Raw genomic sequence first — 71,017 nt, forward strand, 5'->3', positions numbered from 1 at the left:
CGACACAAAACAGTCAAATACTAACTACATATCACCACAGCATACGGATATGAGAAACATTTGTACGACGTGTATTTATTTTTTAAAGTTTGACTGCTCCCCCATTCAAATGAATGGGAGAGACAGATTTTTTGACCAACACTGCAGCCAGCCACCAGGGGGCAGACACACAGCTGAAAGCTTCACCACCAGCCGAGCCGGATGCACCCCTGGTGAGGGGTCATTTAGTTTGTTTGGATGGAGAGAAACCAAACGGAGCAACGTTTGGTACTGTTCTCCTTTTGGTACCAGATCACTTCCGGTGTTGGGTACATTCCCTTTCCAGTAAAAATGAATGTAAATATGTTTCAGGAATGGTTAAAGTGTTCCGTCATTTGTAAAATTGTGTCACCGCTTGTAAAAGTGTTTTTTATTGTTTTTATTTTGTAAATTTGTTTTCTTAAATGTAATTTTGTTTTGACCTTGGTAAAAGTGTTTTGCTAATGTAATTTTGTTTTATAAAATGTAAAAATGTTTTCCAATATGTAAATTTGTCTCCAACTTTGTCAAAGTGTTTCATCTTTTGTAAATCTGTTTTGTCCTTCAGGGCCACCGTATATACATATGTCTATAACTAGCATCTCCTACATCCCGTGAAGGCAGCATCTCCTACATCCCGTGAAGGCAGCATACGTGCTGTCTGGATTCGTGAGCATGCGCAGTGTCGTCATCCCTGGCTGCTGTTCATGCTCCCACCTGTAGAGCGTTCAGGAGTCAAAACAAACAAATCTTCTGGAAAGACCTCCTGATATTCAACAGCAAGCTAACTAGCTAAAGCACTTAGCTATCCGTTACCTTCACAAAGTTGTTTCCATGTGTTTTTGGAAACCAAGCCGCTTGTTATAAAGTCTTTACTGTTAAACCTTTCATTATGGATAACTTCAGAAAGTTTGGCTCTTCTTATAACTTATTTTGGTCCGTTTTCGTGGCATAGTTGGCTAGCTAACACTGTTAGCATAGCATTGGTGCCTTTGACTGAAAGCCTGGCCGTCTTTAGGGGCTTGTTGGACGGCTGAAGTTTGTAACATTCACCGCTGGTAATGGGCCTCACTTTCTTTACAGTTGCATGTCGTAAAGTAGAAGAAAAAGTGATTTTATCCCATAAAAAAGCTCCTTATTGTGTTTTAATGTCAGACAGAGACGGGTAACTCCCACATGAGAACAATAACAGTCACAACGGAGCCATCTGTTCAGGTTTTAAGTGTCTGGAAGTTGTTTTATTGTTTGAAAACTGAGATTTTTTATTCTTTTCAGGTTTCCTTGAAAGCAACGCGCTCAAAATGTCAATCTTAGGACTGAAGAAGAAACAGCCAAAGACTTTCAAAGTCAAAGTTGTCACCATGGATGCAGAGATGGAGTTCAGCTGTGAGGTATTACATTTCTAATGTTTACTCCTGTCTCATTTCTATTTTTCTAAAATTGTTTTTGCACTATTTTGTATGTACGACCACTTATTTGCACACAGATCCAAATTCATTAATTGGCTCACTGAAGAATGACTTGATCTTAGCAGGTCCTTTTTTTTTTTTTTTATAATTCACTTTTTTTTTTATTGTTTTCAAGAAAGTGCAAAATTCAGGAAGAAATAAAACAATACAGAAAAAAAATACATTTCACATAAAAAGTAGTAATAAGGCCAATGACAAAAGAAAGTCATAACGATACCAAACAAACAGTAATAAATAAAATAAAATAAACAAACAACAAGCTAATTTCTCACTGGGAAAACACAGAGCTCAGTGCATCGCAACCACTCACACATTCTCATCACACTCATACACAAAGGTAGTTATTCCGTATTGTCTTATATCCATAAAGGAACTCCATATGTCCAAAAACATCTCCTGTCTGTTATTTACCTGAAAAATGAGTTGTTTATAGGTAGCTATTTTAGTCATTTCTCCCAGCCATTCATTAAAAGAGATGTTACTTTTAGTTTTCCAGTGTCTGAGCAAGATCCTACATCCTGTGGTAAGAGCCAATCTACACCACAGAGTCTGGCGATGTGACAGTCTAACCCCCTCTGTTATTATACGATCTTAGCAGGTTCTGTTACATTAACTCAACTCAACTTTATTTATAGATCACCTTTCAAACATAGACATGCAGCCCAAAGTGCTTCACAGAATAACAGAGACAGAAAACAACAGCAATGGTAAAATTATAAAAGGCATGATTATGAATAAAATACTTAAAAATAATAATAATTAATAATACAAATAAAATCAATACAGTAAAATTAATCAAATAAGTAATAGTGGAAAGAAAAGTTAAAAATAAGGTAGCGTTAACAAGATCAGATGAATACAAGAAATAAATAATTAAATAAGATAAATAAATGTTAAAGCAATGATTAAAATAATACAAATAATAATGCAGTCCAGGGCTAAAAATAAATTACTCCAAATTAAAAGCTAGATTAAAAAGGTAAGTCTTAAGTTTACTTTTAAAAACACCCATGTGACAGTCTTTGGATCCATGAAACTGCAGGAACGATCCTGCAGAGTGGGACATGGAGCACCAGGGAGCCTCATCTGGAGAGAATTTGACTGGAGAATCTTTGATACTCCTCTGGTGACCTCCAAAGTTGGTAGATCCTCAGATAAGTGCTGGAGGGGCTGTGGTCTGATTAAAGACCACCATACACATATATATTTGGACTGTCCAAAACTATAAAAGTATTGGAAAGTTATACAACTTGTAATTAGAAACTGTCTTGGGTTAGAACTGCCCTTTGAACCCTCCTGCTCCCTATTGGGAATATAACCAGGAGATGAGGAGTGCAGGGGCCATTAAGCACTGCTGAGGGTCGTCACAGTCTCCTGGTTAAGGCCACAGCCCACACACAGTCACACAGGGGAAGAACATAATGAAGGACATTTTCTATATGGAGAGTATCACTGCGAGATAACAGTTAAAAACAGATCTTTTCAAGATAAGGAGGGCGCCTGTTGCTTTGTTTCTCTTTGGTAAACTTTCTGATGGGCTGATTTGTGATTTACATTATTATTATTTGATTTTATTTACTTATTTTTTCTTTAAAGTTTACCGTATGTATTTTTTATTACCCTAATTACTATTTGTAAAATTATTTGTATTATTAATTTTAATATTATTATTTTGTATGTGTATTTACTTATGTTTATTTTGTATTACCTTCTATTTATATATTTATTTTTACTTTCGGACCATGGACTAGGTGTTTTCAAAAGTCCTTTTTTCTCTCTAACTCTAATGGCTGCATTATTGTTTTGTGAAATGTTTGCTGAGTTTAATAAAAAACCTTAAAAAATAAAGAAATGCAGGAATGGAGCTTTATCCAGGGAAATGTTTTAGTGCACATCTGAAGCTGCCTCTCCTTGCACAACATCATGTTAGAATTTAAGATTGTAGATGGCAGCCTTATTAACAATCCTACTTGTGAAGTATTTGACAAAAAAGACTCTAGGTTTTTGATAATTTATCTGACTCAATTAGTGTTTATTTGTAGTAAAGTTAGTAAAAATGGTTGCCCACCAAACCAAAGATACAGTGTCAGTGAATTAGAGCAGAGTCAGTGACATCTTTTCAGTCTCTTCTTAAGAATCAATTTATATGACCTCACCTTTTTAAATTTCTTCTCATTTTAATTATTGATTTTAATTTTGATTATTTTTTATTATTTCTGTTTTCATTTATAATTTTAATTTTCTATTTTCTCTGATGTCAGCCTTTTTATTGTCCTTTATTGGTTTACTGTTTCATCACTATTCTGTTTTGTGTTTATTCTTGTTTAACATTTTGCTTAGTAAACAACACTTCTGTCTGTTAAAGCTTTATTCTGTCATCTCCCTGAATCCTGCCATGCTTTGTTTGTCAGAGCTCTTAGTAAACATTTGTTTAAAAAGGTGCTTTATATAAACAAAAGCTATTATTATATTATTCTAATTATTATTATATAAATGATCATGTATTATTTGATTTCTTTTAATAGCTGTCTAAGATCTGTTTTTGGCATCGTAACTAACTGATCTCTTCACTGCTTTCTGATGTTCTCAGGTGAAGTGGAAAGGCAAAGACCTGTTCGACCTGGTGTGTCGCACAGTTGGACTGAGGGAGACCTGGTTCTTTGGACTCAGGTACACAGTAAAGGACACCTACGCTTGGCTGAAACCAGAGAAACGGGTGAGCCAAGGGCAGAATCTGTGACTGTCAAACTGCCTAATAAGTATCAAAAACTTCACATCATGTAAATCTAATTCCAGACACTGAATATAAAGGTTTATGCAATGCAGATTAGTCGTATTTATTTACTTTGGGTTGCAGAGTTTTATCAGCATAGTTTTGGCATCGGCAGATAAAGCCCTCGAAAGCTATTTTTTGGAACCTGCAGATATAAACGTTTCAGCCGATATGTACAGCTGTTGAGGCGACACATTAATTATGCGTGTGCTCACAACAAGCTTCAACATGTCAGCCTAATGGAAGTGTTGTAAACAGACAACAAAGTAGATATTTGGAATACTTGTGATGCACGCAAGGTGGAGAACACAACTCTCCTTTAACACTGCCTGTTGACTCGTGCATCTGAAGAACCGACATCCTGAACAGCACCAAGAGTTTCTGAAAAGTAAGAACAACAAAGAGACAGATGATCAGTAAAGCTGAGAAATATAGCAGCGCCCATACCTCTGAATGTCTATATTTGTCCCTTTTTTAAACGTTCCTCATGTGTCCCTCAAAGTGCCGGCCAGAGAGCTTTTTAATTTTATGCCCTAAACTCTGAACTCTTTGCATCTGGACATTCAAGCGAGCTCTCTGTGTGTTTTTAAAAGTAAACTAAAGACTTTTTAATCTGGCTTTTAATTTTGAGTAATTTCTTTTTAACCCTGGACTGCATTATAACCATTATAAGCATTGTTTTAGCATCATCTTAATTTTAATTTGACTCTTATTTTATGTTATTTTATTTTTCTAGTATGTATATGATTTTATTTTGTTGATATTCGGGTAATTATTTATTCTATTTAATTTTTTTGAATTTATCTGTTTTTATTTTCTTGATTTTTTTGTAATTATTTTATTTTATTTTATTTTTTCTATTATTTGTCTGATTTTATTCTATTGATTTTCTGGTAATTATTTGATTTTTATATTATTTTCTAGAATTTATCTGATTTTATTTTCTTGATTTTTTTGAAACTAAGAGTCCTTCCCTTCCTCTTTCTGTTCTCCTTTCAGGTCCTGGACCAAGAGGTTCCTAAAGACTCGCCAATAACATTTCATTTCTTGGCTAAATTCTTCCCAGAGAAAGTAGAAGAGGAGCTGGTCCAAGAAATAACTCAACACCTCTTCTTCTTGCAGGTAATTTAGACGATTATTTCTCCTTCAAAGCAACTTTTGCCAAATTGAACATGTTGGGAAACATACGAAAAAACTGGGAAGAGGTTCCACTTGATTCACACGTGTTTACAAACTCACACAGGTGAAAAAGCAGATCTTAGATGAAGAGATATTCTGTTCCCCTGAAGCATCTGTTCTGTTGGCATCGTATGCAGTCCAAGCCAAGGTGAGTGAGTCCTTTCATTAATATGCTGCACCTGCAGTATGCTGATCCTGGCTGCATGCATAACACTGTGTTTATCTTATTTTCAGTTCCACTTCCACTCCTTGAGATGTAAATAATTAACACCCATACTTCTTTTTGTCTTTTTCATCCTGTTTCTTTTCCGTCTCTCTCTCTCTCCCCTCCGATCTCTCTCTCTCAGTACGGGGACTATGACCCAAATTTCCACAAACCGGGTTTCCTGGCACAAGATGAGCTCTTGCCAAAAAGAGTGAGTTCACATTACAATTTTTACTGCTCATTTGACTTTATAATGAAGCTGAATAAATGAGTTGTTTTTATTTCCACTTGTCTGTTATGTTTACTTAGTCACAGCAGCAGTCAATGTTTGTATGTGTACTTAAAGTATGTCATCCTTTCCCTGCGATCCTATATCTGTGTCCCAGGTTTTAATGCAATACCAAATGACAGCTGATATGTGGGAGGAGAAGATTACAGCTTGGTACGCAGAGCACAGAGGCATCGCCAGGTAGGACTAACCCAGTGGGGCTTCTGAAACCCAGCATGTAAAGAAAACATCACACCTTAACAGAAGGTGTAATCCTAGATTCTTTAGTCTAGGATCCTGCTTTGATGCATCTTCTCATCCTTATTTCCCATCACTCACTCAGGGATGAAGCTGAGATGGAATACCTGAAAATTGCTCAGGACCTTGAGATGTACGGGGTCAGCTACTTTGCCATCACTGTAAGTGTGAATAACCTGTAGCGTCACCTGATGCGTCTTATTTACTTTAATTTAATGCCGTCGATAAACAAACACACCGTAAGAGCTGCACAGGACAAGACAACAAAAACAATCAATCTTTATTTATACAGCGCCAAATCGCAACAAACGTTATCTGAAGATTCTTTCCAAACAGAGCAGGTCTAGACCATACTCTATGTTCTATTATTAACAAAGACCCAACATCAAGACAGGATCAGATCCAGACCTCTCTTACAGACAGGACTCAGTCTGATCTCATCTTAATCCACCATGAGCAGAGCACTTTGCAGCATTTAGCAAGTTACAGTGGCAAGGACAAACTTCCTTTAACAGGCAGAAACCTCCAGCAGGACCAGACTCATGTTAGACACACATCTGCTGAGACCGTGTTGGAGAGAGGGATAGAGAGAGATGAAGAGAGAGAGAGATGATAGTGATGAGACGGATAGTAGTAGTTGTAGCAGCTGGAGTCTGGAGCATCCACAGCAGCAGGCCGTCTATGGCAGCGACTCAGAGGAACCTACGAGACAAGGGAGCTCAGGGACTCCAGAAAGGTCTATGGTTAGTAACTTTAATGGGACAGGGAGAGTTACAGTAAGTGATGGAGGGGCTGAGACAGGATCCCAGTACAAAATATAAACATTAAAATGACCAAAGACACTGCAATAATTACAACATAAACTCAAGACAAGTGAAACGTATTTAAGTATGGAAACCATTGAGCTAAATAACTGTTAAAACTATGCAAACATTTAACTGCTAAAATCTACAGTGAACTAAATAAACCCAACATTATAGAAATAAACATCTCCAAAATACAATCAAACAGGGATGCTAAAAACACATTTTAAGGCAATAAACACCAGACAAAGCAAATACAGGACTCAGCTAACAAACGGCTGGGAGATGTCAGCTGTGAGTGATTACACACTTCACAACATTCAAAGGGAACAAAGCATCAGCACATTAAACACCACCACCAAACCAAGACACTAAAAATGATACCCATCTTCTAGCAGGATGCTATACCTGGCCTCAGATTAGTGCCTTCTCTACCTCGTTCCTTCATTCGTTGAATCCAGCATTCGTTAATATCCTGTTACAACCAAGCGGCAACCTCCAGTCTTAAAATATGAAGTCAATCAGAAGTGTTAAAAACTGCAGTTCATCGGGCGTCCACTTGAGGCTGGCTGCAGAAACACCGGAAACCACATACACACCCATTCAAAGAAGACGATCTTTACAGCAGAAATAAACATGTTTACAGCCTGGTTCAAAAAACTGTTTAGGTCTGAGGAGCTCATTTCTCTATCGGCACACACTGGTTGTCTTGACTGACAGGCGGGCATCATGTAGCTGTAAGCGAAAAGGATAAAGGCCCGCCCCTTTACCTCACACTAGCTCAGATGAAGTTAGGTTGTGTTCAGCATTTCCAATATGGCACCCACCGATGATCGGCTTCAAAACAGGGCTTCAGGAACAGATGGGTGTCGTCACGGATACTACGTCCATTTATTATACAGTCTATGGTTACCACCTGTTCCCCAGCAAGTCAGTGGCAAACCCAGCCTTCAAAATAAAAGCTCCAAATTGGTTCCAACAATAAACACAAAGAAAATAGAAACTTAAACCATTAACATATTTTTTAAGTAAGGTTAATTTACAATCCCATCTCCTTGTTCTGTGAGACAAGATCAGCTTTACATGCAACCATGAACTTCACTGTCATGCTTCTTTACATGATTTTGTTTCATGTCATATGAACAGCAAAATAAGAGGGACACAGACCTGTTGCTTGGAGTGGATGCTCAGGGTCTCCACATCTACAGCCCCAACAGCAAACTCAACCCCAACAAGTCCTTTCCCTGGAGCGGCATCCGCAATATCTCCTACAGCGAAAAAGAGGTAAACAAGAAACAAGCAGCAATTTGTCTTCTGTCAGTTCTCTGTGTTTCCTTTCAATTTTACTGGAAGTATAAAGCATGCAACAGCTTGAGCCTGAGATGTTCGTGAAACCCTCAATAAAGCATGCCTGTTTGGAGTGGATAAGAAATAACTCTTCTCTTTCCTGTCGTTCAGTTCACAATCAAACCCCTCGACAAGAAGAAAGATGTGTTCAAGTTCTACTCGTCTCAGCTGCGCGTGAACAAACTGGTTGGTTTATCTTTTTTGTCCGAGCAAACGTTCACCTGCCACTTCAATAGGAGAGTCACATGAAATAATAAACTTCTGGTGTGTGTTCCCTTTATCTCTAGATCCTCCAGCTGTGCATTGGTAACCACGATCTGTTCATGAGGAGGAGGAAGGTTGACTCCATTGAAGTGCAGCAGATGAAGGCTCAAGCTAAAGAGGAGAAGGCCCGTAAGAAGGTCAGCACTGTCTCCATTTTCAGAAACAAGAGAAGGTGGACACTATGCATACGTAAAGGAGTTTAACTTTGTGGTTGATTGTCGCTGTCTAGATGGAGCGGCAAATCCTGGCACGGGAAAAACAGATGAGGGAGGAAGCGGAAAGAGCGAAAGAAGAGATGGAGCGAAGACTCTTCCAGCTGCAAGACGAGGCCCGACTCGCCAACGAGGCACTGGTGAGCACATCCATTTTTGAAATTGTTAAACATGTTTGTTAACTCCTTCCAGGGCGACAACTTTACAGATCCACTTGTGAGTTAAGTGACATAAGTTGTGACATAATTTTGCAGCATGCAAACATATTCGTCAATGTTATTTGGCCTTATTTGCATGCCCAGCTTTGACTCTCTGATGATGCACGTGTTATATTTTGGCAACTTTTTTTAATATGTCCCAAATACATTTGTTCCAGCTGCGATCGGAGGAGACGGCGGACCTTCTGGCTGAGAAGGCTCAGATCGCTGAGGAGGAGGCCAAGCTCTTGGCCCACAAAGCTGCAGAAGCCGAGCAGGAGAGGCAGAGGTTAGAGGTCACTGCTATGAAGACCAAGGAGGAGAAAAGGCTGATGGAGCAGAAGATGAGGGAGGCAGAGCAGCTGGCTGTCAAACTGGTGGAGCAGTCTGAGAGGAGGTGTGTCAATCCTGGCTGATGGTGCATTTGCTTTGATTTTTGCTCTTAGCAGTCTGCAAAAGGCCATCCTCTGTGTTTATTAAGTCATGTCTGGGGCGCTTTGCCATTCTACTTACTCCTCAGAATGCATTGCTTGTTAACTCAGCACTACCATTAATTATGTCCACCAGCCTTGAACTTCTCAAACCTGTGATTCCAGGCTGAAGGAGGCAGATCACCTGAAACAGGACCTGACGGAGGCGAAGGATGCTGAGCGGAGAGCGAAACAGAAGCTGCTGGAGATCACCAAAACAACATACCCTGTACGGTGATGATCATACCCGTCTCTGCTGCCTTCATCCTGTGTTTTGTGAATGACTGCAGCTTCTGTTTAGATGGTCAGCAATTCTGTTTGTCTGTCGTCCAGCTTATAGCAGCCTACTCTGCACCCCCTGCTCCTCCTGCCCCACCCGAAGCTATCGACTGTACCTACGAATCCGCATCAACGCGCCTCGACTTCAAGGACTCGGACATGAAAAGGTTGTCGATGGAGATTGAAAGAGAGAGGTGAGTTTGAATATCAAGCATGATACTCTGGGATGACATGTTAGCTCTGCTTGTTAATGTCTTTCCATCTGTTCACGCAGGTTGGAGTACATGGAGAAGAGCAAACACCTGCAGGACCAGCTGAAGGAGCTGAAGACGGAGATCGAGTCTTTGAAGCTGGAGGAGCAGCAGCAGCAGGCCGGCCTCTACAACCACCGCAGTGAGGCGAGGGGATACGTCCAAGAGCCTCCTGTCTACATACCTCACAGCAACGTACGTATGATCTAGGGATGTTAACCATGAATCGAGTATCGATTCATTGATTGGCCCGGTTGCGCTCCCGACTGACACCTGACCATGTACACATGCTTATTTTTCTCAATAAGAACGAGTAGACAGTAAAGTGGACACTGTGAGTCTAAAGTATCTTTCAGTTGAGTTCCCTTGTTGAAGTAAATCCACATGTTGAAGTCTGAGCCTTCATCTTATATGACTGTATGTCCGCTGAGATCATTTTTAAGAGCCTGCTTCACATCTTGATATTCAACATGTTTCTTAAAGGTGACATTTTATGCTCTTTTTCATCAAAATATATTGGTCTAAGAGGTCCCCAAAACATGTCTTTAAAGTTTATGCTCATAAAAACACTTTGAAATCAGATTTTGGTCTGCCTGTAAACCCCTCTTTTTCAGCCCTGCTCAGAACAGGCTTTTTTCTGTGTCTGTGCCTTTAAATGAGAATGAGCTCTCTGACCACGCCCCCTCAGGAAGTGGATGTGGCCTCGGCTCTCCAGCACGTTGATCTAATGTTTACATGTTGGCTGAATATACACGGCTGCTCACAGACCCGCGTTTCTTCAACCCTCTGAATTTGATCCAGAATCTGATCCTGATGGAGAGGCGCCTGCAGCAGGACCTTTCTGAACCATTGGTCACAGATTTTGTGTTTCTTGTTGTTTTATTTGTCAGCATGTCGACGTGTGTCTCGGTACACAGCTACGAACATGTAGCTATGTGGCTATGCTAACTAGCGCTAGCACTTCTCCATGAAAAATAAAAATCATCCACTAGATCTTCAAATCTGCAGACGTGGGGAGTAAAACCGACCTTTGTGTTTATTAAGACAGCCTATAACTAGCATGCCTCCCTCCTAAGCTCCTTGTTAGCACACATTTGTGCAGGGAATGAAAAACGGAGGAGGGGTTGAGTTGTATTTTATACAGTCTATGGGCTGAACAAGCTCCGAGCTCTGACTCCGTGACAGACCGGATGTTGTTGTCACGTATAAAAAAGACTGAAAACTGTAACGGCTCGTTTCAGCACACATTTAGAGAAAGGTGGAGAAATCAGAACAGGGGCAGAATGGATTCTTTACATTTTCGGAGGGTTTGTAGACAGGGACACATATTTCAGGTAAAGAAGCATTAAAAAGTCCATTTTGCATGATATGTCACCTTTTAATTTCTTAATGATTTCACCCTTGTCTTGCTTTGCAGCGAAACTCTGCGTACATGTCTCAGATGGCCTTCTTCGAGGAAGTTTGACTCTTCTCCTGCATCATGAGAAAGAAGGACACGAGCTGTTGCGACTCTACGATCTCCAAATGTTTGGTTAAGTGTCCCGGCTGTGAGCAACCGACAGACACGTAGATACACCACCACAGTGTGCTTTTGGAAAGACTTTGAATTCATCCTAAACAACAAACAGGCTGTGTCCTGCTCAGCTGTACCACCTGCATCACTCCAGCACCTTCCACATCATCACCTGAGTTAACACTTTAACACAGTCGCACCGTGGGGGATGGTTGCATGAACAAGCTCTGATCAGCTGATGTTGTATTTTGTGGTTTTAAGGGATACTTAGCCGTAAAGTGGTCAGATATAGAATCAAGCATTTATTACAAGCAGTACATTAATACCTGAACAGCATTTTATTTTGAAGGAATTCAGTAAAATGCATTCAGTCAGGCTGTAGGTGGGTGTTAAACATGGGATGTGATTCAGTGATTTAATTGTCCTTCTAAAAACAAAGTTTTGGTCGTTTTCTTTCAAACCAGCAAAGGGATTCTTCAACGTGTCTTTTTAAAAGCAATACCTCAAAGAAAACCAAACACTACAATTTACAATCACACATCATTATTCTTCAAGTTGATCCAAACAGGAACTCTGCTCTGTATGTATTTTGAGAATTGACACTCACTAAAGTTACTTCTTCGACTTAAAGAAGTCTAAATTTGACGAGCGAACGCAGGGACAGTGTCTGAAAGTGATGATCTTTGTTTTTGACTTTCGTTTCTGTTTGCTTGTTTCTGTTACTGAAATCACACCGGTGCCTTCTTTTGTTCTTTTGTCTCTCGTGCCTCATCATGATCGTTTTTTTTAGAAATGTAAACGAACTCATTTCAACTGCTCAGTGCCTTAAACTTTATTTTTTATTGTTATCATTTGAGCTTCTTGTGTTTTTTTTTTATTCTCCCTAGCTGTAGAGTAACACTCATTCTGGAGTTCCTGTCAGATCTGTGTTTTGTTTTTTTAAATTATAGATTGATGGCTTGTCTTTTTTTTCTTTTTCTTTTTTTGCTTTTCATCCTTAGCTCATGAACTTCTCAGGGTTAGAGTCGGAGACAATCACTGCAGCTAGAGTTTCATTCTGTATCGGTTTGATATCCACTAATGTTTACTTTTTAAGAAGCTTTTTTTTCCTTTTTCAGTTTGCATGAAGTCAAACACTAATTCATGTAGTAAAGACGGCGTGTCAGTAAACTCTGACTGTACTTCATCCACAAAAAGGGAGAGGCTAAATGATCAGCCAGAGATTCTTCACTTTTCTCTATTCAAACCTGCTCATCAGACTGACTAAATGATGGACTGAACAGAATCAAGGGATGATTGGTCCATAAACGAGTGAGAGGTTTATCTTGTATTTTATTTTGATGTGTTAAACTGCAGAGTGTTCTTTCTTTGTTACGCACACAGCCTCCATGTTTCCCTCTGCGTCTTTAACCTTATTTATTTGTGCTATAAATCCCTGAATAACATCACCACACAGATCTGCTCCACGTCTATCATTGTGCGGGGACTTGTTTTGCTTTTTAACATTTCTTTTATTTCTCTGATGCCAAATTCAGTTCCCAGTACTTGGATCTACTTTGAAATCTGAAACAGTGTTATACTTTAAGGGATTTGGTTTACTTTGACGTGATACACATTTTCATGCTCATCTTGCTTCTTTTCAAATGTTTTGTAACCACAAGTTATTTTGTGTATGTCATTTCATTACAACAGTGATCATACATGTTGTTTGGTCTGATGTTTGGCACACAGGAGGAGCTTTTATTGATCCAATCAAATCCACTTTATTTATAGAACGATGAAGTTTAGCAAAGTGCTGCACAGTGCGGTAAAGAAGTTAAAACACATAGAACTAGGGATGTAATCAATTAATCAAGTATAGATTAATTGATTGTTAAGAACGTACTCAAGACAAGTGTCTTTGTTTTTAATTTTCTATCATGTGGAACAAAGAAAGACAACTATTAATTTTCACAAAGTCTGCTGTTTCAGTTTTTAGAATGGCAATTTGCATATACTCCAGAATGTTATGAGGAGTGATCAGCTCAACTGCAATTAATTGCAAAGTCCCTCTTTGCCTTGAAAATGAACTTTATCACCAAAAACACATTTCCACTGCATTTCAGCCCTGCCACAAAAGGACCAGCTAACATCATTTCAATGACACACAGGTGTCACACACATTAACACAGGTGTGGGTGTTGATGAGGACAAGGCTGGCGATCAATCTGTAATGATTGAGTGACTGGACACTTTAAAGGAAGATGGTGCATGACACCATTGTTCCTCATCTGTTAGCCATGGTTACCTGCAAGGAAACACGTGCAGCCATCATTGCATTGCACAAAAAGGGCCTAACAGGGGAGTTTATAGCAGCGAGTAAGATTGCACCTCAGTCAACCGTCTATGGAATTATCAAGAACTTCAAGGAGAGAGGTTCAATTGTTGCCAAACAGGCTCCAGGGCGCCCAAGAAAGTCCAGCAAGCGCCAGGACCGTCTCCTGAAGGTGTTACAGCTGCGGGATCGGGCCACCACCAGTGCAGAGCTTGCTCAGGAATGGCAGCAGGCAGGTGTGAGTGCATCTGCACGCACAGTGAGGCGAAGACTTTTGGAGGAAGGCCTGGTGTCAAGGAGGGCAGCAAAGAAGCCACTTCTCTCCAGTAAAAACATCAGGGACAGACTGATATTCTGCAGAAGGTACAGGGACTGGACTGCTGAGGACTGGGGTAAAGTCATTTTCTCTGATGAATCCCCTTTCCGATTGTTTGGGGCATCTGGAGGAAGGCTTGTTCGGAGAAGACGAGGTGAGCGCTACCATCAGTCCTGTCTCTTGCCAACAGTGAAGCATCCTGAGACCATTCATGTGTGGGGTTGCTTTTCGGTCAAGGGAGTGGGCTCTCTCACAATCTTGCCTAAAAACACAGCCATGAATAAAGAATGGTACCAGAACGTCCTCCGAGAGCAACTTCTCCCAACCATCCAAGGGCAGTTTGGTGATGAAGAATGCCTTTTCCAGCATGATGGAGCACCTTGCCATAAAGCAAAAGTCATAACAAAATGGCTCGGGGAACAAAGCATTAAGATTTTGGGCCCTTGGCCAGGAAACTCCCCAGATCTTAATCCCATTGAGAACTTGTGGTCAATCCTCAAGAGGCGGGTGGACAATCAAAAACCCACAAATTCTGACAAACTCCAAGCATTGATTATGCAAGAATGGACTGCCATCAGTCAGGATTTGGTCCAGAAGTTGATTGACAGCATGCCAGGGAGAATTGCAGAGGTCTTGAAAAAGAAGGTTCAACACTGCAAATATTGACTTATTGCATGAATTCTGTGTAATTCTCAATAAAAGCTTTTGATACTTATGAAATGCTTCTAATTGTATTTCATTATACCATAGAAACATCTGACAAGCACACCTAAAAACCCTGAAGCAGCAGACTTTGTGAAAATGTAATATTTGTGTCATTCTCAAAACTTTTGGCCATGACTGTAGACAGTGCAAAAATATATATATAAAGCAAACAAGAGCCTATAAAGAACAATTATTAAAAAGTTATTAGCAATTAAAATTAAAGAGGTAAAAATAAGAATATCTTACACACACAAATATATTATTGGTTCTAGAGTCTGACCACTGCAGGAAGAAAAGACCTGCGGTATCTCTCCGTGAGACACCGCGGGTGAAGAAGTCTGTCACTGAAGGAGCTCCCCAGTGTTGTTATGGTCTCCTGGAGGGGGTGGGGTGACGTGTTGTCCATCCTCCTGTCAGCCACCACCTCCACAGGGTCCAGCAGGCAGCCCAGGACAGAGCTGGCCTTCTTCACCAGTCTGTTCAGCTTCTTCCTGTCAGCAGCAGAGATGCTGCTACCCCAGCACACCACTCCAGAGAAGATGGCTGATGCCACCACAGAGTCAAAGAAGGACTTCAGAAGAGCCCCCTCCACACCAAAAGACCTGAGTCTCCTGAGCAGAAAGAGTCTGCTTTGTCCCTTCTTATACAGCACATTTGAGTTGTCTGACCAGTCCAGTTTATTGTGCAGGTGAACACCTAGGTACTTGTAAGATTTCACAATCTCAATGTCTGTTCCCTGGATGTTCACTGAATGGTGAAAGGTGAGCAGGCAGGCTAGTTCGGGAGGCGATCCTCTTTGGTATTTTCCTCCATGGGGGAAAAGACATTCAGCTAAAGTGAAGAAGAAGCTAGAGTTCATGCACGACAACAAAGCACCGTCACATGCCTCATGTTATTCTCAGGACAGGACGGCATCTCAGGGCTTTAAAGAGGATCGCCTCATGAACTGGCCTGCCTGCTTACCTGATCTCAACCCGACTGAGAACTTGTCCATAATAAAGAATAAGATAATTCATAGTGATGGCAAGAAATACAGCTCAAAAGAGCATCTTTGGAAAACCATACAAGGTGCTGCTCAGTGTCAGCAGAGAAGTCCTCAGAAATCTAACTATATTATATTTTAAAAACTATGTCAACAGTCGTTTTCAAATTTGTCAAGAAGTCAGATAGTGAATATATTTCTTCAACTGTGTGCAGGGTTCCCATGCGTCCTGGAAAACCTGGAAAACAGTTAACCAGTTTTCCAGTATTGGAAAACACCTGGAAAATGGGAGGAAAAGTAAAATGTCCTGGAAAATCACAGATAGTCCTGGAAAATTATTCCAACATGGCTGCGTGCGACCTGACCCTATTAACAAAACACTTCCCCATTCATTGAAAGTTGAGTTCACGCTGTGCTGGAAAAGACAGCGACACTGCGCAACTTTTTTCACATCTTTTCTCCTTCACTTCATAATCATGCATTCACAGAAAACGGGGGTATATTGTTTATGTTTTATGGTACATTTGGCTCAATTACCGTACTCTAGCTCAGTTGTTCTCAAAGTGGGGTCTGGGGGGTCTGCGAACCCGGGGGGGGGGTCCGTGAAATAATTTGAATACATTTCTAGTACATCATAAAATAGCTGTGTCATTACAAAACAGCATACACCATTGTTATGATACCATTTGGTGGCTCGAAGGGATATGTGAGTTTTGCTGCTGTTAATTTTCTGAAAGCGTTTAAGATCAATTACTTGAAAAGTATAAATGCTGTCATGTTGAGTCCACAAGGGATGAAATGACCCTCTGTTTTAAAGCATACAAGTGGTATTTACTTGATTCAAATTGAAGTGTTATCTGTTTATCACTATGGTACAGGTCTGAAGTATTTACATTGATATGTTTTACAATACAAATAGTTCCAAGGGCAACTAAGAGTGCAAATGGTAGTAAGCATGTGCTTTAGTGATGGGAAGTTGGGCTCTTTTGACTCAGCTCCCAAAGAAGAGCCGGCTCTTTTGACTGCCGAACGGCTCTTAATTTAGGATCTTTTGTCACCGTATATTTTACCTTAATTTTGCAAAAACTAATGGTTTGTGTTGAAAACACTTTTACGTACGGTGTTTTTATGAGAAGCCTTATAATTGCCCAATTTTGTGCATTTATTCTGTTACAAAATCACTATCACCCTGATCCTAGGGTTATGATTAGGGTTAGGGTTAGGGTTAGGGTTGTGATTAGGGTTAGGGTTAGGGTTGTGATTAGGGTTAGGGTTAGGGTTGTGATTAGGGTTGTGATTAGGGTTAGGGTTGTGCTTAGGGTTGTGATTAGGGTTGGGGTTAGGGTTAGGGTTGTGATTAGGGTTAGGGTTATGATTAGGGTTGGGGTTGTGATTAGGGTTGGGGTTAGGGTTAGGGTTGTGATTAGGGTTAGAGTTGTGATTAGGGTTGGGGTTAGGGTTAGGGTTAGGGTTGTGATTAGGGTTAGAGTTGTGATTAGGGTTAGAGTTGTGATTAGGTTTAGGGTTGGGATTAGGGTTAGGGTTGTGATTAGGGTTAGAGTTGTGATTAGGGTTAGAGTTGTGATTAGGTTTAGGGTTGGGATTAGGGTTGGGGTTAGGGTTGTGATTAGGGTTAGGGTTGTGATTAGGGTTAGGGTTGTGATTAGGGTTGGGGTTAGGGTTGTGATTAGGGTTAGAGTTGTGATTAGGGTTAGGGTTGTGATGAGGGTTAGGGTTGTGATTAGGGTTAGAGTTGTGATTAGGGTTAGAGTTGTGATTAGGTTTAGGGTTGGAATTAGGGTTGGGGTTAGGGTTGTGATTAGGGTTAGTGTTATGGTCGTGATTAGGGTTGGGCTTGGGGTTAGGGTTATGGTTGTGATTAAGGTTAGGGTTGTGATTAGGGTTATGGTTGTGATTAGGGTTATGGTTGTGATTAGGGTTAGGGTTGTGATTAGGGTTAGGGTTGTGATAAGGGTTAGGGTTGTGATTAGGGTTAGGGTTGTGATTAGGGTAAAGGTTGTGATTAGGGTTAGGGTTGTGATTAGGGTTAGGGTTAGGGTTGTGATTACGGTAAAGGTTGTGATTAGGGTTAGGGTTGTGATTAGGGTTAGGGTTGTGATTAGGGTTAGGGTTAGGGTTGTGATTAGGGTAAAGGTTGTGATTAGGGTTAGGGTTAGGGTTGTGATTAGGGTTGGGGTTGTGATTAGGGTTAGGGTTGTGATTAGGGTTAGGGTTAGGGTTAGGGTTGTGATTAGGGTTAGCGTTAGGTTTAGGGTTGGGGTTAGGGTTAGGGTTGGGGTTAGGATTGGGGTTAGGGTTAGGGTTGTGATTAGGGTTAGGGTTCTGATTAGGGATAGGGTTGGGGTTGTGATTAGGGTTAGGGTTCTGATTAGGGTTAAGGATAGGGTTGGGGTTGTGATTAGGGTTAGGGTTAGGGTTGTGATTAGGGTTAGGGTTGTGATTAGGGTTAGGGATAGGGTTAGGGTTAGGGTTGTGATTAGGGTTAGGGTTCTGATTAGGGTTAGGGATAGGGTTAGGGTTGGGGTTAGGGTTAGGTTTAGGGTTGGGTTTAGGGTTAGGGTTGGGGTTAGGGTTGGGGTTAGGTTTAGGGTTAGGGCTAGGTTTAGGGTTAGGGGTAGGGTTAGGGTTGGGGTTAGGGTTAGGGTTGTGATTAGGGTTAGGATTAGGGTTGTGATTAGGGTCAGGATTAGGGTTGTGATTAGGGTTAGGGTTGTGATTAGGGTTAGGGTTCTGATTAGGGTTAGGGTTAGGGTTGTGATTAGGGTTAGGGTTGGGGTCAGGGTTAGGGTTGTGATTAGGGTTGTGATTAGGGTTAGGGTTAGGGTTAGGATTAGGGTTAGGTTTAGAACCAGAACTAATCTTAAGCATACAGAACCAGAACCAAACTCATTCAAACAGAACCAGAATCAAACTGAACCAGAACCGTACCAGAAACGTACCAGAAACGTACCAGAACCGAACCAGAACCGAACCAGAACCCTACCAGAACTGAACCAGAACTAAACAAGAACCATACCAGAACAAAACCAAACCAGAACTGAACCAGAGCCGAACCAGACCCGAACTAGACCCGAACCAGAACCGTACCCGAACTGAACCAGAACCGAACCGGAACCGAACCAGAACCGAACCAGAACCGAACCGAACCAGAACCGTACCAGAACCGAACCATAACTGAACGAGACTTGAACCAGAACCAAACCAGAACCGAACCAGTGATTAGGGTTAGAGTTGTGATTAGGGTTAGAGTTGTGATTAGGTTTAGGGTTGGGATTAGGGTTAGGGTTGTGATTAGGGTTAGAGTTGTGATTAGGGTTAGAGTTGTGATTAGGTTTAGGGTTGGGATTAGGGTTGGGGTTAGGGTTGTGATTAGGGTTAGGGTTGTGATTAGGGTTGGGGTTAGGGTTGTGATTAGGGTTAGAGTTGTGATTAGGGTTAGGGTTGTGATGAGGGTTAGGGTTGTGATTAGGGTTAGAGTTGTGATTAGGGTTAGAGTTGTGATTAGGTTTAGGGTTGGAATTAGGGTTGGGGTTAGGGTTGTGATTAGGGTTAGGGTTGTGATGAGGGTTAGGGTTGTGATTAGGGTTAGAGTTGTGATTAGGGTTAGAGTTGTGATTAGGTTTAGGGTTGGAATTAGGGTTGGGGTTAGGGTTGTGATTAGGGTTAGTGTTATGGTCGTGATTAGGGTTGGGCTTGGGGTTAGGGTTATGGTTGTGATTAAGGTTAGGGTTGTGATTAGGGTTATGGTTGTGATTAGGGTTAGGGTTGTGATTAGGGTTAGGGTTGTGATAAGGGTTAGGGTTGTGATTAGGGTTAGGGTTGTGATTAGGGTTAGGGTTAGGGTTGTGATTACGGTAAAGGTTGTGATTAGGGTTGGGGTTGTGATTAGGGTTAGGGTTGTGATTAGGGTTAGGGTTAGGGTTGTGATTAGGGTAAAGGTTGTGATTAGGGTTAGGGTTAGGGTTGTGATTAGGGTTGGGGTTGTGATTAGGGTTAGGGTTGTGATTAGGGTTAGGGTTAGGGTTAGGGTTGTGATTAGGGTTAGCGTTAGGTTTAGGGTTGGGGTTAGGGTTAGGGTTGGGGTTAGGGTTGGGGTTAGGGTTAGGGTTGTGATTAGGGTTAGGGTTCTGATAAGGGTAAAGGTTGTGATTAGGGTTAGGGTTGTGATTAGGGTAAAGGTTGTGATTAGGGTTAGGGTTAGGGTTGTGATTAGGGTTAGGGTTCTGATAAGGGTAAAGGTTGTGATTAGGGTTAGGGTTGTGATTACGGTAAAGGTTGTGATTAGGGTTAGGGTTGTGATTAGGGTTAGGGTTGTGATTAGGGTTAGGGTTAGGGTTGTGATTAGGGTAAAGGTTGTGATTAGGGTTAGGGTTAGGGTTGTGATTAGGGTTGGGGTTGTGATTAGGGTTAGGGTTGTGATTAGGGTTAGGGTTAGGGTTAGGGTTGTGATTAGGGTTAGCGTTAGGTTTAGGGTTGGGGTTAGGGTTAGGGTTAGGGTTGGGGTTAGGGTTAGGGTTGTGATTAGGGTTAGGGTTCTGATTAGGGATAGGGTTGGGGTTGTGATTAGGGTTAGGGTTCTGATTAGGGTTAGGGATAGGGTTGGGGTTGTGATTAGGGTTAGGGTTAGGGTTGTGATTAGGGTTAGGGTTCTGATTAGGGTTAGGGTTCTGATTAGGGTTAGGGATAGGGTTGGGGTTGTGATTAGGGTTAGGGTTAGGGTTGTGATTAGGGTTAGGGTTGTGATTAGGGTTAGGGATAGGGTTAGGGTTAGGGTTGTGATTAGGGTTAGGGTTCTGATTAGGGTTAGGGATAGGGTTAGGGTTGGGGTTAGGGTTAGGTTTAGGGTTGGGTTTAGGGTTAGGGTTGGGGTTAGGGTTGGGGTTAGGTTTAGGGTTAGGGCTAGGTTTAGGGTTAGGGGTAGGGTTAGGGTTGGGGTTAGGGTTAGGGTTGTGATTAGGGTTAGGATTAGGGTTGTGATTAGGGTTAGGATTAGGGTTGTGATTAGGGTTAGGGTTGTGATTAGGGTTAGGGTTCTGATTAGGGTTAGGGTTAGGGTTGTGATTAGGGTTAGGGTTGGGGTCAGGGTTAGGGTTGTGATTAGGGTTGTGATTAGGGTTAGGGTTAGGATTAGGGTTAGGTTTAGAACCAGAACTAATCTTAAGCATACAGAACCAGAACCAAACTCATTCAAACAGAACCAGAATCAAACTGAACCAGAACCGTACCAGAAACGTACCAGAAACGTACCAGAAACGTACCAGAACCGAACCAGAACCCTACCAGAACTGAACCAGAACTAAACAAGAACCATACCAGAACAAAACCAAACCAGAACTGAACCAGAGCCGAACCAGACCCGAACTAGACCCGAACCAGAACCGTACCCGAACTGAACCAGAACCGAACCGGAACCGAACCAGAACCGAACCAGAACCGAACCGAACCAGAACCGTACCAGAACCGAACCATAACTGAACGAGACTTGAACCAGAACCAAACCAGAACCGAACCAGAACCGAACCAGACCCGAACCAGAACCATACCAGAACTTAACCAGAACCGAACCAGAACCATACCAGAACTTAACCAGAACCAAACCAGAACCATACCAGAACCGAACCAGAACCGAACCAGAACCCAACCAGAACCGAACCAAAACATACCAGAACCGAACCAGACTTGAACCAGAATCGAACCAGAACAGAACCAAACCAGAACCATACCAGAACAGAACCAGAACCGAACTCAAGCAAACTGAACCAAAACCAGAACTAAACTCAAGCAAACATAACCAGAACCAACTCAGGTAAACAGAAACAGAACCAACTCAAGCAAACTGAACCAGAACCAAACTCGAGCAAACAGGACAAGAACCAGAACCAAACTCGAGCAAACAGAACCAGAACCAGAACCAGAACCAAACTCAAGCAAACAGAACCAGAACCAAACTCTAGCAAACATTATTAATGTCCTCAGGTTGGCATTGAGAAAAATCAGATGCCTCAGTTTGGATGGGCTGATCCAATTTCTACTCTCAGTGAGTATTTGCCCGGTCTTTAAGAAGACTCTCTCTGAAGGAACAGATGAAGCCAGGATACACAGTCACCCCTCCATCACCTGTATCCTATACAGCCGGCTCGTATCAAGAGAGAGCCGGCTCTTCTGATTCACTTTAAAGCATCGGCTCTCGGAGCCGAAAATACAACCAACCTACTTTGAAAAGCATCATTTTAACCACACAGTTGAAGAAATATATTCACTATCTGACTTCGCAACAAATTTGAAAACGACTCGTAACATATTTTTTTTAGATATTCACAAAAATGCAGCTTGCATAATAATTTGAAACGCAGTGTAAGTGTTTCTCTGAATGTTTGTAGCAGCTTGTCTTTTCTCACCAGAATGAATTATATCATTCAAGGCCTTAACTATCAAACTGGAACACACTTGATTTTCCCATCCTGCCAACCAAAGTTTGCAGACTATATAAGACAAGGCCGACTGTACCGCTCTCTCCTTGTGAGGACCTGTAGCTGGATCATGAGGGTCGTCTTTTTGTCGCTGCTGCTGCTCGGCCTGTGTGGGTCAGGGGCTCGGGGGATGGATGGAGGTCTCACAGAGGAACTAGAGACAGAGCAGACGACAGAGCAAACCACCACTGACATCTGGGTGTCGGTGAAGGCCCTGAGGAACATGGTGGTGAGGCTCACGGTGAAGCTGAGTGCCATGGAGGACAAAGTGCATGCCATGGAGGACAAAGTGCAGGAGAGTGAGAGTCAGGTGGGTGATTTGTGGGCTGAGCAGATCGTCACCAAGATTCAGATGAAGATGCTGCAAACAGAGAATTCAGGTACAGACTTTACTTTTCCCCCTGAATGCTGATGTTAATATTTAATAATGTCTGCACAGATTTTCATGTGTCAGATGCATTTGATAGTTAAGCTGCATGAAGTCTGTTATTTAAACTGTTTCAGGAATTACTTTAACTAAAGTTTACTTTTCAAGTGTGTCAGATGCATGAGATATTTTAACTGCATGTATGTTTTATAAATATCTCTAACAGTACAACAGAAATCAAACTCCGTCCTCTGCTGCACAGAGCATAAACATTTTTAAAAGCAACCTCAAGACATAACTTTTTAGTTTCACTTTGAGTTTTAATTTTATTCTTATAACAGCTTTATTTCACCTTACTTTAAAAAATGTATTTATTATCTAGGTCACTTTTATTCTATTTTATTTATATATTTATTGATTTATTAAGTATAGCATCTTATTTTCTTTAAATGGTTTAATATTTTAGTCTTTTATTATCTTAGAAATGTATTTTTTTTTTGGTGAGTTTAATTTTCTGTGTTGAGTTTTAACATCTTATTTCACTTCCTGTGTTTCCTCATAAAGATTTTATGAAAGCGTTTCCTCAGTTCGTTCAACAACTTCTTATTTATTATTCATTTATTTTATTTCCATTATTGTTGTTGCATATATTGTGTTCTTAACTTTAGGATTGTGGGGTGGATTTGGGTTAGAGGCTGGGGTTGGGATTAGGAAGGGGGCTCTTTTTATTTATATGTATATATATATATATATATATAATTTTTTAATTATTCTATTTGAAGTTGTTTTTAATTAGGTAAAGCACTTTGTGTTACAATGTCATTGTATGAAAAGCGCTTTATCAATAAAGTCTGATTGATTGATACTGTATGCGTATGTAAGGTTCAGTCCATATTTAAAGTTTCATAATTTGAAAGCTGATTGTTTTTCTTATCATTGGATTCACTTCAGACTTGCAGACCAGATTAAGGAGCACTGAGAGAGAACTTCTTGTTAGCAAGTCCAGGATTGACCAGCTGGAGGAAGAAACTGCAGGTGATCATATATCAAAAACAAATAGATATCAAATACCTTCATCTTATCTATAGATAGTAACACATGAATACATGTTTTTCAAAATGAGTAAAAATAAAGAAATATCTGAAGCATTGAATGTTTTACTGAGGAAAGACCTCACTAAGCTCAGGTGTATTCACCTGTCACCAGGCTGATACTCTGATCTATTCTTATTATGAAACACTTAAAGCCACAAAGTGTATTTGAAATGTCTGCTACGATATAAATGATACAAGAGTGAAGGGAGTTTGATTTCTTATTGATGTCACGGTAAATCAAACTGTTTTCCAGCCAAAGACGCAGAACTGAAATCTTTGAAAACGAGACTGAACGCCACAGAGAGCAGAACAAGTCAGCTAGAGGAAGAAAACACAGGTATGTGAACGACACACATGATGTATGAAGACGTTTTATGTTTTCATTTCTGTCATTAGACACAAAATGTGATATGAAGCATGACTCATGCCGTCTTTAGATGCATCTGATATTAAACTGCAGTATTTAACAGAGGTAGTTTGTCACATTTAAACTTCTTTAGAAAGTCCTCTAACAGTCAAACAGAACTAAAAAAAACTTCTGTTTTTCAGCTCAGGACACAAAACTAGAATCTCTTGAAACCAGACTGACTCTGACCCAGAACACAACAAGTGAACTAGAGGAAGAAGCTGCAGGTATTTAAATGACATACATGGTGATTAAATCAGCAATACTATTTGTTTTTGTAAGTATTTTTGCTTGTGTTGAAAATTGCTTGTGGACATGGTTAAATGTAACTTTTGTTCCAATTCATTCAAAAATGATGTGGCATAAAAAAAACTTCTGTTTTTCAGCTCAGGACACAAAACTAGAATCTCTGGAAACCAGACTGACTCTGACCCAGAACACAACAAGTACACTAGAAGAGGAAACTGCAGGTATATCACTGACACATGATGTTGATGTGAAATCTCTGTTTGTGGCTGAAGGTCCTCTGGTCTCTTTTTCCACAAATTTCTCCTCAGAATAATCTGATTAAGTTCATGAACAGAGAAGATTTGTGTGTGTTTAATTTAATTATTATATATGGATTAAAAGCTTTTTACTAAATGCTAGTTTTAGTTTAAGAAAAAAAGGAAAAGAAAAAAACTGCAATAAAAAACTGTTGACCAAAAGAGTTGACTTAAACGGTGTTTTAAATAATTTGGGGAAATTTCTCAGTCAATCAAAATTCAAACTTTTGTTTTTCAGCTCAGGCCATGAATCTAGAATCTCTGGAAACCAGACTGTCTGCCACTGAGAGCACAACAAGTGAGCTAGAGGAAGAAACTGCAGGTATTTAAATTACAAACATGGTGATTAAATCAGCAATACTGTTTGTTTTTCTAAAAATTTTTGCTTGTGTTGAAAATTGCTTGTGAACATGGTTAAATGTAACTTCTGTTCCATTTCAATTCAAATAAAAAAAAAAAGTTGTCAAAATCAACTAAAGGAAGGATGGCCATTAATATTAATTAAATCAAAAGCTTTATTGTAAATTTTTTTTTCCTTAAAAAAGGAAAAAACAGCATCAAAAAATTGATGTCAAGATAAATGACAATAATACATTTATTTTGTTTTTCAGCTCACGCAACTGAACTGATAACTTTGCAAACCAGGCTGACCTCCACTGAGAACAGAACAAGTACGCTAGAAGAAGAAACTGAAGGTATTTCAATGACAAACATGGAGATTAAATCAGCAATACTATTTGTTAAGATGTTTTTGCTTGTTTTAAAAATTGCTTGTGTACGTGGTTAAATTAAACTTTTGTTCCAGTTAATTAAAAAAATGTGTATGGGATAAAATAAGTGAAAATCAACTAATACAAAGATGCACATTAATATTAATTGAAAGAAAAGCTTTATTTTTAATTCTGTTTTTTATTGAAAAAGGAAAGAACTGCAACAAAATAGTGTTTGCAAAAAAAATGGTGACTTGAACAAAGTGTTTTAAATAATTCCTCAATCATGCAAAATTCAAACTTTTGTTTTTCAGCTCAGGCCATGAATCTAGAATCTCTGGAAACCAGACTGTCTGCCACTGAGAGCACAACAAGTGAGCTAGAGGAAGAAACTGCAGGTATTTAAATGATGAACATGGTGATTAAATCACCAATACTATTTGTTTTACAAGATTTTTTGATTGTGTTGAAATTGCTTGTGAACATGGTTAAATGTAACTTTTGTTCTAATTCATTCAGAAATAATGAGGCATAAAAAAGTTGTTAAAATCAACTAAATGAAGTATAACCATGAATATTAATTGATTTAAAGGTTTATTTTAAATGTTTTTTTCTTAAAAAAAGGAAAAAATTGCATCAAAAAATTGATGTCAAGATAAATGACAATAATACATTTATTTTGTTTTTCAGCTCACGCAACTGAGCTGATAACTTTGCAAACCAGGCTGAACTGCACTGAGAACAGAACAAGTACACTAGAAGAAGAAGCTGAAGGTATTTCAATGACAAACATGGAGATTCAATCAGCAATACTGTTTGTTAAGATGTTTTTGCTTGTATTGAAAATTGCTTGTGTACATGGTTAAATGCAACTTTTGTTCCAATTAATTAAAAAAATGTGTATGGGATAAAATAAGTGAAAATCAACTAATTTCTAGAAGAAGAAACTGAAGGTATTTCAATGACATGTGGAGATTCAATCAGCAATACTAATTGTTTTACAAGATTTTTTGCTTGTGTTGAAAATTGCTTGTGAACATGGTTAAATGTAACTTCTGTTCCAGTTCATTCAAAAATGATGTGGCATAAAAAAAGTTGTTAAAATCAACTAAATGAAGCATAACCATCAATATTAATTGATTTAAAGGTTAATTTAAAAAAAAAAAAAATCATAAAAAAAGGAAAAAATTGCATCAAAAAATTGATGTTGAGATAAATGACAATAATAAACTTCTTTTGTTTTTCAGCTCACGCAACTGATCTGATAACTTTGCAAACTAGGCTGACCTCCACTGAGAACAGAACAAGTACACTAGAAGAAGAAACTGAAGGTATTTCAGTATCAGCAAAATTATTTGTTAAGATGTTTTTGCTTGTGTTGAAAATTGCTTGTGTACATTGTTAAATGTAACTTTTGTTCCAATTCATTCAAAAATTATGTGGGATAAAGAAAGTTGTCAAAATCAACCAAAAGAAGGACGAAAATTAATATTTATTAAATCAAAACATCATTGTTTTTCTTTTTTTTCTTTAAAAACGGAAAAAACTGCAACAAAAAAAATGTTGACAACATTAACGACTTAAACAAAGGTTTGTGTGTTTTTAAACATTTTTTGGACATTCCTCAATCAAACAAAAATCTAATTTCTTTTGTTTTTCAGCTCAGACCACAGAACTCAAATCTCTGGAAACCAGACTGACTTCCTCCGAGAGGAGGACAAGTGAACTAGAAGAAGAAACTGCAGGTATTTAGACCTCATTGCACAGATTGACTTAAGCGTGGTTTGATCTAGTCTCTAAAAAAGTCAGTCTATAAAACATGTTGTGCATTTTAAAACTTTGGTATTTCCTGGTTCATCTCTTTCACTCTCTCATTATTTGAAACTCAGACTTGCAGAGTGAACTTCTCCTCAGCACGTCCAGGATCGACCAGCTGGAGACAGAAAACGCAGGTGATGATGTCACACAGACACGTCACACATGGCGTTGTTAGTCCATGATTGATCAATGAAGTTATTTTCCTCTTCTGTGTTAACAGAGAAGCCTCAGGTGGCGTTCCACACCGGTCTGATTGATACAGGAGTTGTTGGACCGTACAGCACAGACACAAACCTAAAATTCATCAAGGTCATCACCAACATCGGCAATGCTTACAATCCCTCTACAGGTAGTAAACTGCAGGTTACATGAGCTGGACATATGAAATGATACACATGTCTTAAATAAAGTCTCCATAGATCAGTTCTTCCTGTGTTTCATTCATATTTCTCTTCATTCTCTTCAGGTTTCTTCACAGCACCAGTCAAAGGGGTCTACCATCTCCAGTACACTGTGGCTGGAAACAGAGCAGATGCATATAGTGCTGTATACATGTACATGAATGACAAAAAGATTATGTCCAGTTATGAGAATGCAGCAGATTCAGCACTTGCATACATAACTAACTCTGCAGTCTTGGAGCTGAATGCAGGAGATGAAATCCACCTGGTTCTCCCTGTTGGATATACTCTCTATGACAATCTAAACAACCACTGCACCTTCAGTGGCTTCCTTCTGTTCCCACAGTGAAGAGGTTGTATTTGGCTTTAGTGAGATTTGTGTGACATCTCACCTCAGCATGCATTCTTGAAATAAACTGTACTACACGATAAATAAATAAGTAATTGAAACATTAATAATCAACTTTGTTTGTTATCCTTACGGCTGCATCAATGTTCACGTGACATCATTCCTCTCTCCAGGTCAAGTGAGGATTTAGATGACCCCAGAAGTTAAATCATGATGGAAATCTGATTCTAGGAGAAGATGTTCAAGATAAATGTTAAAAGATAAACTACATTTTTACAGCCTCACCTGAGGGTCACTTAGGGTCGTGTACAGCTCATCTTGAGCAGTAAGTGTTGCTGCTTGGACCTGTAATCATCCTCTTTACATTTTGTAGGTTTGCATGTAAAGTTTGTGGCTACCACCAGAGGGCTCGAGAGCACAAATATTTACTTTCTATAGACCTCACTGACATCCATTATCTATAGAATAAACATTTAAAAACAAAGGGTGGTATTTATATTAATTCCTATGTATCAGAGAGAATGAGATAAATACAAACTAGGTCAGTTATCTGGTAACCCTCAGTGTTTGTAGCAGCTTGTGTCTTCTCACCAGCTCTGACCTGATAACAAATCATTGAAGGCCTTGATTAAACTTTGAAACTGGAAAGCACTTGTTGTTTTTTCCATTCGTTCAGCAAAGTTTGGAGACTACATAAGGCAGGCCAGCTCTGCACTGTACCTTTTGCGGAGACCTGTAGCTGGATCATGAGGGTCGTCTTTTTGTCGCTGCTGCTGCTCGGCCTGTGTGGGTCAGGGGCTCGGGGGATGGATGGAGGTCTCACAGAGGAACTAGAGACAGAGCAGACTACAGAGCAAACCACCACTGACATCTGGGTGTCGGTGAAGGCCCTGAGGAACATGGTGGTGAGGCTCACGGTGAAGCTGAGTGCCATGGAGGACAAAGTGCAAGAGAGTGAGAGTCAGGTAGGTGATCTGTGGGCTGAGCAGATCGTCACCAAGATTCAGATGAAGATGCTGCAAACAGAGAATTCAGGTACAGACTTTACTTTTCCTCCTGAATGCTGTCCTGACAGAGTTTCATGTGTCAGATGCATGAGATATTTAACTGCACTTATGTTTTATAAATATCTCTACTAGTCAAACAGAAATCAAACTCCTTCTGTTTTTCAGCTCAGGCCACAAAACTAGAATCTTTGGAAACCAGACTGACTCAGACTGAGAGCACAACAAGTGAACTAGAGGAAGGAAATGCAGGTATATCACTGACACATGTTTAAAATGTTTAACTAAATACCTTTATAGTCGCAATGTTTCATGTGCTGAAAGCTGCATATTCTGGTGTATTTTCAAGTATCTATAAGCCACTGTGATGAGCTGCAGGCTATACTAAGGCTACTGTAGGCCTATGTAAGGTTCAATCCATATTTAAAGTTTCATAATTTGAAAGCTGATTGTTTTTCTTATCATTGGATTCACTTCAGACCTGCAGACCAGATTAAGGAGCACTGAGAGAGAACTTCTTGTTAGCAAGTCCAGGATTGACCAGCTGGAGGAAGAAACTGCAGGTGATCATATATCAAAAACAAATAGATATCAAATACCTTCATCTTTCACCTGTCACCAGGCTGATACTCCGATCTATTCTTATTATGAAACACTTAAAGCCACAAAGTGTATTTGAAATGTCTGCTACGATATAAATGATACAAGAGTGAAGGGAGTTTGAATTCTTATTGACGTCACGGTAAATCAAACTGTTTTCCAGCCAAAGACGCAGAACTGAAATCTTTGAAAACGAGACTGAACGCCACAGAGAGCAGAACAAGCCAGCTAGAGGAAGAAAACACAGGTATGTGAACGACACATAAGAAGACGTTTTATGTTTTCATTTCTGTCATTAGACACAAAATGTGTTATGAAGCATGACTCATGCCGTCTTTAGATGCATCTGATATTGAACTGCAGTATTTAACAGAGGTAGTTTGTCATATTTAAACTTCTTTAGAAAGTCCTCTAACAGTCAAACAGAACTAAAAAAAACCCTCTGTTTTTCAGCTCAGGACACAAAACTAGAATCTCTGGAAACCAGACTGACTCTGACCCAGAACACAACAAGTACACTAGAAGAGGAAACTGCAGGTATATCACTGACACATGATGTTGATGTGAAAACTCTCTGTTTGTGGCTGAAGGTCCTCTGGTCTCTTTTTGCTCAAATTTCTCTTCAGAATAATCTGATTAAGTTCATGAATAGAGAAGATTTCTGTGTGTGTTTAATTCAATTATTATATATGACAGTGTTGATCAACAGATTTAATAGAGGTTAAGATCCATCTGTGTAATTAATGTTCTTTCTCATTAACTTTAGACCTACAGACCAGGCTGAGGAGCACTGAGAGCGAGCTTCAGATGAGCAAATCCAGGCTGGACCAGCTGGAGAGAGGCGATGCAGGTGAATAACCGGTCAATCCATCCATCCATCCATCCATCCATCCATCCATCCATCCATCCATCCATCCATCCATCCATCCATCCATCCATCCATCCATCCATCCATCCATCCATCCATCCATCCATCCATCATCCATCCATCCGCCATCATTATTTATATAGCGTCAAACACAACAAACATTATCTCAGTACTCTTTCCAAACAGAGCAGGTCTAGACCGTACTCTATGTTCTATTATTAACAAAGACCCAACATCAAGACAGGATAAGATCCAGTCCCATCTTACAGACAGGACTCAGTCTGATCTCATCTTAATCCACCATGAGCAGAGCACTTTGCAACATTTAGCAAGTTACAGTGGCAAGGACAAACTTCCTTTAACAGGCAGAAACCTCCAGCAGGACCAGACTCATGTTAGACACACATCTGTGGAGACACATGTTGGAGAGAGGGATAGAGGGAGATGAAGAGAGAGAGAGATGATAGTGGTGAGATGGATAGTAGTAGTTGTAGCAGCTGGAGTCTGGCACATCCACAGCAGCCACTGGAATATAGCAAGTTACAGTGGCAAGGACAAACTTCCTTTAACAGGCAGAAACCTCCAGCAGAACCAGACTCATGTTAGACACATCTGCTGAGATCTACCGTGTTGGAGAGAGGGATAGAGGGAGAGATGATAACATAGAACTCACGATGAATCTCTGGCAGGAAAAAATTAAAAACAGACTGTTCAAGCAGTGTGCTGATAACGACACCTTTAGGCAATACAATTAATGAAGAGTCTGTTTCGTCACTAATGGTCTCAATGGCCTCTGTAACTCAGAGAGGCGTCAATATTCATTTCAGACTGTTACGGCCTAAAATCTCCTCACAGAAGCTTTAATGAAACTCCAAGAAAAAAAATCTAAATGCTATTTTTTCATTTAAAAACTCTTTTATGCATTCCTCAATCAAACAAAGTTCAACTTCTTTTTGTTTTTCAGCTCACGCAACTGAGCTGATAACTTTGCAAACTAGGCTGACCTCCACTGAGAACAGAACAAGTACACTAGAAGAAGAAGCTGAAGGTATTTCAATGACAAACATGGAGATTAAATCAGCAATACTATTTGTTTTTCTGCACATTTTTTGCTTGTGTTGAAAATAGCTTGTGAACAATTTTAAATGTAACTTTTGTTCCAAACCTTTATAATGATATGGGGAAAAAAGCAGTCTAAATCCATTAAATCAAAGATGACCATTAATATTGTTTAAATCAAAAGCTTTATTGTAAATGGTTTTTTTTCTCTATTTAAAAAAATGAAAGCACTGCAACAAAAAAGAAATAGTTGACTTAAACGGTGTTTAAAATAATTCCTCAATCAAACAAACATCAAACTTTTGTTTTTCAGCTCAGGCCACGAATCTAGAATCTCTGGAAACCAGACTGAGTGCCACTGAGAGCACAACAAGTGAACTAGAGGAAGAAACTGCAGGTATTTAAATGATGAACATGGTGATTCAATCAGCAATACTATTTGTATTTCTGCACATTTTTGCTTGTGTTGAAAATTGCTTGTGAACATGGTTAAATTTAACTTTTGTTCCAAACCTTTATAATGATGTGGAAAAAAAGCAGTCAAAATCAACTAAATCAAAGATGACCATTAATATTAATTGGATTAAAAGCTTTTTACTAAATGCTAGTTTTAATTAAAATGAAGAAAAGAAAAGAAACTGCAATAAAAAGCTGTTGACCAAAAAAAAAAGAGTTGACTTAAACAGTGTTTTAAATAATTTTTGGAAATTCCTCAATCAATCAAAATTCAAACTTTTGTTTTTCAGCTCAGGCCTCAAATCTAGAATCCCTGGAAACCAGACTGACTGCCACTGAGAGCACAACAAGTGAACTAGAGGAAGAAACTGCAGGTATTTAAATGATGAACATGGTGATTAAATCAGCAATACTATTTGTTTTACAAGAATATTTGATTGTGTTGAAAATTGCTTGTGAACATGGTTAAATGTAACTTCTGTTCCAGTTCATTCAAAAATTATGTGGCATAAAAAAAGTTGTTAAAATCAACTAAATGAAGCATAACCATCAATATTATTGTTTTAAAGGTTTATTTTTTATTTATTTTTCTTAAAAAAAGGAAAAAATTGCATCAAAAAATTGATGTCAAGATAAATGACAATAATAAACTTCTTTTGTTTTTCAGCTCACGCAACTGAACTGATAACTTTGCAAACTAGGCTGACCTCCACTGAGAACAGAACAAGTACACTAGAAGAAGAAACTGAAGGTATTTCAATGACAAACATGGAGATTCAATCAGCAATACTGTTTGTTTTTCTTAATGTTTTTTTGCTTGTGTTGAAAATTGCTTGTGTACATGGTTAAATGCAACTTTTGTTCCAGTTAATTAAAAAAATGTGTATGGGATAAAATAAGTGAAAATCAACTAATACAAAGATGAACATTAATATTAATTGAAAGAAAAGCTTTATTTTTAATTCTGTTTTTTTATTGAAAAAGGAAAGAACTGCAACAAAATAGTGTTTGCAAAAAAATGTTGACTTGAACAGAGTGTTTTAAATAATTCCTCAATCATACAAAATTCAAACTTTTTTTTTTCAGCTCAGGCCATGAATCTGGAATCTCTGGAAAGCAGACTGTCTGCCACTGAGAGCACAACAAGTGAACTAGAGGAAGAAACTGCAGGTATTTAAATGATGAACATGGTGATTAAATCAGCAATACTATAAGTATTTTGCTTGTGTTGAAAATTGCTTGTGTACATGGTTAAATGTAACTTTTGTTCTAATTCATTCAAAAATGATGTGGCATAAAAAAAGTTATCAAAATAAACTACGATGACCATCAATATTAATTGAAGTAAAAGCTTTATTGAAAATGCTTTTTTTCTTTAAAAAAGGAAAAAACTGCATCAAAATTTTTTGACAATATCAATGACTTAAAAACAGGTTTGAGTGTTTTTTAAACATTTTTTGGACATTCCTCAATCAAACAAAAATCTAATTTCTTTTGTTTTTCAGCTCAGACCACAGAACTCAAATCTCTGGAAACCAGACTGACTTCCTCCGAGAGGAGGACAAGTGAACTAGAAGAAGAAACTGCAGGTATTTAGACCTCATTGCACAGTTTGACTTAAGTGTGGTTTGATCTTGTCTCAGAGTTCACACAGTCTATAAAACATGTTGTGCATTTTAAAACTTTGGTATTTCCTGGTTTATCTCTTTCACTCTCTCATTGTTTGAAACTCAGACTTGCAGAGTGAACTTCTCCTCAGCACGTCCAGGATCAACCAGCTGGAGACAGAAAACGCAGGTGATGATGTCACACAGACACGTCACACATGGCGTTGTTAGTCCATGATTGATCAATGAATGTTATTTTCTTCTTCTGTGTTAACAGAGAAGCCTCAGGTGGCGTTCCACACAGGTCTGACTGATACAGGAAATATTGGACCGTACAGCACAGACACAAACCTAAAATTCATCAAGGTCATCACCAACATCGGCAATGCTTACAATCCCTCTACAGGTAGTAAACTGCAGGTTACATGAGCTGGACATATGAAATGATACACATGTCTTAAATAAAGTCTCCATAGATCAGTTCTTCCTGTGTTTCATTCATATTTCTCTTCATTCTCTTCAGGTTTCTTCACAGCACCAGTCAAAGGGGTCTACCATCTCCAGTTCACTCTGGCTGGAAACAAAGCAGATAAATATGGAGGTGTATACATGTACATGAATGAAAAAAGGATTTTTTTTAATGGAAAGAAGAGTGCACATTTAGCACTTGAATACTTCACTAACTCTGCAGTCTTGGAGCTGAATGCAGGAGATGAAATCCACCTGGTTCTCCCTGTTGGATATACTCTCTATGACAATCTAAACAACCACTGCACCTTCAGTGGCTTCCTTCTGTTCCCACAGTGAAGAGGTTGTATTTGGCTTTAGTGAGATTTGTGTGACATCTCACCTCAGCATGCATTCTTGAAATAAACTGTACTACACGATAAATAAATAAGTAATTGAAACATTAATAATCAACTTTGTTTGTTATCCTTACGGCTGCATCAATGTTCACGTGACATCATTCCTCTCTCCAGGTCAAGTGAGGATTTAGATGACCCCAGAAGTTGAATCATGATGGAAATCTGATTCTAGGAGAAGATGTTCAAGATAAATGTTAAAAGATAAACCAAATTTTTACAGCCTCACCTGAGGGTCACTTAGGGTCGTGTACAGCTCATCTTGAGCAGTAAGTGTTGCTGCTTGGACCTGTAACCATCCTCTTTACATTTTGTAGTTTTGCATGTAAAGTCTGTGGCTACCACCAGAGGGCTCGAGAGCACAAATATTTACTTTCTATAGACCTCACTGACATCCATCACCTTTAAAAACAAAGGGTGGTATTTATATTAATTCATATGTTTGAGAGAGAATGAGATAAATAGTGACAGAATAAAAACTAGGTCAGTGTTTGTAGCAGCTTGTGTCTTCTCACCAGCTCTGAGTTGATAACAAATCATTGAAGGCCTTGATTAAACTTTGAAACTGGAAAACACTTGTTGTTTTTCCATTCGTTCAGCAAAGTTTGGAGACTACATAAGGCAGGCCAGCTCTGCACTGTACCTTTTGTAGAGACCTGTAGCTGGATCATGAGGGTTGTCTTTGGTCTGCTGTCGCTGCTGCTGCTCGGCCTGTGTGGGTCAGGGGCTCATGGGATGGATGGAGTTCTCACAGAGGAACTAGAGACTGAGCAGACGACAAAGGAAACCACCACTGACATCTGGGTGGAGGTGAAGGCCCTGAGGGACATGGTGGTGGAGCTCCGGGTGAAGCTGAGTGCCACGGAGGACAAAGTGCAGGAGAGTGAGAGTCAGGTGGATGAACTGAGAGCTGAGCTGATCGTCACCAAGATGCACGTGGAGATGCTGCAGACGGAGAACTCAGGTACAGACTGTTTACTTTTCCTGATAAATGCAGATCATTACTGATGTTGTCCTTTTGGAGTTTGTTTATTGAACAGAGGTAGTGTGTTATATTTCAACTTTTTTAGAAAGTCCTCTTAACATTCAAGTAGAAATCAAACTCCCTCTGTTTTTCAGCTCAGGCCACAAAACTAGAAGCTTTGGAAACCAGACTGACTCAGACCGAGAGCACAACAAGTGAACTAAAGGAAGAGAATGCAGGTATATCACTGACACATGATGTTCAAGATGTAAAATGAACTACTGTTGATATAGTTGTATTGTTTGTCATGTTGAAAGACACATATGTTTATGGCTTATATTCTTTTTTTTCACAATTGAAAAAACATGGTGTTGGTCATGTTTGTGTTTCCAGTATTATATTAGGCATTATGATAGAAGAAGTCAGAATACTGTATGTCAGGTGTTCCCATTTCCATTATTGCAACTTAGTAAGGAAGTATAAGATTTTAAATACTGAACATTTTCAAACTTATGCTGATATCAGTCTTGTTTTTAAAGTTTTAATTTGGCCTTTATTTACTAATTTAAAGCTCCTGTGAGGAACTTTCTGTTTGTGTTGACTTTGGCGCCCCCCTGTGGACTAAGTGATCTTGCTTATTTTGTCCTGTAAATGTGTAAATTATGTTATCTCCTCCCATTTTCAACTAACAGTCAACTATTTCACTCATTAAGAATATTTACTGCAGAAAAAGGGGTTTTCTTTGATGCACTGTCAATCACTTCATCTGATACCTACCCCCTCAGAGCGATTTCAGGCTTAAAAATAACAAAACATAAATGAACCATTCCCTTTTTAACGATCTTGTTTGCTTTTCTAAGTCATAAAAAGTCATCACTGTTAATTTCAGTCCATTTCATGACCACTTAAAAACTCCTCATAGTAGCTTTAATAGAGGTAGAGTGTTATATAAACTCTGTAAGAGCCAGATTCATGTTTTGGGTCAAGCTGTGAAACACATTGTTTATTGTGCCACAAGGTGTCATTGTTTTGCTCATTAAGGGCACAGGTATAAAAGTACGTCACCGCCTGGGTATCAGATGTGTGTCTTGACCCGGAAGGGCAGTTGGTTTTTGACCGTTGTCACGTTGTCGTTGTCACGTTGTCGTTGTCACGTTGTCGTTGTCACGTTGTTGCCTCGTCACGTCGTTACGTTGGATGCTGTGAAGCTGCGTCGGCAGGCGGCATGGAGAACCGTGTCTAAAATGTTTGTACGTGCAATGAGAAACTTGTGGACGCTAACTGTTGTACGGTGATACAATAAATGGAATGTATTGTGCTGTAAACCAAAGTTACGCCTCAGACCAGTTATTTCAACAACTACAGTGAATGGTATTGTATGGACAAACATATAACAGTACAACGCGTCAGCCAAGTCATACCCGGGAGTAATCAAACCACACCGGCAGCTTTTAGTACAGGACTAAGCTTCTATAAACTCTTTAGTAAGAAAGTCCTCAAACAGTCAAACAGAAATCAAACTTCTTCTGTTTTTCAGCTCAGGCCTCAAAACTAGAATCTCTGGAAACCAGACTGACTCTGACCGAGAGCACAACAAGTAAACTAGAGGAAGAAACTGCAGGTATGTCACTGACACATGATGTTTAAAATGTTAAATGACATACTCTTGTATATGCTTTCTTTTTTACATTTTTTTCTGTGCATGTTTAAGCATTTTTCTTTCTTTTTAAAGATTCACTGTTAATGTCCCTATTTTTTATTATTATTGATTAGGTTTATTTTGGTCTGCATCCACAACCAACACTTCCCTCCAACACATAGGAGCCATGTGAAAACTACAAATAAAAGCAACAAAAAAACAATCACAGAGGGATTCATCAAGAAAATATAAATAGAGTCCAGCATATACAGTTGTGCTTATAAGTTTACATACCCTGGCAGAATTTGTGATTTTTTTGGCCATTTTTTAGAGAATATGAATGATAGGAGAAAAACATTTTTTTCACTCATGGTTAGTGGTCTGGTGAAGCAAAATTTTTATCAAACAACTGTGTTTACTTTTACTATATCATAATGACAACAGAAACTAACCAAGAAACCATAAATTCTGCCAGGGTATGTAAACTTATGAGCACAACTGTACATACACACACATATAGATCTGTACATGCATACGTACACATACACATGCATACATACACAAGTGCATTCATGCATACATATAAACATGCATACACATCCACATATTAAATTAATGTACCGAAATTAAATCCTGGATGCAAAAAAACTACCTCCAACTCAACTGTGAAAAATCTGACCTTCTAATCATCGGCCCCAAATCCCTCATCACAACCACCAACTTCAACCTCTCCATCGACAATGCTTCCCTCACTCTGTCCTCACATGTTCACAACCTCTGTATCATTTTGGACTCCCATCTCACTCTGGAACAGCATATCAAGCACATCACCAAAACCGCCTTCTTTCCCCTTAAAGGTGACATATCATGCAAAATGGACTTTTTAATGGTTCTCTACCTGAAATATGTTTCCCTGGCATGTCTACAAACCCCCCGGAGAATGATAAAAATCCATTCTGCCCCTGTTCTGATTTCTCCACCTTTCTGTAAATGTGTGTGAAACGAGCCGTTTCAGACTTCCGTGTTTTTGTTACGTAACAACAATATCCGGTCTGTCACAGAGTCAGAGCTCGGAGCTTGTTCAGCCCATAGACTGTATAAAATACAACTCAACTCCTCCTCCGTTTTTCATTACCTGCACACATGTGTGCTAACAAGGAGCTTAGGAAGGAGGCATGCTAGTTGTAGGCTGTCTTAATAAACACAAAGGTCGGTTTTACTCCCCACGTCTGCAGATTTGAAGATCTAGTGGATGATTTTTATTTGTCATGGAAAAGTGCTAGCGCTAGTTAGCATAGCCACATAGCTACATGTTCATAGCTGTAGCTGTAGCTGTGTACCAAGACACATGTCGACATACTGACAAATAAAACAACAAGAAACACTAAATCTGTGACCAATGGTTCAGAAAGGTCCTGCTGCCTTTCTGGTAGAGGTCGGTTTTACTCCCCACGTCTGCAGATTTGAAGATCTAGTGGATGATTTTTATTTATCATGGATAAGTGCTAGCACTAGTTAGCATAGCCACATAGCTACATGTTCGTACCTGTGTACCAAGACACACGTCAACACACTGATAAATAAAACAACAAGAAACACTAAATCTGTGACCAATGGTTCAGAAAGGTCCTGCTGCAGGCGCCTCTCCGTCAGGATCAGATTCTGGATCAGATTCAGAGGGTTGAAGTAACGTGATCTCTGAGCAGCCGTGTATATTCAGCCAACATGTAAACATTAGATCAACGTGCTGGAGAGCCGAGGCCACATCCACTTCCTGAGGGGGCGTGGTCAGAGGGAAAACAGAGTGTTCTGAGGAGGACTGATGAAGAGGGTTTTTCAGGCATGCCAAAATCTGATTTCAAAGTGTTTTTTTGAGCATAAACTTTAAAGACATGTTTTGGGGACCTCTTAGACCAATATATGTTGATGAAAAAAGCGTGATATGTCACCTTTAAAAATATCACCCGTCTCCGCCCATCTCTCTCCTTTTCCACCACTGAAACCCTGATCCACTCCTTTATCACTTCCAGACTTGACTACTGTAATAGCATCTTCTATGGCCTTCCTTCAAAACAACTCAACAAGCTCTGTCATCACCCCTGTCCTCCAAAACCTCCACTGGCTCCCCATCCAACATACATTTTAAAATCCTCCTCCTCACCCACAAAGCCCTCCATAACCAGGCCCCCTCTTACCTCACCGACCTGCTCCACCACCACACCCCCTCCCATAAGCTCTGATCCTCCAACGCCCACCTCCTCTCCCTACCACCTGACACCAAGCACCGAACCAGGGGGGGACAGAGCTTTCTCTGTCGCCGCACCCACCCTCTGGGTCACCTTACCACTTAACATTAGAACCTTCCCCAACCTGTCCACCTTCAAAACACTCACCCAAAACCCACCTATTTAGAATTGCTTTTAACGTATGATTGCTTTTAAATGTATTTTATTCATGTTTTTATTAATCTGTTGTTTTATATGATGTTTTATCCTTTGTGCAGAGTCTTTAAGTTTTTAGAAAAGCGCTTTATAAATAAAATGTATTATTATTATTATTATTATTATTATTATTATTATTATTGTATATTTTAGCCAATCACATGCTGACCAAAAAAGGTGTAGGCTGAAGCCAAGGCTTATCCTGCCTACCCTTTAACATTACTTATACCTTCACTAGCAAGGACCACGCCACACAAGGATATAAGTTGAACATTTAATGAATTAGTTGTGCGTGGTGTGCCCAGCAGAAGGAGACTCAGGATGGGGGTTCCGTCTCAGCGTTATCCTGCCGGAGCTGATCTTGACCCAGGTTGTACCTGGAAGTAGACAGGGCATAGAAGGAGCGAGCACGAGTTGAGTAGGAGAGGACAAGGAAATAGGTTAAGTGCAGTAGAGTAAGGTGAGGGAGGGTGGGTTGAAGAATCACGGACAAGCAGTTGGAGTAGGCTGGCTACGTTTAAGAAGGCTTGTCAGGTGATTGAGGGTGTGGTTTAGGCGTGGTCCTGCTCCCGAATCTAAGTTAACACCTTAACTTCATTTATAGGTAACATTGTGCAAGTAATTATGTTATTTTATAACAAACTTACAAACAAAAAACATTTCAATCTCAACAAGCGGCAGTTCAGAAATCTTAGTGAAACCTAATTTAAATTAAAGTTTATATTACATCCATATATTTATGTATCTGTTTGTTTTTAAGCATTTTTTTAAATACACAATGGGAGTTACACATTTTTAATTCCTCATCACAACTGTTCCAAAAGTTTACCCCTCTAACGATACACACCTCTGTTTTATGTTTGTCCTTGTCTTTGTTTTTGTTTTTAAATACCTGTTCCTCTTAATTCATATCTGCTTTCTCTGATTTCAAACAACCTCTGAACACAGTTAGGAAGTAAACTATGTTTTGCTTTATACATTACCTGAGCTGTTTTGTGTTCCACTAAATCACAAACTTCACTTTCAGGCTTTTTAGTTGTAAAATTATCAAAAAGAAACATCTGGTCTTATGACTGATGTTCTTATTTTCATAGTGGCCAACAAAATATGTAAAAAAGCGTTGGTTGTCACACACTATGGGGTTGGTTGTCACACACTATGGGGTTGGTTGTCACACTCTATGGGGTTGGTTGTCACACACTATGGGGTTGGTTGTCACAATGGTATTTCAATGGGAAGAATCTTTTGAAAAAGGCAAGAAGGCAGAACTAAATTTGAAAGTTTAATTGCACTGACAAGTGATAGGCCTACATAACTTAATGCATTTTAACATAAAATGAGCAAGGAACATGAACAGGAAACACATCTTTAGACCGGCCTATATAACAACATAAAGAACAAAACAAATAGGCCGAACAACAATGGCCGACTCAACTAGGCTACATGCAGTCACTGTCTGAGTTACAGTGATGGTAAATGTAGGGTCTGCACACTCCAACTCATTTCACCATGCATGATTTTGCCAAGATAGCGGTTGGTTGTTTCATGTGACAACCAACCCCAAAGAGAATGTGACGACCAACCCCAACTGGAATTTTTCGTTTGCTAGCATCAAGGCTAACGACCATCTAACAACTACTTAGCTAGCTAATAAAAATCTGAACTATAGCTCTCCCCTCACACTTTGTAAGGGTAACACTTGTTTTGTTATAAACCCATCGTTTAAAAGCCTAGAAGAAAAATACTGAGGAGTTGAATATTTACAATTTGACATGAAAAACAAACAAAAAAGTCCTCTCACCTCAAGTCCAGCTGTCTTACTCCAGAGAAGACTATGTAGGTGAGCTCTGATCCTAATTCTGGAAATGTCCATATCCCAATTTGAGAGACAGCGCCCTCTGGTGGCGAGATATAACGAGTGTACCAACCAACCAGCGTGACAACCAACCCTGTTCTCCCCTAGTTCTTTGTAATGATGGTGTTATGACTTTAGTTTGAATTGAAATCAATCATAAGTTTTATTTTGTCACATTCAATTTTTACCAAACAAGGAGAAGATTAAAACTGTCTTATACTGAAATCTTCAACCGTCCTGTTGCACAAAAACGATCCTGACCGTCATTCAGGTAGTTAGAAGTCTTTACAGTTTGACTTAAGTGTGGTTTGATCTAGTCTCAGAGTTCACACAGTCTATAAAACATGTTGTGCATTTTAAAACTTTGGTATTTCATGGCTCATCTCTTTCACTCTCTCATTGTTTGAAACTCAGACTTGCAGAGTGAACTTCTCCTCAGCACATCAAGGATCGACCAGCTGGAGACAGAAAACACAGGTGATGATGTCACACAGACACGGTCACACATGACTGCAGCCGCTCGGCTTTTAACAGGCACAACAAAATATCAACACATCACTCCTGTCCTCGCCAGCTTACATTGGCTGCCAGTTTTTTATCGTGTTGATTTTAAGATTTTATTGATTACTTTTAAACAATTTTAAATGGACAGGCTCCAAACTATTTAAGCAACCTTTTAACCCCCTATGTGCCTGGGCGGCCCCTCAGGTCTGTGGATGCATCTCTGCTGGTTGTGCCAAGATCCCACCTTAAAACAAAAAAGGGGACCGGGCCTTTTCAATCAGAGCTCCAAGTTTGTGGAACTCCCTGCCACGGACAACTGCTTTTAATTCCTCACTAAAAACATTTTCTATAAGAAGGCATTTCTCCACCCCTAATTCTTGAATTTGCTCTGCATTCAGATGTCTTGTTTTGCTTCTGTCTTTTTTCTCCCCCCTGTTTGCACCGTTTTTTATGCTTTGTAATTTCTCTGCTTTTTTGTTGTGAAGCACTTTGTAACCTTGTTAAGAAAATTGCTATATGAATAAAGTTTGTTATTATTATTATTGTTAGTCCGGCCATGATCGATGAATGGAGTTATTTTCTTCTTCTGTGTTAACAGAGAAGCCTCAGGTGGCGTTCCACGCAGGTCTGACTGATTCAGGAAATATTGGACCACACAGCACAGACTCCAACCTAAAATTCACCAAGGTCATCACCAACATCGGCAATGCTTACAATCCCTCTACAGGTAGTAAACTGCAGGTTACATGAGCTGGACATATGAAATGATACACATGTCTTAAATAAAGTCTGCATAGATCAGTTCTTCCTGTGTTTCATTCATATTTCTCTTCATTCTCTTCAGGTTTCTTCACAGCACCAGTCAAAGGGGTCTACCATCTCCAGTTCACTGTGGCTGGAAACAGAGCAAGTCCATTAATAGGTTTATTCATGTTCATGAATGACCGATTTATTATGTACAGTTTTGAGCCAACAGACTCCATTTTTCAATACATAACCAAGTCTGTAGTCTTGGAGCTGAACGCAGGTGATGAAATTCACCTGGTTCTCCCCGGTGGATATTCTCTCTATGACAATACACACAACCACAGCACCTTCAGTGGCTTCCTTCTCTTCCCACAGTGAGGAGATTGTATTTGGCTTTAGTGAGATTTGTGTGAGATCTCACCTCAGCATGCATTCTTGAAATAAACTGTACTTGAAAAATGTCTCTCTCTCCATTTTTTTCATCACATTTAAAACGTATCTAGAATAAATAATTACTTCAAACATTAATACTGAACCTTTGGATTGTCTTTGTTATCCTTATGTGGCAAGGTTAAAATTATAAATACTTTTAAAACCCGGCAACGCCACCTAGGTTAAAAGGAGCCTAGGACTTCTTAAAATGTATACACAGGCTGATTTAGCATGCTAACGAAACTAATGCATGAGCCACATTGTTTTGATGCGAACGGAAGCTAACGGTTTCACCTCAGCTAACATCTGTGGTGTCAACAAACAGAAGCAAAATGTGACGCAACACTTTTGCGCGGATTGATTTGACATGATGTGATCAGTTCGCCTCTGGTGTTGCTAAAGACAGTGGAACTTAATAACCGTTGTCAAGGGGTTTCGACCAATCAGAATCAAGCATCTTACATAGTCGTAAATACTCAAATGACAGATTTTCTGTGTCCTTGCCTTAGTGCTTCTCAATCTTTTAAAACATATATATATATAAAAAAATGATGAATTAGGTACTCCGTGGTTGCCAAAGCAATAAAAAACAAATTTCCCTTTCCTTATTTTCCCTTTGTGCTGCATAGACTGTCTTAAAGGCAATCAGTCCCTCCAGGATTTCGCAGGATTTTTTTGTGATTGTTGCGGCCCAAAAAGCCTGAATTTGCGACAGCTTTTTGAAAAAATTGCGGTGAAAGTTGGGATTATTTTTTTTTGCTTTTTTTCCCCCAATAACATCTCAGGGGCAAGTAAATACGCTAAATTATAGTTGTTTTTAGAAAACATTCTTGATGTGGCCACTGACTGTATTTTGATTCTCTTGATTCACAGAAAAATGCATAGACTGTATAAAATATGGACGTAGTATCCGTGATGTCACCCATCTGTTCCTGAGAGCTGTTTTGAAGCAAATCGACGGCAGCAGCCATATTGGTAATGCGGAACTCAACTAGGCAGAGTGTCACGTAGTGTGAGTCTCTTAGCCAATGGCTGTGTGTTCCCGACCGGGAGTCACGTCAGTCATGTCCTTATTTGGGCAAAACTCGTAATCTTAATATCTTCTGAACCGTCACGCTAGAAAAAAATTCACCCCCCGTACAGTGTGTGCCATTAGAGAGATTAGCTTTGTAGGGCCAAGCCGTTTTTTGAACCAGGCTGTAAACATGTTTATTTCTGCTGTAAAGATCGTCTTTTTCCCATTCATATCTACGTAGTTTCCGGTGTTTCTGCAGCCAGCCTCAAGCGGATTCTCGATGTACTGCAGTTTATACCACTTCCGCATTGGCTTCATCGTTTGAGACCGGAGTTTGCCGCTTGGAAAAATGCCATGAAAGGGCTGTATTGCACATTTACGACGGTCCCTGAATGCACCTCGCAGCGACTGATGCACTGTCAGTTCACGGCACTCTGAAATTAATCTGCATCTTTGATGACAGGGAGTTGATCAAAACTTACTAAATGTGTCTGATGTTTCACCAAACTGGATTAAATCAAGCTGTAGACGCAGAGCTTTTTTACGGTAACCACGGCAACAACGTCAAACATCAAATAGTAAACAGACGTCCCCCGGTTGTGTCTTTGTCACTAAGCACACCCGGGGTAAAAATCATCAATGAAGATGAGACAGATGCATGGAGGTGAGGAGAGCTGGTTCATAAAGCACACCTGCTGCAGGTAGAGACCAAGCTAACACTGAGCCCCTCAATCTATAAATAACAACGTTGTCATCATCACTTGTCCTGCCTGCTGTCCCCTCTCTCTTCACCCGTTCTCTGTGCGTGTTTTGTTGTTGTAAAGTGCCGATCAAGTGAGGACTTATGTTTATGTTCCAAGGAAGTCAAATTGATGACAAAACCGATGACGTGCAGGGGCTGAGATTGAGATAATTGGTCAAATTTGCGGGAAAGTTGCGCTGATTGTATAAAATTGCAAGGCCGCGAAAAAATCGCGCTGATTGGTTGAATTTGCGTTGATAGTTGCGATCGCGAAATCGCAACTTCCTGGAGGGACTGGGCAATGATAGATCAGCTTAGACCAGATTCAGGGTACTTCTAAAAGAAAAGGGACCTCTGAGGACGTGAAAAAGAGTGAGAGGGAGATAAAAAAGATAGCAAAGAGAGTTTATATCAACCTGGTGTCCAGCAGCCAAGGGGATAACAGTTTGGAAAAATGAATATCATTAAGAGAGTTTATTTCCTTCTGAAATGGCTTTGCAACATATGTGGCGATGGAAACCCTGCAGCTACTTTGTTCTGTTTTGCATTTGTCGTAGCTGCAAACTGTCAGGTGGCATATGGCACACAGATGAGAGTGATATGAAGGAAGGGGAGGGGAACATTTAGACACTTGATTGCATTTGAGGGAGACTGCTGAAATCATGTCCTACACCGAGAGAACGAGAGGATGGGATTTTGAAAGGGTTTTGCTGTCAAGGCATTTAAAGGAGGGAAATAATTGGATGCTGAACGCCTTGTCTCAGCAAAAGCAGAAATGCAGACCCTGTTCTGTCTGGGAGTGTGTGGCATGTTACGAGGGTGAAGTCAGGTGACAGGGGGGGTCGTCAAAACCAAATATTTTTTACTCTTTCCTTTCGCACTACACTTCACCTTCATTACAAACAGAATCAGCGTGTTTCGTCAGCATCTTGGGAAGAAGCCAAGTTACACCTGGGATCTACACACTGCTTCTTCAGAGATATTGATCCATTCATGGCTACTCTTCTCCACTACAGATGATGAGAGCGTGCTGCTTCCCTGCTCGGAATCACCCTGCCGAACAAAGCGAAGGGATGAATGAAGGTCTGAGAAAGACATAAAGGCAGAACAGAGTGTAATCCTGACTTTCACTCAAAGGAATTGGGCTACGGCTTAAAGAACAATAGACAAGGACCGGACAGGCTTATCCTCATATATTCTCATTCAGTTCAGTAATTGAGTGAAGCTGAGGTGAGATAATTTGACCAATATTTCATTCAAACATGGCAGATACACTCCTCTCCCTCCCTCCCTTATAAGAAACATGTCCAGATGTCTAAATTTGACCAAATAAAGAGGCCACGTGTGCCAGATTACATCAATAGGATAGAAAATACTGTCCTCCTGAATTTGAGGTGATGTTTTGTAGTGCAAAAAGTGGCTACATGAGACAACAGTAGAAGATTTTCATAATCCTGCTGTCACGATGGAAACTAACTGGTGGTTTTGTTCCAGTTTTCTTCTTGTGATGCATTTTAGGATTTTAAAAACACATAAAAAGTGTAATTTCTTAAGATTAAAGGGATAATTTGTTTCTTTTCAAGTGGGGTTGTATGAGTTTTATGTCACTGGTATGCGTACTAGCCACAACGGAGGCCGCTCAGCTTGGCCTCTTTAATGAGAAACTGCAGGAGAAACAGCACGCAGGCTATAGGCTACAGTTCCCAGCAGACAGGGTCAGTCCTGCCATGTAATTTAGCCAATTATGAAGGATGCCTACCCGAGCACTCATCTAGGTTTAGGTGTACGCTCCAGTTGTGATTTCATCAGAACTTCACTTTGCCGCCAGAAAGCCTGTTTGTTTTTGCACTATTTGCAACACAGGCTGCGGCGTGCTCTTCCGCCTGCAGCGCACTGATCCCCTGTTCAGGTCTGCAGGCTTCAAAGTGACAAAAATACAACTAAACTTAATAATGGCTACGTTTACATGAGACTTTTAATTCCTCTTTAATTCAGAATAAAAATTAAATCCTCTTTAAAAAGATTTAAAATGACCTTGTAAACACCTCATTCAGAATGAAAATGATTATTTCCGAATTAAACTTAAATCCAAAGTAAGTGTCTGGTTTATTCTGATTCTAAATCTGAATTGAATAATTCCTCGATCATGTTTACGTTCATTCCGCTTTAAATTAATTCCGGTCGTTCTGGGCATGCTCATTCCCTTGTCCTGTCGCGATGACGCACATATTCCGCGCTGGTGGGCACATATTTCAGGCTGAGGTAGAGCAGCTGTCCACTAACCGTTGGCTTTGATTCGCCAAAGAACGGTCTTCCGCCTCCCTTCTCCGGTCCTCTATCTCTCTTCTCCTCCTCAGCTGATGAAAGTGAAGCAGTATGTTTGTGTCGAGCTGCTTATTCAAAACTATAATCAAAATCAAAGTGAAAATTGTACTTATTGTGTGGTCTTCCATGTTGTAACCGAAAATAAAAGAAGCAGGAACTGGAGTCTGTTTTCTTCTGGTAGATGTAAATACGTCACAAACCCTTCACCACCAAGCGAGCCGGATGCTCCCCTGGTGGTGAGGCTTTCAGCAGAGTGTCTGCCCCCTGGTGGCTGGCTGCAGTATAGGTCAAAAAATCCATCTCCCCCATTCATTTGAATGGGGGAGCAGTCAAACTTTAGAAAATAAATACACGTCGTACGAATGTTTCTCACATCCGTATGCTGTGGTGATATGTAGTCAGTATTTGAATGTTTTGTGTTCAAGGCCTCTTTTTTCTGAAAAGTTAGTTTTTCGTTAGTTATTAGAGTTTAAGAAACGGGGTTTTACTTCCGGGTTTCCTTTGATTCACAGCCGCCGTAGAGGGAAACGTCAAAGGACACACAGCGTCTTGTGACGTTACGCTGTAGGGCGGAGCTTATTACAGTGGCTTCACAGGCTCTGGCTGCACAATGGCGGCGCCTTGGAGAGGGATTTTTTGGCTTCAGAACCGTACAACGGGAAGAGGCGGAGCAACACCGTCCATTTTTATTTACAGTCTATGGTCCTAACTCCCAGACCTTAAGCGGAATTGAGCAGAATAAAGACAATTAAACATGTTTTCCATGTAAACCTCAATTTAGAATTACTATTTCCATGTTAACACGAAGGAGAATACTTTAATTTCGAATTATTTAATTCTGAATAATTAATTCTGAATTAAAAAAACATCATGTAACCGTGGCCAATGAGTGAGTCTGACTGCGCCGATGACATGCCATTTACTGGCGATTCAATGCACTGGAGGAAAAAGCGGAGAAACTTCTGTGCTAAACTGGAGAGCAGGAGAGATTCCCACTCACCTGGTGGTGCAGGTGTGTACGCTAAATTACGTGGCAGGACTGACCTCGTCTGCTGGAAACTTGTAGCCTAGCTTGCGTGCTGTTTCTTCTCCCTGGAGTTTCTCATAAAAGGGGCCGAGCTGACTGGCATCCGTCATGGCTAGTACAATAACTACTGACATGACCTCATACAAAACCAAAGTATCCCTTTCAGTTGATGAACAGCAAATTTAAATATAATAAAAATGTGTTTATTATATAAATTTGTACCTCCAATAATTCAAAATCCCATTAACTCCTGTGTTGGGAACCAGGGGGAACTACCTGCTTGAACATTTCTTTGGAGAGTTTCTATGATAATCATTTTTATCATCCTCCTTTCACTTTGAAAACAAACAAGTTGTTACAGTCGTGACAATCAGTTAAATCCGGGTCAAAGTTCAGAGCTGAGGTCTGGGCTTGGCATCTGTCTCTGTTAATATGGTGTCATCAGATGCAAATTGCAGTCTTGATTTATCTCTTGGCGTGTCTGACCTTCCTTTCGTCTCTTGTCCGGGATCTGGCCCGTCACATGAGGGAGTAAAACTGAGAGGCCTCCAATGATCCCTTAGTAATTATGATGTGCCCGGTTTGGTCTTATTGTCAAGGTTAAGGGGGAACTTTCACACATGATGTGATATTGGGGTGTTAGCAGTGGAGTGTGAAAAGCACCATCCATGATTGGTCTTTACCAAAGGGCAAGGAGAAGAGGGTGTCTTTATCTTAACCTTCTGTGAGGAGGCTGGACAGCATCCCCCTCACTGAGGTGAAGGAGAACAGTACACCTGCACGTTAAGTTTAGCTCTCAGTTAGTACAGTGGGTTGTTTTGGTGTTCTTTGCCATGTTTTTTAGCCCTGACTAATCTCTCTCTACTTCCGGGGGGTTTTGACTTATGTGGTAGTTCTTTTGTTTATTAGGTATTTTCTGTAATCTGTGTTAGTTGTTTAATCATTTGTATTACGTTTGCTAATTTTAAGTGTTGTTTTAGGGGTGCACATGTTTTAGAGTCAGGGGCAGGTGTGACTGATTGCACTGGTGTGGGCGGAGACTGAGGGAGCAGAAAAGGCCGAGTGAGTTCAGTCAGAGAGAGGGGCTGTTTCCGAAATCGCCTACTATACTAGCAGTACGTACTGATATGTCCAAAATTCAGTATGTAGTAAGTAGTTTGTGAACAAGAGCAAAATCTGCAGTAAGCCAAAACTCCCCGGATGTCTACTGATAAGGGAAAATATCTCAGTATGCATCGGACCAGTCTGCCTCGCGTACTGTTTCCCATAATGCACAGCGCTCGTTCAGCTTTTTCTTTTTCCTCATTTTTTGACGGGAGGAAATCCGTTTTTGGGTGCTGTGAAAGTTATCAAATCACATATAAACCACTTCCTAACTTTTTAAATCATAAATGGATGCTAAATAAGCATTTTATTTATCGGCTTCGCCGTTGTTTACTTGCGCTTTCCGAAACCGGAAATCCAGCGAAGTCTGGCTCAGCATGCTGCATGACAGATCGGACAGAACAGTCATACTACATACTAAATTCAAACGCAGTATGTAGGAGGCAATACCTACTGCCTACTACATTAGTAAGTAGTATGTAGCGGGCCGTTTCGGAAACAGCCCACGTGTGAAGGTGGGGGTCAGGGTGTGTCTCCTCTTTCTGGCTGCTGCTGCTGCTGCTGCAATCAGGGGAACCAGCTTCACCTGTGGAGCTCCTTTTTGTTTGGAGGGAGCTGCTGCAAGACTATGTGAGACTTTTCTGTGGTGTGAAACAAAGTAAAAGAAAGAAACCAGTGCTTTGAAACCCGTGGTCTACTGCTTTTTCTTTTTTTACATTTGGCTCTGCACTCCTCTACCCTCGGTTTTCGTCCTGTTGGTAAGGGCTTAGCCACCCCAAAACACAACACCTTCATTTGGTCAATGATGCAATACAGGATGTGGGTTCAGCATGTTTTGTGCACCACATTGTGACACTGACACCAAGTCTTGCCATGGACGTGGAAATTTAAATAAGTTTATATTTTTTTGCACTGTCTACTTTGCTACTGTGACACTTGAATTTCCCTGTTGTGGGATGAGTAAAGGACTATCTTATCTTATCTTATCTTAAAGTATTAAAGAGCCACCAGCACATTACCTTTATTCGAGAATCTTCAAAGCCTCACAGACAAACCTTACCTCACGTCAATCTGGTGCCCCCTGTGGACAAAGCAACTCCTCTCATCTCTCTGCTGATCCTCTCCTGTACATGTGTAAGCAGTATTCTGTTGTGAAAAAAAATCCTCTCGCTTCCTTTTATCTGTCAAAAGTGTCACTCACTGCGAGTCTCTGACTTGGAATATGTAAACAAAGGCTGTTTCAGCAGCGTGGCAGCGGTTACAGGCATTAAAAATAACTACAGAGAACCTGTCAGTCTTCTCGCTGATTGTCTCGTTCGCTTTTGTAGGTCATACGGAGGCATTAGAATTAAACTCAGTGTGTTTCATAACCAACGTAAAACTCATCACAGAAGTTTTACTGCTGCAGTGAAATGATTTTTTTGTAAAAGCAAACACTTTATCATTTCTCTTTATACTTAGAAATTAACTTTATTATTATTTTAATATTTTATTTTGCTTTTCAAATTTAAACACGTAGACAGAAAATAGACTTAGAAGGAAGAGAAGGAAGCTTACTGTATGAGAAGAGTTAATATTACAGACAGAATACAGACAATAGGTAGTTCCAGAATAACGATTAAAATCAATAGAACAGAGTTATAATAATAATAATAATAATTACAAAAATAGACATTCTCAATACAATTTTGTTATACAGTGCCACAGTCAGTAATGTGAGATGGCAGTTTTTCCATGTTGTCTAGATAAGGTTGCCATATCTTAGAAAATGTTTTACTCCTATTCCTCAGACTTTAAGTTATCTTCTCTAGTGGAACACATTTATTAATTTCAGAGAGCCAGAGTCCAACAGGAATGTCCACATTTGATTTCCATTTTAAGGCAGTGCATTTTTTGGCAATGATCAGCAAGTTTTGTATGAGCTTGATAGCATAGCTATCTTTGAAATTAAAATTAGCAAGGTTGCCCAGCAAACAAATCTCTAGATCCAATGGAAGAATTTCATCATAAATGCTAGAGATAGTGTCACATACTCCCTGCCACAACCGCTGAAGTTTAGAGCACTGCCAGGTAGAGCGCAGGAATGTCCCTTCCTCAAAGCAACAGCGTTTCCACAGCCAACCGTGCCCTACTTGGTGGGCAGTGAGTAGTGTTAATTTCGTTAACGAAAATTATGATGAAATATGTTCGTCAACGACTATTTTTTCATGACGACAATGAGACTAAGAAGCGCTAAACTGCATCACTGATAATATAAACTAAGACAAACATAGGTTTTGATTTCGTTGACGAGACGATGACGAGACGAAAACATTAGTGGCGGATCATCGGACATTCAAAATCCATGTTTCCCCCGCTGTGTGTCTTTAAAGATGGCGTGATGACTTCCTGTGACAGGATGAGTTATTATCTGAGGGGCTCAGTGTTAGCTTGGTCTCTACCTGCAGCAGGTGTGCTTTATGAACCAGGTCTCCCCGCCTCCATGCATCTGTCTCATCTTCATTGATGATTTTTACCCCCCGGTGTGCTTTAGTGAAACAGACACAACTGGGGGACGTTTACTATTTGACATTGTTGCCGCTATAACCGTAAAAAGCTCCCGTCTTCAGCTTGATTTAATCCAGTTTGGCGATACATAGATGCAGATGCATTTCAGAGTGCCATGAACTTGCTGACTGTCCAGTGCCTCTGTCGCATCGAAGTGCATTCAGGGACCATCGTAAAAGTGCAATACAGCCCTTATATTGTGTCCATGGCATTTTTTATTTGAATCAAGAGAATTAAAATATCTTCATAGTGGTCACATCAAGAATGTTTTCTTTTTACTTTTTAGCAGGCTAAATCATTTAACTTAAGATATTACACAAAAGTGTTAAAAGAGTGAAATATTGACTATTTGAACACTTGGTAGCCCTGATACCGATATCTGATCGACTACATTCATTATTTTAAAGGGGGAAATATTTTGGCAAAAATTAAAGACTAAAATGTGACTAAAACTAGACTAAAATGTTTTGAGTTTTCGTCGACTAAAACTAGACTAAGATTAAAAAGGGCTGAAAAGACTAAAATGTGACTAAAACTAACAGGCATATTCGTTTTAAGACTAAGACTAAGACTAAATCTAAAATAGCCGCCAAAATTAACACTAGCGGCGAGTAAGCCGGATGCAGATAGCCGCGGCAGCTACATAATAGCATGACGTCATGGCAGCGCGACACAGTGTACCCCGCTAATAAATGCAACGAAGAAGAAAAATGCGAGGAAAGTCTGCACCTCCACGCTTGATAATGGAACGCTGTTTCTTGACGCCATTTTCCAAACACAAAAAGTTATCTTCCTGAAGTCCACTGGAGATTTAAACATGGCGGGGTTATGTGTTGTTCTTTATTACCGCTGTCGCACAGGAAGTGACGATTCTTTCGACCAATCAAGAGACTGCAGTGTTTCTAGCTCCACCTTCTGGGGTCGGATCGGTATGCCTGGCACCTCAACAGAAGGGTACCAACAAGTGGGATGGTACGGCTCGGTAATTTGGGGACCTGTCCCGGTTTTAGTCAATGCGTGCCGTACCGAGACGAACCGCACTGAACTGCTTGGTGGAAACGGGGCTTAGGAGTGCTTTCATATGCTTTTCTTATGTGCATACATCTGTGCATGTGCTGTTTTTTTCTTCCTCTCCTCCTCTAGGTTTTGACACATGAGAGAAATGAAACTGCCAAGGTCAATGCTTCACACCAAGAGCAGTTTCTTTTCTCTAATGTGTCAAAACCTGATAACAATTAACTGCAAGAAACAACAGATATATATCAGGCTGCCTGTATTTTTATCTACAGCTTGCTTCAGGGGTTTTTACAATATGTTGCTGTGCATTAATTCTGTTTGGCTCTGTGTTCACCAAGGCAGACCTATACATGGGTATTTCTTGTGTTTCACTATAACCACCCTGCAGCTACAGAGGGGTCTAACCAGGCTGCAAGGGGTTGGTTCAAACAGGCTGTTATTGAGGCATTCGGTGCAAATCAAAGTGAGTTCTTCTGCTGATAAACTTTTTCAATTAGATGCAAATCCATGCAGCACTGAGGAGGGAAAGAGCCAACAGTGCTGGGCTACTGCATTCACACACACGCACACCCACACACTCACCCACACACTCACTCAAATACATATCATTAAAGCTTAAACTTTCCCACTTTCTTCTTCAAACGCCTCAAACATGCGTGCTGAGGTTTGCTGAGACACTGCACAGTAAAAATGTCCTCCCTCTTGATCCATCACTTAGTGATTAACACACAGTCAGTGTCAGCTGCACCACACACAGCCGTGTGGGCAATCCTGTGCACAAATTGAATCAAGCCAATCATCCTCACAAAATCCAATCATTCTGCAATACAGGTATCCCACGTGGGCCCTTTATTCAATGACTGAAGAATTGCATTCTGAAATTTGATGTATCCATTTCAGCTTCAAAATACTTCACCGCTAAAAGTTTTCTGTTGACTCAGCAGGAATGAGGTAAATAGTATTAGTTTGTTGATGTTATTTTCCTAATAAATAACATATGAAGCTTGTAACAACGGCTTTATCTAGATTAAGAGAATCCTGAATACATAAACACTTTTAAATATGTGGCGTCTATGAATGTGTCCCATTTTGTCTTCAATGTACAAGCACTTCAGTTCGGAAACATTATTTGTAACTTTATAACAACAGTTTATGTTTAAACATTTTACATTCTCTGCTCTAGGTTCACTAACAAGAACACACCATGTTCATTATAATTATATTCAAGACCCACCGTGGTACATAAATAAAACCACATCATTGAACATCAAATACAAAACCACAGGATAGCAATGTTTTAAGAATTTTAATATAGTAAGTTAAGGGTCGAGGTAAGGAGGGACGAGTACGGGTCAAGGTAAAGAGGGACGAGTACGGGTCAAGGTAAAGAGGGACGAGTAGGTGTTGAGGTAAGGAGGGACAAGTAGGTGTTGAGATAAGGAGGGTCGAGTAGGGGTCAAGGTAAAGAGGGACCAGTGGGTGTTGAGGTAAGGAGGGACTAGTAGGGGTCAAGGTAAGGAGGAATGAGTAGGGGTCAAGGTAAAGAGGGACGAGTAGGTGTTGAGGTAAGGAGAGACGAGTAGGTGTTGAGATAAGGAGAGACGAGTAGGTGTTGAGGTAGGGAGGAATGAGTAGGGGTCAAGGAATGGAGAGATGAGTACGTGTTGAGGTAAGGAGGGTCGAGTAGGGGTCAAGGTAAGGAGGGATGAGTAGGTGTTGAGGTAAGGAGGGTCGAGTAGGGGTCAAGGTAAAGAGGGACGAGTAGGTGTTGAGATAAGGAGAGACGAGTAGGTGTTGAGGTAGGGAGGAATGAGTTGGGGTCAAGGAATGGAGAGACGAGTACGTGTTGAGGTAAGGAGGGTCAATAGGGGTCAAGGTAAGGAGGGATGAGTAGGTGTTGAGGTAAGGAGGGACGAGTAGGGGTCAAGTTAAAGAGGGATGTGTAGGTGTTGAGGTAAGGAGGGACTAGTAGGGGTCATGGTAGGGAGGAATAAGTAGGGGTCAAGGAATGGAGGGTCGAGTAGGGGTCAAGGTAAAGCGGGACCAGTGGGTGTTGAGGTAAGGAGGGACTAGTAGGGGTCAAGGTAAGGAGGAATGAGTAGGGGTCAAGGAATGAAGGGTCGAGTAGGGGTCAAGGTAAAGAGGGACGAATAGGTGTTGAGATAAGGAGAGACGAGTAGGTGTTGAGGTAGGGAGGAATGAGTTGGGGTCAAGGAATGGAGAGACGAGTACGTGTTGAGGTAAGGAGGGTCGAGTAGGGGTCAAGGTAAGGAGGGATGAGTAGGTGTTGAGGTAAGGAGGGACGAGTAGGGGTCAAGTTAAAGAGGGATGTGTAGGTGTTGAGGTAAGGAGGGTCGAGTAGGGGTCAAGGAATGGAGAGTGGAGTAGGGGTCAAGGTAAAGAGGGACGAGTAGGTGTTGAAGTAAGGAGGGACGAGTAGGTGTTGAGGTAATGAGAGTGGAGTAGGGGTCGATGTAAGGAGGGACAAGTAGGGGTTGAGGTAGGGAGGGAAGACAAGGGGTCAAGGAATGGAGGGAAGGGTAGAGGTCAAGGTAAGAGTAGGGGTCGAGGTAAGGAAAGATGAGTAGGGTCGAGGATTGGAGGGACAAGAAGAGGTCAAGCTATCTGAATCGTCAGGCGGATTGAGACTCAGCATGGGGGCATGTTTGGACATGCCTCTGTTTCATTAACACCCTTGATTCTTGTTTTACATTTTTATTTATTCAGTGCCAAATCATAACAAACGTTATCTCAAGACGCTTTATATTATATACAGAGCAGTTCTTGACCATACTCTATGTTAAATTATTAACAAAGACCCAACATCAAGACAGGATCAGATCCACCCCCATCTTACAGATAGGACTCAGTCTGATCTCATCTTAATCCACCATGAGCAGAGCACTTTGCAGCATTTAGCAAGTTACAGTGGCAAGGACAAACTTCCTTTAACAGGCAGAAACCTCCAGCAGGACCAGACTCATGTTAGACACACATCTGCTGAGACCGTGTTGGGGTTGGAAAGACTGATAGAGGAGATGAAGAGAGAGAGAGACGATAGTAGTGCAACGGATAGTAGTAGTTGTAGCAGCAGGCCTTTGACTCAGAGGAACCTACGAGACAAGGGAGCTCAGGGACTCCAGAAAGCTAAATCGTGCGAAGGGAAGACAAACCGTATGATCAGCACGAGCGCACTGGAGTCAGAGGTCACTCTATGCTTTTCCTCACCGGGCACATCTGATGAAGGTGATGGCTGTGTCAGATTAGATATTGATTGAAGCGAGCAAGCTTACTTGTGGCTGCTATTTTCCCAACCTCCCTACGATCAATGTATCTAATGGCTTTATAGCATCAGTGAACTGCAGGTCATTCTTCAATATCAAGTCCCTCATGGTATGTTTGCAATTAGTCAGGAGCTAGTTGAATATTAAATGTTGCCCCTCTTCTTTTAATGGGTTTGTCTAGTGTGTGTGTGTGTGCGTGTGTGTGTGTGTGTCATGCATTCAACCACGATCAATAGCTCACTTGTCATTTGTGTTTTTCATTGAGACCATGAATGTGAAGGTTGAGTCCTCCTGTCATCTGTAATGTCGGTGACACTGTTAGTGTTAGGATGGATCAATATGACAGGAAGAGATAGTGAGACACAGCATCAGGATTTTGCCCATGACATTTGGAATGCATTTTGGTGTGTGTGTCGTAAAATTGTTAACACCTATGAAAGATTTCCTTTTAAATTTGTATCGCCCCAAAAATCTGTTTTTACAGGAAGTTGGAGATAGAATTGAAAACTCTGTTGAGTTCACAGTTTCAGGCATCAGGTCAAGGTTTTCCTCGCAAAGACTTTTGAAAATCACTAAAGACATAACTATCTCATCCTGCAACTTTACTGCTGCTTTTCATTTTTAGTAAGAGAGCTGGAAAAAGCAGCTGCAGAGGCGGTTGTGGCAGCAGCGCCCAGTGTTTCAAAGATGATAGAGACATGCTGGTTCAATCCTGACCTGTGCCAGAACATCAGTAAAAATTGCCTGCTCCAGAAGTGTCATCATCTATCACACATGCATTGCAAAAAATGCAATTCTATATGAATTATCTTAAATCTTGACAACCTCGTCAAAGCAGAGCGGCGCCACAGCTCAGTGGAGAGACAACCGCCCTGTGTGTCAAAGATTACATTCAGTTTGATTCCAAGCGGCAACCTCGGGTCGCAAAATATGAAGCCGATTCATCGAGAATCCGCTGCAGAAAACACCGGAAACCACATACACACCAGTTCAACAAAGACGATCTTTGCAGCAGAAATAAACATGTTTACACCCTGGTTCAAACAACGGCTTGGCTCTATGTAGCTAATTTCTCGATCAGCACACACTGTACAGGGGGTGAATTTTTTTCTAACGCAACGGTTCAGAAGATATTAAGATTACGAGTGTTGCCCTAATAAGGACACGACTGGCTTGTCTGACAGGTGGGAACTATAGACTGTATAAAATAAGATAAGATAAGATAAGATACTCCTTTATTCGTCCCACAATGGGAAAATTTATGGAGTTACAGCAGCAAACAAGAAGGTGTACAGTACAAGAATATATATAGAAAAGAAATGTTCATCAAAGACGACAGCTTGGCCATAATTCTCCTGTCAGCCACCACCTCCACAGGGTCCAGGACTGAACTGGCCTTCTTCCCCAGTTAGTTCAGTCTCGCTATCCTGTATCTTGTCCGTCCACAGCAGGTGAAATCCTTCCAATGTGGTGTTCATGTCTGGTGTTAGCTCTGTTAGCATGATGCTACTCTGCCAGTATTCCCTCTGGTGCTGGGCCAGCTCGTCCACCCCATCGTAGATAGATCTTACAGTCCCCATAACGGTGGGTGGAAGGACAGGTCGATGACGTCTTTTTGAGCTTGCACCTCAGTACCAGCACGCCATCCTTGCCTCCTTCTCCTCAGCTCACAGGGAACATCGGGCCTAGCATCGTTTAGCATCAACATGCTACGGGCTGCTAACAGCTGATCTCGTATGTAAACAATGCGACCATGGTTACCAGTAGGATCTCCGGACACACACAGGAACAAAAATAATAAAAACACCACTGCAAATGTAGCCAGTTTGGTGTCTATGGCTAACAAATGAGTCATGAAAAGACATGACAGGCTCCAAATACAAAGATAAGTAAACAGATATGAAAAAAGAGTCGAAAAAAGAACAACGAAGAGAGAGCTGCTGCAACAAGCAGCCACTCGAGCGGCGCTAAGCAACGGACGTAGTATCCGTGACGTCACCCATCTGTTTCTGCAGCGCTGTCTGAGGCAAATCGGCGGCGGCAGCCATATTGCTGCTGTCGAGCCAGTGTGACGTAAAGAGGCAGAGTTTGAGCCTCCTAGCCAACAGCTGCAGTGTTCCCGCAGTCAGCTGTGCCTCTCATTGGAAGACTCGTAATCTCAATATCTTTGAAATTACAGCATTAGAAAAAAATTCACCCCCCTCACAGTGAGAGGATATCTAGAAATTAGCTATCCAGACTACACTCGTCTTTTGTACCAGACTGTAAACATGTTTATTTCTGCTGTAAAGATCGTCTTTTTTCCATTCATGTGTATGTGGTTCCCGGTACTTCCGGAGCCAGCCTCTAGTGGATCCTTGATGAACTGCAGTTTTAAGCACTTCTGCATTGAACTCATATTTTTAGACTGGAGGTTGCCACTTGGCGGGAACAAATAACTGTTGGCTACAAGGCTCAAACCCCGCCTCTTTACCTCACACTAAGCTTGGTTGAGTTCAGCATTACTAATATGGATCTGGGTTTTGTTTGAAGAGTGTGTATGTTTGAGAATGTATTGTGGAGGGAAGGAGGGTGGCAAAAGGATAATTAAAAAGAGGATTGATCTCTCAGGAGAGTTTTTTTTAGATTACAGTTGGTTTAGGCCTGTTCCTTAGTTTGTCTACTCTTTGTAGTAGAATTAGTGGGTGGCTGTGGAGCTTTACACCTCCACTCCACCTTTTAGACCCCAAAGGCCTTACATTTGTTTGTATTTGAGGGTTTTAAGTTTCTTTTTGTTAGTGTCCCTGTCCATGACCTCTGACCTTCATGTCATGGGGCTTGCAGACACGCACAGTAACACTCCCAATGGACGGTTGGCTTCAAAACAGCGCTCAGGAACAGTTGGTGATATCACAAATACTACGTCCATTATTTATACACTTTATGTTTGATTCCAACCTGTGCCAGAACAGAAGTCAAATCGTCCATGTCAGACCTGTCATTGTCCAAAATCTGCGTTAGAATAAAGCAAAACCAAATTCTTAGTTAAGAAATTGCAGGTGAAAGAGGTAGCAGCAGCTTTCAGCTTTCAGACTGCAGTTTCTCTAAGAATCGCCCATGTTGGTAATAAATATGTTTTATATGATCTCTTTAAGTCTCTCCACTTTTATAGTCTATTTGTTTCCACCCACAATTTGTTCTGTGAAATAGATGTATAAGCTTTTACAGCTTTTCTTTCCCAGGTGCAGTGGTGCAGGGTCTTTCATTTATGACCACTTAGACATTAGTAAGCTTGCTTAATTTTACTGAGCTTTCCACGCTGCAGTATACATCGAGTCCAGTGAGAATCAAGAGATAATACAAATCATATTTGGTGAACATTGTGGAACATTTAGCAGCAAAAGAGCCGTATATTAAAGTTTGCAGAGACTAAAGGCAGAGCTGAAGGAGAGTAAATGTTAGACTTACATCGTCCAGATGGCAAGAAACACGACTTTGAAGGAACACTCAAGTTGCTGAATATGTACAAGCAACATCGTAACGCAGTGGTGTGCTCATACAGTGTTGTTCCTCAGCCTTTAAAGAAATCAATTGGTGAAAATCCATTATAGTCCGTTTGATTACAAAGTCTTAAGAAGCCTATTGTCTTTAACTGGTATTAACAAACTCTGAGCCCCACGCACTCAAAGCTAATTACATTAATAGTGTCATCTGGAGGAGCCAATCTGAGCCACTCCATTAGCTCCAACTCTGCCACCAGAGTGTCAATCCTTCAGTTGTTCCACTTTGAAACATAAAATTGGCATGAACAAAAACTATTTGAAGGAGATGACTCAGCAGAGGAAACAGCACAGGGCAGAGTGATAGATGTCTGCACTGAGCAACGAGCAGCAGCTCTGTCCTCTGTTGTTGTCTGAGGCTGACGTGTGTGACGGATTTTTTGATCCGAGTTAAAAACGTTTTATGTTTTGTGTGCATTAGTGCTGCCAGCAGACACCTCCTAAAACGCACATAGTTCTGATGCGAGAACTCGGGAGGCAGACTTCCACAAGTGCCAACTGTGGAAATGTGCCACATTTTTTAAAAACATGTGAATCAGAGCATAAAAATGTACAAGGTGAAGAAACTCTAGGTTGCAGTTTTTGTTTTATATTAGTGTTCAAAGGATTCAACTCAGAGAGGGAGCAGAAAATGTGTGTGTGTGTGTGTGTGTGTGTGTGCGTGCGTGCGTGCGTGCGTGCGTGCGTGTGTGTGTGTGTGTGTGTGTTTTGGCTCAACCTTTTAAATCCTCAGGCTGTTCATCTTATCATCTAAGATTTGGCATCCTCTTCTGTTTGTGTATATATATTTAGATGTTGAAAAAAGTGTGTGTGCATGCGTGTGTGTGTGAACCAGAGACCTAATAACAAATGATCCTTCCTTTTCTTCTCCTCTCTGTCTCATACACACAGTCCTCTTCTCTTCACACTCTCCCAGTCTCTCCTGCTCCTCTGTTATGGCCTACTTCCTCCCTGATCATGTGACCAGCTGGCAGCGACAGTGATTAAGTGGGAGAACCGCAGGTCCAACTAAGCTGGAGGGCACTACAGGTCCCAGAGTGCCGAGGTGCACCTCTCTGTTTCCTTTGCCCCCTTGAGAATCCTCATGTCAGTAATTAGCAAACTATGCCTCCGGTGTGTGTGTAGGTGGTAGTGTGTCTGTACTGTGTGTGTGTGTGTGTGTGAGGAGGATACTTTCGGTGATTCTGCATGTAAGGGGAGAAAAAAATGACACAAGCTGTTCTACATTCGCTTCAGACTGAACCTCTAGCTGCTGCTCATTTGCTTGTTAAGGAAGGGATAACATATAGTAAGGTGGTAGTTCTGACAATTAGAATCCAGACAGGGTGAGACCTCTCTGCTTCACGTCAAGGTCTTTTTAAACCTTAAAGGATTCTATTTGGGTTTACCACCAGCAATTGTGTGTGATCTTGATTATTACCTGACTAAATATATAAACATGTCGGCTCAAAATCTAGATTAAAAGATGATTTCATCGGTTTAAAAATGTTCACAGCTTCAAATTAAACAGTCCTTCTGACTCTTCAGTCGATTCACCATCAAACTGAACCTTTTAATTCACAGTCAAGCCACGGTCAAACATTAACCTATTTATTTGCTATTACTTACACTTAGTTGCTTAGCGCTGCTCGAGTGGCTGCTTGTTGCAGCAGCTCTCTCTTCATTGTGCTTTTTTCATATCTGTTTACTTATCTTTGTATTTAGAGCCTGTCAGGACTTTTAATGACTCATTTGTTGGCCATTGACACCAAACTGGCTACGTTTGCAGTGGTGTTTTTACTATTTTTGTTCCTGTGTGTGGTCGTATTGTTTGCATAAGAGATCAGCTGTTAGCAGCCCGTAGCATGTGGATGCTAAATTATGCTAGGCCTGATGTTCCCTGCGAGCTGAGGAGAAGGAGGCAAGGATGACGTGCTGGTACTGAGGTGCAAGCTCAAAAAGACGTAATCGACCTGTCCTTCCACACACCGTTATGGGGAATGTAAGGTCTATCTACGATAAGGTGGACGAGCTAACCCAACACCAGAGGGAATACTGGCAGAGTAGCATCATGCTAACAGAGCTAACACCAGACACGAACGCCACATTGGAAGGATTGCCACCTGCTGTGGGCGGACAGGATACAGGAGAGCGGGACTGGACGGGATGGTGAAGAGGGCCGGCTCAGTCCTAGACCTTGTGGAGGTGGTGGCTGACAGGAGAGTTGTTGCCAAGCTGTCGTCTTTGATGGACATTTCTTTCCTATATATGTTCTTGTTGAAATTCTTGTACTGTACACCTTCTTGTTTGCTGCTGTAACTCCATGAATTTCCCGTTGTGGGACGAATAAAGGAGTATCTTATCTTATCTTATCTTATTGATAGGACAGAAGAAAGACAGGAAAAGGAGAAAGGGGAGACAGGCAACAAAATGGTCAAGGCCAGGAGTCCAGCCAGTGACTGCCGCCACAAGGACCACAGCCTCCGTACATGGGGTGCACTTGCACCGCTAGGCCACCTGTCCTTGAAACAGGGCTTCTGAAGGTACGTTGACGTTTCTGTCCTCATTCTGCTTTTACAGTCACATTTTTTGGCACTGTTTTTATTCTCTGTTACATTCTCCTAAATCGCCTAAAGCTCAAAAGCTGGAGACTACAACATCTAAAAAAGGGATGCCACACAAAAATACCAATTAAACCCAAGCTTTAATTGGAGGACAAAAACCCTCCCAAATTGAAGAACCAAGAAAACCATGAAAACCAAAAAACAAGGGAAACAAAAGGGACTGGAGACCCCAGGCGAAATGAACAAAAGACAGAAAGGTGCTGGGCCAGCTGTGCAATGGACCGTCACTCCTAGCACCTGACCCTAAGCTAACTGGGAACACAAATCTAAGCTTGGGGAAAAGGAACCCGAGAACTAAACTCAGCCAGCAGAGGGAGGAGGGACCTGAGAGACGGAAGAGAGAGAGAGAGAGCAAGAGCCAGAGGACATAACATTATCAGTACCGCTTTTTATTCATGTTTCTTTGTTCTGATCGTTAACTCAGAGATGAACTCACCAGCTCTGCTTTCATTGCCTGTGTTGCTGGACAGGTTCCAGAAATATAAATGCTAATGAAAACTAACATTTCTGCTTCAGTGTCAAAGAGCAGGAGTAAAATGTGCCAGAACTCTTTCCCTTGGATTCATTTGATGTGTGATCTGGTGGTCTCTGGAGTTAATAACCATTCCCGAGGGGGTTCTCGAGGGGTTTGGACCAATCACAAACAAGTATTTAACACAGCCGGGTGATTAGTGAGAAGGCTGGGTAATACACTAAAATAACAGATCTAGGTGTAATCATATTACATCCCCCATTACAGAGCACATCTGCCCTTTCCTGCTATAAGATTTCAGACACTCTCACACAGTTTAAAAAGAGAGCTCACTGTCTTGCTAAGGGGGTCTTTGGCAGAACTCATGACTTTGAAGGATGCTTGGAGCGTTGACCTTTGATTCACAGAATTATCTCAGTCTTCAGCCCCTCGGTGTAGCGACCCTCTTCACAACCTCTCGAACATCCAAACGCATATCTGATGCAGGACTGTCGCTGAAAGCTCTCCTCCACGACAGGAACTTGTTGAAAGGTAACCATTCTTCTTTCATCTCTGTATTTCCTCTTTTGGCGTATACGCCATTGTCATTCTTATGTCCTGTTTGTTAAGCCCATGCAGTCCATTTGTGGGTCTTCTGCTTACTTTTATTTACTTTAATTCTCACTTAGTGACTTTCAAAGGTCAGAATCATAAGATTAATAGAAGGGCTCCACTTACAGTACAGCACGAGGCGGACAGAAAGTATTAGAGAGTGAAGGAAACTGGCTTCAGACCAGCTCCCATCCTTCTCAGCTGCTCTCCAAAGCCCAGCAACTCCCCTGGGACAGATCCACTGACAAACCACACAGCTGTTTAATTTGCCCCTGATTCAGAAGACAGGGAGGTGCACGGAGAGAAAAAACTGGTGATGGGAGGAAAGTGGGACAAAGCCCTCCAACACCTTTTTCTCTTTAGACAAAATGAAACACAAAGGTGTGACTTTTTTTCTTCTCTCTCACAACTCCACACTGTACCGGGAGGCAACCCCCAGGATGGAGAAATGAAGCCACACATTGCCAATAACATGAGGTCTTTGGATGAATGACTCTGTAAGTGAATTAATCCTCATGTAAATTTATAAAAGTCCAGTGAAAGAAATATCACGTTTCTCCATTCTTGTCTAGCTGCCTGCGAGGCGTCCCCTCAACTAACTCAAGCCACTGAACTCAACCTTTCTGATGTATTAGTGATTCCTTTCAGCAGATATCCGTGACCGCACATGCTCAATATCCACCTTGTTAGCCTTGCTCGTACACCAGCTAATTAGCCAGCATTTGTTGAGAACCGTGGACTGCTAATGGTTAATGATTTATAGCTTAGAGTTCGCTAATCCTCTGCATCACTTAAGCTCCACAAGTTCAACTTGGTATTCTTGGCTCCAAAATCCATGATGGCAAAAGACAAGAGAGAGACAGATTGTAAAAGTTAAGGTTGTTACCAATAACAACTATTTAGTTGATAGCCAATTCTGACTCCTATGGGCTCTGAGATTTATTCTATTTAAATTGTTGTTGGTAATTCCTCTTAAAATGCTGCTACAACATGTCTCACAAACTGCATGTTGCTCATCTTTCTCAAACACTTTCTTATTCTCCCAAACTGCAGACGTTTTCTTTCACATTCAACCATGACAACAAATCAACAGGTGACTTCTTCTGCCCAATAAACACCAGACCACACTAAAGACCACAGTTAACACAGTAAGAACAATAAATACATCTTCAAAAAAAATAATCATTACAGTTGTTCCTATTAACCCTAGAACACTATCACAGGGTGATTTTCACCCTAGCAAACACATGTACATGATTTTCATTATGTTGGGTTTGTCTGAGTGTCATGGGTTCCTGGGTAGCTTCAGCATCCTCTTTGACGTCTTTGAAGGCGTGGGTGTTTCTGTACTCCAAAACCCGCTTTTTCCTACAGTCACATGTTCGGGTGATTCTCACCTGGCATTAGTGATTCTTTGTTTCTTTCTCCTGCTGTTGGCCGTGTGTCAAGGAGACTGTGCCTTCACCAGGGAAGTCTCAAATGTCCCAGGGAACACCAAGTTTCCAGTTTCATTATTTTTATTTTGGCACAGTTGAAAATAAAAGAACACTACTCTAATTTGTCATGTATTGTCATGTTTTGATGACAAGTACTTTTTATTGGGTTTATTATATCGGGTAAAAAAAACACCCGGCGTTAGTGATGGTGTTACTAATTTTAGTGATAGTGTTCTAGGGTTCAGAAGTGCTTCATGTCATAGTTGGGGGCAGTAGCTCAGTCCATAGGGGCTTGGGAACCGAAGGGTCGCCGGTTCGAGTCCCAGTATGGACGAAGTTTGGCAAGTGGACTGGTGACTGGAGAGGTGCTGGTTCACCTTCCTGGGCACTGCCGAGGTGCCCTTGAGCAAGGCACCGAACCCCCAACTGCTCGGGGTGCGCTGGTTGACGGCAGTATCTTCACTCTGACATCTCTCCCTAAGCATGTTCACTGCATGTGTGTGCATTGTATGTATATACCAAAAAAACTGTATGTGTAGCATGTCCAATATAGCACGAGTGAAAAAATTGAATTTCCCCCCTGGGGCTCAATAAAGTACCTTTCTTTCTTTCTAGTAAACATATATTGTTCAATATAAGATGTAGCAAAGACTGTATGCCTTATCTCATTTATTAAGCATACATCCATGACCCATGGAAAGAGCCTCTATGACCCCACTCATGTGTCATGACCAAGCGGCAACCTCCGGTCTAAAAATATGAGTCCTATGCGGAAGTGCTAAAAACTGCAGTTCATTGTGGATCCGCTTGAGGCTGGCTCCAGACATACCGGGAACCACATACACACCAATTCAAAACAGCTGATCTTCACAGCAGAAATAAACATGTTTACAGCCTGGTTCAAAAGACGAGTGTAGTCTGGATAGCTCATTTCTCGATCGGCACACACTGTACGGGGGGGGTGAATTTTTTCATAACGTGGCCATTTCAAAGATATTGAGATAATGAGTCTTCCAACGAGAGGCACAGCTGACTTGATTGGCAAGGCAAGGCAACTTTATTTGTATAGTGCATTTCATACACGAGGGCAACTCAATGTGCTTTACATTAAAACATTAAAAGCATTGGAAACATTCAGACAAGCATAAAAGAACACAATTAAAATCACAAATAAATTAAAACTTAGAGGAAAAAAAAGGAACATTTTAATATATTAGAATTGTAATTAAAAATTGCATTTAAAGTGAGTTCAAATAAGCTAAGATAGGAAGACAGTGGCAAATAAAAAGTTCTTAGTCTTTGATTTAGAAGAGGTGAGAGTTGGAGTGGACCTGCAGCTTTCAGGGAGTGTGTTCAAACTATGTGGTGCATAATGACTAAACGCTGCTTCATCAAGTTTCCTTCTGACTCTAGGGACTGATAGCAGACCAGTACGTGATGACCTCAGAGATTGACGGGCGGGAACACTGTAGCTGTTGGCTAAGAGGCTCAAACTCCGCCTCTTTATGTCACAATCGCTCAACTGCAGCAATATGGCTGCCGCCGAAGATTGGCTTCAAAACAGCGCTTCAGAAACAGATGGGTGACGCCACGGATACTACGTCCATTATTTATACAGTCTATGGTCATGACCCCCCATGGATTAAGGACACACCAGAAATCAAGTGCTCCTGCTCACAAATGTACACGAGCAAGTGAGTTGAACAGTTTGCTCATATTAGCTAAATAAACTTGGTGAAATAAGTGTGATTGGAGGAAGATTTAGAAGCATCACTTGAATATGTGTGGCAGCTTTGATATTAACGCGCTGTCAAAAGTCAAACAGAGATTTAATGTAAACACAATATAACCAAAATCTCGAGGGAAAGTAAGAGTAAGCTTTCCCTCTTCATCCACAGCAGCTGCTAAAATTCCTTTGACCTCAGCTTCACCAGAAAACCACAGCGCAGAGGTTGTGCAGAGTAGCTGCTTACATTAACGATCTGGATGATCTCAGCTGGGAATCACTTGGAAAGAACAAAGGAGAAGAAAATGCTTCATTGTTTTTTCTTGCTAAATAAAGATGACTGTAAAAAAAAGAGAAGAAAAAAAGCATTTAAGCACACAAGAGAAATGCACTTTCAGGAATGAGATTTCAACTGAGAGGCGTTTGTGTGCTTTTATTTTGTTACTATGCATTTAGCTGTCATGTTGTCGGGAAGCACCTCTCCATATTAAGTATGCCCTTGATCCCTGTGTCCTTCCCTTCGATGTGGTCCTGAATCCCATTATACTTACAATCAAACGTGCACACTTGCAGGAAATACACAAAGAGCGCTGCAACATGCACGACGACAAAATAACAACAACCCACACTGACAGACACATTTACCCGGCCTCCATTCCTATTTTCCAAAGTCCACCTCATTCTCTCAAACTCAATCATATCCGCGCTCTTATCATTCCCCAGTTCTTGCCCCATTCTGTCTCTGACTCACACTCTTCCTTTCATGACCGAGCTAATAAGCACACAAAGACAGAGGAAATGAAAAAAACTCATTTAGACACAGCCCTCATTATTCCCATTCAGAACACCAGCGACCACGCCGTCTCCTCGCCATACTCTGTGCAAGTCTGAAATAAGTGATTGATGTCTCTCTTCCTCCTCCTCGTCATTTTATTCAGTCTTTGATGCTCGTCATACGTTTGCCCTCACATGAGAAGGATGACTAAAAGAGAGGTTACATTTTAACAAGAGGGGTAAAAGCTGCCGTGTGACACACACTAGCCTTTAATTGTTCACTGGACATCTTTCTTCCCCGCTCGTCTTTGATCCTCTTGTGCAGAATCAATACTGTGCGAAGACTGCATACTGGCGTGCACATGGATACAATCACAGCCACAAACAAAGACACACACACACACATTCTGATATTCCCAGGCGATCGATTGGAAGATCCAACCTTCTTATACCGATGTTTTACAGCAGGTGCACGGAGATTGTCTGTGTTTTATTTGACTTTCAGATGGATTACAGTACAAAAGATATATCAATTCAGTTTGCAGGTAATTCTTCATTCAGACCCATAACAGGTGAACTAAAGCTGTAGAGTGTGTTTGTGTTTATTTGATGTGTAGTCTTTTAAATTGATTAAATGAAAAGATATCTCTCTTTTGTCCCATTCCTGAGGTCGGTGGTTCTACTCTTCCACCCGGCCTCTGATTGGCATTCTCATATCAAGGTGAGCTCGTCCCTATGCCCGCCCTGCATTACTTACTCCTGCATCCTCCTCACGTTGAGCACGTGGGAATAACGTGAGTGAGAACGGTTGACCGTCGGCGTTCAAGCAGGATTAAATTCATGTGAAAGTAATAAACAAGATCATGCAGCCTTGCAAAGTACAAACAAAGCTTTTAAGTTAATTCAGGGTTCCCACTCTTTTCCAAAGATCCTTTTCCAGGACATTTCCAGTTATTGAACTCTCTCAGAGATTTAAAAAAGTTTAAACTGTCTTCCTGCGTGGCAATGTCTGTTGTGATCAGCGATGTCTACAACGTGCAGTTTCTGTGCAGCTGTGGATCAGGAGTTTTCACTCCTACTAGCCACAGTACGGTGATTGAGCTCTAAGGGCCTGATCTACTAAGATCCCAAATAAGGAGCGCTAATTTGCTTGTGCAAATAATAATTTTGCACGTGCTATTTCTGGGCGTGTTGCGGGTGATTTACTAAGACTGCGTGCGCAAATGATAACGAGTGCAAAAGTGGTGCAGACCGCCCTATTTTACGAGGATTTTGCGTGTGCTATCAGCTGTCACCATGGAGAGTTTGAGAGAACAGAGTGGCCTTAAGCGATAAATTAAGTTTGAAGACATGGAGTTGGAGGTTTTAGTGGAGGAGGGAAATAAACTCATCGGTGAACTCCAGCAGAGACATCTCAGCGTTGGAAACGCAAATTGGGAGTCCATCTGTGAAAAGGTGAATGATGTGAGAAAAAACAGAAGATCTGCCAATGAAATAAACGCATCTACTCTACTCCAAAACGCAATCAGTGTTTTGATGGAGTTTAGAGAGCAATTTGATGAGGCTTAGTCTGCCACTCTTGCTCTAGAAAAGTTAGGCGTCACTTGGATGAAGACAGTCGCCTCACTGTCCCAGGGAGCAACTTTCGGGTGAACGTTTTTAATGCCTGATATCATCATCCAGCAACTGTCCCAAAGACTCACCAGCTTAAATGGAACTGGGAACATGTTTGAGTCAATTCGCCCCAAAACACTGCTGCAAGCATGAGATGAGGAGTTACACAGAGCTGCCTGGCGGCTTAGTGAGCGCTCATTCACGTTAAAACTAACTAAAAACCCCTTGATGAGCACGATGGGACAGAATAGACTGAGTGGACATGTCATGTTATCTATTGAGAATGACAGATCAAAGAAAATGGACATACAGTGCATCGTGGACAAGTCTGCGGAGCTTAAGGCTCGTCCAAACAGTGGTGAGTAGGCCGAGTACTTCATATTGATTTTTTGTTTGTATGTGAACATGTGGGCAGCTGTGCCAATTTTACTAAACTGTATATCTGTTGATACAGTGGACTACTGTGCTCTCATTATATGAAAAAGTTAAAGTGGGTGTCAGAATGATGCGGTCGCTATCCGTGGTGCTGAACTGCTTTGAATTTGTGTTGTTTTATTATTATTATTTTGTTCTCTTGGTTTGATTGACTAAAACATGTAGTAATGCTTGTAAGCCCAGCTTTTGCGGGCATGTTGTAAAGCGATGTTATGATGAGCTTTACAGTGACCGCAGCCAACGCTGTGCCAGTTTGCACCTGCCTTTCAAACGTGCTAAATATAGACGCAAATACAGCGCACGCTATCTGCTTCAGTTTTGATAGATCACATTGCGTGTGCTAAATGATTACATTTGCATCTCCTCCTCCCAGTATTATATGCGCGTTCTGATGATCTACATGTATTATGCATATTCATGAAGGCAAACACGCTAAATGATTTGCAAGTGCTGTTTTGCTCATTTGACAGACGCAATCCTTGGTGCTCCCGGTTAGTACGTCAGCTTTGCGCGCGCTATCAAGTTTGCACGTGTTTTTATACACGCAAACCTTTAGTAGATCGGGCTTTAAGCCTGCAGGGAAAGTTGTGAGGCACAGACCCCCAAGCTCTCTGCCCGACTCCGCTCCTCACTCTTTAACTTAAATATAAGACTCTTTGAATCAGAAGAGCACTCCACAAGGTTAATTTACCATATAATATAAACAATATACACCCGTTTTCTATGAATGCATGATTATGACCAAGTGGGAGAAAAGATATGAAAAAAGTCACTCATCCGGACCGGTCTGTGTCGCTGTCTTTTCCAGCACAGCGTGCACTCAGCTTTCAATGCATGGGGATGTGTTTTTTTAATCGTGTCAGGTCGCACACAGTCATGTTGGAATCATTTTCCAGGACATTTGACCTTTTCTCCTATTTTGCAGGTGTTTTCCAGTACTGGGAAAACTGGTCCACTGTTTTCCAGGTTTGGCAGGATGCGTGGGACCCTGTTAATTTCACATTTTTTTGTAATATCACATCCTGTATTCCTTACCACTCAGATATGAGGTAAAGAACACTGCTGCTAGTTTGAGGCATCCATTCTCTGATAGCTAAGGTGAAAGTTGTGTCACTCCCAGCATGTTTTAACTTTGCCAGAGCTGGCTCTTGTCACTGATTCTATTTGTTATTTCAAGAACAAATCTCAAGATGCAGCCAGTTTGGGGACCTCAGATTTGCAATTTTGTTCTTTCCAGAAGATGAGATTCTGTTGGCTTCATTATCATGATCTCCAGCAGGAATAAGGACGGTTTGCAGCCAAGTCTGAGGCAGACGAGATGCAAGTCAACACCTTGATGTCTTGAGCCATGGTTCACAGCCAAAACATGCTGGATGATTGCTGCCTCTGGGTTTCAGCCTTAAGTGTTGGGTAATGAGATCAACATTAGTTTGTGCAATGTCAACAGAATTGCAGGCGTTGTATTGAACCTTTGAGGTGAACCTGACCTGGAAGGCAAAGCTTTTGATTTACAAGTCGATCTATGTTCCAGCACTCAGCGATGGTCATGACCTTTAGGTAGTCACTGAAAGAAAGAGCTCAGGGAGACAAGCAGTCAAAATTAGTTTTCTTCCGCATGGTGGTGACATCAGATTTGAATGCCTCCTGGGTGCCTCCCGCTGGAGGTTTTCTGGGCACTTGAGACCTCAGGTTGGATTCAGAGCTTCCTGGAGGGATTATTTAT

The 71,017-nt window shown here is 40.8% G+C and overlaps 3 protein-coding genes and 1 long non-coding RNA gene across 6 annotated transcripts; 3 read left to right on the forward strand and 1 right to left on the reverse strand.

Annotated features, from left to right (window-relative positions):
• The first annotated feature begins 681 nt into the window (after positions 1-681).
• Positions 682-13,206, forward strand: nf2b (neurofibromin 2b (merlin)). Its single transcript, XM_034683690.1, has 17 exons — positions 682-1,076; positions 1,294-1,409; positions 4,078-4,203; positions 5,260-5,382; positions 5,504-5,587; positions 5,787-5,855; positions 6,031-6,113; positions 6,256-6,331; positions 8,120-8,257; positions 8,432-8,506; positions 8,608-8,721; positions 8,814-8,936; positions 9,173-9,390; positions 9,590-9,692; positions 9,797-9,936; positions 10,017-10,188; positions 11,411-13,206. Exons 2-17 carry the CDS (start codon positions 1,320-1,322, stop codon positions 11,456-11,458), a joined length of 1,782 nt encoding a protein of 593 aa, XP_034539581.1. The 5' UTR covers positions 682-1,076; positions 1,294-1,319; the 3' UTR covers positions 11,459-13,206.
• Positions 13,207-22,375: 9,169 nt separating this feature from the next.
• Positions 22,376-34,512, forward strand: LOC117812284 (COP1-interactive protein 1-like). 3 transcript variants are annotated; one of them, XM_034682962.1, is made up of 18 exons: positions 22,376-22,694; positions 23,633-23,716; positions 24,029-24,112; positions 24,325-24,408; positions 24,568-24,651; positions 24,965-25,048; positions 25,338-25,421; positions 25,751-25,834; positions 26,127-26,210; positions 26,684-26,767; positions 31,441-31,524; positions 31,849-31,932; positions 32,659-32,742; positions 33,078-33,161; positions 33,497-33,580; positions 33,726-33,788; positions 33,876-34,004; positions 34,122-34,512. In XM_034682962.1, the coding sequence occupies exons 1-18, from the start codon at positions 22,385-22,387 to the stop codon at positions 34,403-34,405; spliced, it is 1,962 nt and encodes a 653-aa protein (XP_034538853.1). In that variant the 5' UTR covers positions 22,376-22,384; the 3' UTR covers positions 34,406-34,512. The 3 variants fall into 3 exon arrangements, with proteins under 3 accessions (XP_034538853.1, XP_034538854.1, XP_034538855.1); XM_034682963.1 differs by lacking the exons at positions 31,441-31,524; positions 31,849-31,932; positions 32,659-32,742; ... (3 more) ...; positions 33,876-34,004; positions 34,122-34,512 and adding exons at positions 27,098-27,181; positions 27,326-27,388; positions 27,475-27,603; positions 27,721-28,111; XM_034682964.1 differs by lacking the exons at positions 22,376-22,694; positions 23,633-23,716; positions 24,029-24,112; ... (5 more) ...; positions 26,127-26,210; positions 26,684-26,767 and adding exons at positions 28,743-29,039; positions 29,488-29,571; positions 29,772-29,855; positions 30,062-30,145; positions 30,375-30,458.
• LOC117812286 lies at positions 33,391-41,348 on the reverse strand. Its single transcript, XR_004631180.1, has 3 exons — positions 41,307-41,348; positions 35,105-35,313; positions 33,391-34,172 (listed from the first exon to the last, which is right to left on the reverse strand). It is a non-coding gene; the product is annotated as an uncharacterized LOC117812286 (long non-coding RNA).
• Positions 34,952-43,056, forward strand: LOC117812285 (heavy metal-binding protein HIP-like). Its single transcript, XM_034682965.1, has 6 exons — positions 34,952-35,425; positions 35,581-35,664; positions 36,963-37,046; positions 41,775-41,837; positions 42,463-42,591; positions 42,709-43,056. The coding sequence occupies exons 1-6, from the start codon at positions 35,131-35,133 to the stop codon at positions 42,987-42,989; spliced, it is 936 nt and encodes a 311-aa protein (XP_034538856.1). The 5' UTR covers positions 34,952-35,130; the 3' UTR covers positions 42,990-43,056.
• The last annotated feature ends 27,961 nt before the right edge of the window (positions 43,057-71,017 follow it).

Source organism: Notolabrus celidotus, chromosome 5 (genome assembly GCF_009762535.1).
Source record: "Notolabrus celidotus isolate fNotCel1 chromosome 5, fNotCel1.pri, whole genome shotgun sequence".
Classification (NCBI taxonomy): domain Eukaryota; kingdom Metazoa; phylum Chordata; class Actinopteri; order Labriformes; family Labridae; genus Notolabrus; species Notolabrus celidotus.

Bases quoted from the DNA above. Each gene is read 5' to 3' on its own strand.
- LOC117812284 (XM_034682962.1), top strand. From the start codon at position 22,385: ATGAGGGTCGTCTTTTTGTCGCTGCTGCTGCTCGGCCTGTGTGGGTCA. The intron at 25,049-25,337 runs GTATTTAAATTA...TTTGTTTTTCAG, and splicing joins GCTAGAGGAAGAAACTGCAG to CTCACGCAACTGAACTGATA. The intron at 34,005-34,121 runs GTAGTAAACTGC...CATTCTCTTCAG, and splicing joins TGCTTACAATCCCTCTACAG to GTTTCTTCACAGCACCAGTC.
- nf2b (XM_034683690.1), top strand. From the start codon at position 1,320: ATGTCAATCTTAGGACTGAAGAAGAAACAGCCAAAGACTTTCAAAGTC. The intron at 1,410-4,077 runs GTATTACATTTC...TGATGTTCTCAG, and splicing joins AGATGGAGTTCAGCTGTGAG to GTGAAGTGGAAAGGCAAAGA. The intron at 6,332-8,119 runs GTAAGTGTGAAT...TCATATGAACAG, and splicing joins TCAGCTACTTTGCCATCACT to CAAAATAAGAGGGACACAGA.
- LOC117812285 (XM_034682965.1), top strand. From the start codon at position 35,131: ATGAGGGTTGTCTTTGGTCTGCTGTCGCTGCTGCTGCTCGGCCTGTGT. The intron at 37,047-41,774 runs GTATGTCACTGA...TTTGAAACTCAG, and splicing joins ACTAGAGGAAGAAACTGCAG to ACTTGCAGAGTGAACTTCTC. The intron at 41,838-42,462 runs GTGATGATGTCA...CTGTGTTAACAG, and splicing joins GCTGGAGACAGAAAACACAG to AGAAGCCTCAGGTGGCGTTC.